The following is a 66258-nucleotide window of genomic DNA, read 5'->3' on the forward strand; positions in this document are numbered from 1 at the left end:
CAGAAATGGGGGGGGGGGCTGCAGGCAGGATGGCTCCCCGGCCTGAGTCGGGCGGTGGGGGTATGTGGCAGGGGGGGGCGTGGTTTAGCGAAGTCTGCATCGGGAGAGAGAATAAGGAGACGAGCGGTAAGTGAGTGGTTTGGGCAAAAATTATCACAACCTGTTTCTTGTTCTAGTAATTGGCGTGGAGAGAGTATAAAACGCCAGGAGAGTCGGAAGCAAGTGAGAGAGACGGACTGCTGACCCAAGCCGGAAACGGAAACCGGAAGGAGTAAAACGAAACTAGTGTTGACGTGTCAGAATAAGAGTCACCGTTTGGGTGTTTGTAACCTTTTAGTTCTTTTTGTTTATAATAAACCTGTCAGCAGTCCAGCCGACCCCTTTGTCCTCTTCCTTCCATCCCACGAACTTTTCTACAGAAAGTTTTCGGCTGGGCTGACCGGGGAAGTCATCGACGGGTTACTTGGTGCTGGCGGTTGGGCGGCCATGGCGCAGATCGACAGCAAACAGAGCAATAGGGGCGAGGCAGAGACAGAATCGAGAAATCAGGCAGAAAGTCGAGGCAGGCAGAGAACAATCAATAATGTGTAACAGTCCAGGGTCAAGAGAAGGAAAACAAAACACAGGTAATAACGCTCAGAACTGACAGCCATCAAGGCAAATCAAGACTTTGCAATGTAGCTGTGTCCCAAAGTTGAGTGTACACACTTCAAAGGCCACGGACTTCGAAGACTGGTCTCCGAAGTGTGCGAAGGGCCCTCTGAAGTGCGTGTGATGCTGCCTTCGCAGTATTTCCTAATTCCACCACCTGGTGTTTCCGATCAGCGCTCTGTCGCATAGCAACGGTGCGAGAGGAGCGTTGATGAGAGGACAATCCTGTCAGGACAGGAGGAGTCAGAACTGCTCGTTTTTGTTTTTATGTTTTGTGTTTTGTTGTTCCAGGTTTGGAATTTTTATTTTTGGGTGAACTGTCCCTTTAACATATGTACAATATGTTAACAATAGTAGCTCTAGATCAAGGGTGTCAAACTCAATTCTTGAAGGGCAAGAACCCTGCAGAGTTTGAATCAAACCTCATTAAACACACATGATCACATCAAAGTGATTCAGGCTTATTTGAAAACTACATGGTTTCTGTGTTAGAACAAAACTCACAAGAGCTCCAGCACTCCAGGAATTGAGTTTGACACCCCTGCTCTAGATGAACCCACAGACCTCTAGTTCATGATTTCCACTCCATCAGTCTGATCACTGATCATTTCCATGTTGTTTTGTGTGTATTTGAATGATCTCAGGCAGGATGTAAATCAGGAGCTCAACAGGAGTCCATCATTTTCTCAAAGAGCCATCAATTCATACAGGTCTCAGACTGTACACATTTCTGGCTGTTTTGCCTCAAACTCAGACATAAGCTCCACTGTAAGCTTAAAATGTTTGTCACAATTTGCATAGTTGCAGGGAGAATGCTGGAGTAAATAATCCACTTCTGCGTCTTTTATACAAGCACGCTGGAGAAATCCAACATAGGAAAGTGTGGCGGGGGGGGCGTGGTTTAGCGAAGTCTGCAGCGGGAGAGAGAATCAGGAGATGAGCGGTAAGTGAGTGGTTTGGGCAAAAATTATCATCACCTGTTTCTTGTTCTAGTAATTGGCATGGAGAGAGTATAAAACGCCAGGAGAGTCGGAAGCAAGCGAGAGAGAAGGACTGCTGACCCAAGCAGGAAACGGAAACCGGAAGGAGTAATTCGAAACTAGTGTTGACGGTCTCAGAATAAGAGTCACCGTTTGGTCGTTTGTAACCTTTTAGTTCTTTTTGTTTATAATAAACCTGTCAGCAGTCCAGCCGACCCCTTTGTCCTCTTCCTTCCATCCCACGAACTTTGCTACACTGGTGCCGAAACCCGGGAGGAAGTAGGGCCGTCGCCGCCGCCATGCAAAGTCCACCTGCAGCGCTGCTTGCGGATATCATCACCTCCCTCGCGGTCCTTCACCGCGAACAACACCAGGCCCTACTAGACCTGAAGACTGATCAGGAGAGGCGTCTCCAGGCCATTGTCCAGGCCCAGCAGGAGGACCGCGAGAGCTTCCGAAGCTGGATCGATCGTGAGGTTCGCGCCTAGGCCGCCGGGCCGCCCGCCGCGCCCATGCATCTACCGCTGCACAAGATGGGGCCCCAGGACGATCCAGAGGCCTTCCTGGAGCTATTTGAAAAGTCGGCGAAGTCCTGCGGGTGGCCACGAGAGCAGTGGCCTGTGCGCCTCATTCCCCTGCTCTCCGGAGAGGCCCAGGTGGCTGCCCAACAACTTCCGGCGTCGAACCTCCTGGTCTTCGACGACCTTAAGAGGGCCATCATCCAGCGGGTTTGGCCGGTCGCCCGAATAACACCGCCAGCGGTTCCGGTCCCTGGACTTGGGCGAAGCCGGTCGACCCTTCGTGATGGCCCAACAGCTCCGGGACTCCTGCCGCAAGTGGCTACTAGCTGAGGGAAGCGACGTGGAGCATGTCACCAACCTGGTGGTGCTGGAGCAGTTCATCGCTCGGCTTCCCAAAAAGACGGCCGAGTGGGTCCAGTGCCACCATTCACCTGGCGGAGGACTACATGGTGGCGTGCCCAGGGGTCGGCGCACCCCCACCTACTAACTCTCCCTCTCACCCTGTCCCTCTCCCTAGGTCCCGTACACCCGGCCCTCCTCGTGTCCCTCCCGGGGGCGGGGTGGGGCGGATCTGACCAAGGTCATTTTGCGAGTCCAAGGGCCCCACCCAGGGGGGGCCGGAGGGGACAGTGGTTCTGTTTCTCCGCTCTCTCTGCGCCAATTCTCCCATCCACTCCCTGCCACTGGGGCGGCGGTAGGTCTGGGTTGGCCGGTTGGCGTTGCAGGGACCCAGAGCTTTTCGTGGACAGGTGTCCAGTGATGGAGGTGGGGACGATGATCCGGGTCCCGGACGTCCCACAGGTCACGGGCTGGCGGGTACCAAATACCAGTGAGTATCAAGGAGGGTACATATCCAGCCTTGGTGGATTCAGGATGTAACCAAACTTCAATCCATTAAAGCCTGATTCAACCGGGGGCACTGGATACAAGCCGCGTGGATAAGGTGCGGTGCGTACACGGGGATGTGGTGGAGTATCCGGTTGTCCCAATTATAATTCAATTCCGGGGACAAAAGCATAGTGTGGAGGTGGCGGTTAGTCCCCACCTCCGGCATCCGATAATCTTGGGAACGAATTGGTCCGCGTTTACGGTATTATTGGTGTCGTTATGTGTGGATGCCTCTTGGGGAAATAAGGCACGGAAGGAGACCGCACGGGTACAGGTGGGGGAAACTGAGCCAGGACCGCTGGGTTCTGCTTCAGGGGAACCGAACGAAATCGGGAGACTGATTCTCTCGGAGCGTGATGACTTTCCTCTGGAGCAGTCTCAGGATGAGACACTGAAACATGCGTTTCAACAGGTCCGCGCCATCGATGGCCAGTCTCTCCAACCTGCCCTCCCGCTCTCCTATCCGTATTTTGCCATTTTAAAAGACCGGTTGTATCGAGTGACCCAAGATGCTCGGACAAAATTGAATACAACCCAATTGTTAATTCCAAAGGGCCGCAGGGAAATGCTTTTCCATGCGGCTCATTCTAATCCTATGGTGGGCCATTTGGGACAGGCAGCAACACTAAATCGCCTCATGGCCCGTTTCTTTTGGCCAGGCATTCATGACAACGTGCGCAGGTAGTGCGCGTCTTGTCCGGAATGTCAGTTGGTAAACCCACCGGCCGCCCCAAAAGCACCTTTGCGCCCTCTTCCCTTAATGCAGGTCCCCTTCGAGAGAATTGGTTTGGACCTCATCGGGCCATTAGAGCAATCGGCACGAGGACATCGCTTTGCATTAGTCATAGTTGATTATGAAACACGATATCCTGAAGCGGTGGCCCTCCGCAACATTTGGATGCCCTGTTTCATCTAATCTCCTGGGTGGGGGTTCCAAAAGAAATCCTCACCGATCAGGGCACGGCGTTTATGTCAAGTACGCTACGTGAACTGTACGGATTGTTGGGCATTAAATCGATTCGAACTAGCGTCTATCACCCACAAACCGACGGCGTGGTCGAACGATTTAATCACACACTTAAATCCACGATCCGTAAGTTTGTCCACGGTGACGCCAAAAATTGGGATAGGTGGCTAGAGCCCTTGTTATTTGCTGTGTGAGAGGTCCCGCAAACCTCCACGGGGTTTTCCCCCTTCGAGCTTCTCTATGGATGCCAGCCCCGGTGGGTGCTCGACGTACTGAGAGAAACTTGGGAGGAGGGACCATCTCAGGGCTAAAATGAAATTCAATATGTGCTGGACTTGAAAAAAAAACTCCACACATTGGGGCGGCTATCAATGGAGAATTTGTTACAATCCCAGGACCGCCAGAGCCAGCTGTATAACAGGGGGAACTAGGTTATGTAAATTTGCACCGGGAGAGAAAGTACTTGTATTACTCCCAACGTCGAGCTCTAAATTAATGGCTAAGTGGCAGGGACCGTTTGAGGTCGCACGACAGGTCGGAGATCTTGATTATGAGGTAATACGGTCCGATAGGAACGGGTCCCGTCAGATCTACCACCTCATCCTGCTTAAAAAATGGAATGAGGAGGAATCAGTGATGTTGGCAACGGTGATTGGCGGAGAGGATGATCTCGGGTCAGAGGCGAATATCAAACCACAATCCCTCGCCCTGGCTCTAGGTGGAGATCACCTCTCGCCATCCCAACTCACTGATTTAACAAAATTGCAGCCAGAGTTTGCCGTTGTCTTCCCGCCCCTACCGGGCCTACTAACCTGATTCAGCACCATATCGAGACCGAGCCGGGCGTGGTAGTTCGGAGCCGGCCGTATCGTTTACCTGAGCACAAGAAAAAGGTAGTTCAGGCTGAATTAGGCGCTATGCTTGACATGGGGGTAATAGAAGAATCTAATAGTAACTGGGCGAGCCCGATAGTTTTAGTTCTGAAAACGGATGGCTCAGTACTGTTCTGTGTAGATTACCGCAAGGTGAATGCTGTGTCAAAATTCGACGCATATCCAATGCAGCGGGTTGACGAGTTGCTTGATCGGCTAGGCACGGCTAATTTTTATTCGGCATTGGACTTAACAAAGGGCTATTGGCAGATCACCTTGTCTCCATTGTCCAGAGAAAAGACAGCTTTCACAACGCCGTTTGGATTACACCAATTTGTTACCCTTCTGTTTGGCTTGTTCGGGGCCCCAGCTACCTTTCAGCGCCTCATGGATAGGATTCTGCGGCCCCATGCTGCATATGCAGCTGCCTACCTGGATGATATCATTATATTTAGTAATGATTGGCAGCGGCATATGCAGCACCTGAGGGCTGTCCTGAGGTCGCTGAGGGGAGCGGGGCTCACGGCCAACCCAAAGAAGTGTGCGATTGGGCGTGTGGAAGTAAGGTATCTGGGCTTCCACTTGGGGCATGGGCAGGTGCGTCCCCAAATTGATAAGACAGCCGCTATTGCGACCTGCCCATGTCCCAAGACCAAAAAGGAGGTAAGGCAGTTCTTGGGGCTGGTGGGCTATTATAGACGGTTTATTCCTTATTATTCAGACCTCACCATCCCTTTGACCTAACTTACTAAAAAGGAGGTGCCAGGAGATAGAGGGGGAGGAACGGCCGTTGCTGTACATTAGCCGGAAGCTCTCGAAGAGAGAGGCTAAGTACAGAACCATCGAGAAAAAGTGCCTTGCCATCAGATGGGCCGTCCTCACCCTCCGCTATTATCTCCTGGGACGGGAGTTCACCCTCTGTTCTGACAACGCTCCGCTGCAGTGGCTCCACCGCATGAAGGATACCAACGCGCGGATCACTCGTTGGTATCTAGCTCTTCAGCCTTTTAAGTTCAAGGTGATCCACAGGCCGGGTGTTCAGATGACGGTGGCCGACTTCCTCTCCAGAAATGGGGGGGGGGGCTGCAGGCAGGATGGCTCCCCGGCCTGAGTCGGGCGGTGGGGGTATGTGGCAGGGGGGGGCGTGGTTTAGTGAAGTCTGCATCGGGAGAGAGAATAAGGAGACGAGCGGTAAGTGAGTGGTTTGGGCAAAAATTATCACAACCTGTTTCTTGTTCTAGTAATTGGCGTGGAGAGAGTATAAAACGCCAGGAGAGTCGGAAGCAAGTGAGAGAGACGGACTGCTGACCCAAGCCGGAAACGGAAACCGGAAGGAGTAAAACGAAACTAGTGTTGACGTGTCAGAATAAGAGTCACCGTTTGGGTGTTTGTAACCTTTTAGTTCTTTTTGTTTATAATAAACCTGTCAGCAGTCCAGCCGACCCCTTTGTCCTCTTCCTTCCATCCCACGAACTTTTCTACAGAAAGTTTTCGGCTGGGCTGACCGGGGAAGTCATCGACGGGTTACTTGGTGCTGGCGGTTGGGCGGCCATGGCGCAGATCGACAGCAAACAGAGCAATAGGGGCGAGGCAGAGACAGAATCGAGAAATCAGGCAGAAAGTCGAGGCAGGCAGAGAACAATCAATAATGTGTAACAGTCCAGGGTCAAGAGAAGGAAAACAAAACACAGGTAATAACGCTCAGAACTGACAGCCATCAAGGCAAATCAAGACTTTGCAATGTAGCTGTGTCCCAAAGTTGAGTGTACACACTTCAAAGGCCACGGACTTCGAAGACTGGTCTCCGAAGTGTGCGAAGGGCCCTCTGAAGTGCGTGTGATGCTGCCTTCGCAGTATTTCCTAATTCCACCACCTGGTGTTTCCGATCAGCGCTCTGTCGCATAGCAACGGTGCGAGAGGAGCGTTGATGAGAGGACAATCCTGTCAGGACAGGAGGAGTCAGAACTGCTCGTTTTTGTTTTTATGTTTTGTGTTTTGTTGTTCCAGGTTTGGAATTTTTATTTTTGGGTGAACTGTCCCTTTAGCTAAGCCTTTCTAGCCTTTCTAAGGTTTTAAATATGACAACTAGTAGTTTTTCCCCAGTATGGTATTAGTAGTTATTATAGTTTACTAAAGTATCTCAATATTTTGTGTACTAATTATGTTGTCATAGATCTATACAATTTCTCTTTTCCTTTCTTCCCTAAATCAGACCAGACCCCTGCACTGAAGGATAGAGCTGAATGTACCAAGGCTGGACTGGTTTTAAAGGTTTTGTGCTGAGGAGTGAGGCACGGAACTTCTGAGAAGTGAACGCCAAAAGTGATGGGTGCCACAATCCAGACCCTGGTGTTTCTGATCTGTTAAAGAAGCTCTCTAGAGAGTTTGACATGTGCCTCTTTCCACTGTCACCCCACTATCCTCCCGAGTAGCTGAGGAATATTCACCAAGAGATTGATCTCCTGAAGACCCCAGAACACATGGAGGCAGCGCTGGGCTCAAACTGATGTTGTTTTTCTGATGTTAAACCTAAGCTATGCAGTGAATGGTCGTAAAAAGTACTCTCAGTTATGTATAGAAAAATTTGTTTTAATGTGTAAAATAAAAATGTACAAGATAAAAAAATGAACACATAACAGAATTTTTTGTGGAAAAAAATTATAAGCTGCATTAAAAAAATTACAATGTACATGAGAACTTCTCTTTTATTTACACATGAATATGTAAAACAAAAATACAAAATGTACAGAAAGTACTCAGGCTTATTTATGAATAAATTACACAAAAAAATAAAAATGTATACAACTTATGCATTTCATTTTCAACTTGCATCACAAAAATAAACTAGAGAAAATAGGTTATTACATTGAAAATATGACATTAAAAAAATATATTGAAAAACTGTAATATACCCATTTTTTCCAACTGTTTTCTCTTGGCTAATGAAGAATGCATTTGTTATGCATTCTCTTAAGAAGAGAAAACTTGCGCTCTTCTCTCTTTCTCTGGAGACTGATGTCCTCCCTGAGCAGCTCCACTTCCTCCCTCACCTGTCCCAGGACACTTAGCAAATAAACCATGCCTGTTAACAGCAACAGCACAATGAATTTCAGAAAAGAAAAGTACAATTAACTTTGTATTTTTATGTATTTCCCAGCAGGCTCACTCGTTCCAGAATAGTAATAAAACAAGACAAAATGGAAACTCTTATAAAAAATATAAAGACAAGTTTGTAATCTTAACAATAGAAAATATGACACAACAGGCCATACATACAAAATACAGAAGTGCTAAAGTTTGGTTAAAACATTTGTAGACATCTCTTGCATGACAGCACTTGAAAAACACAACGAAGAGAAAGACCATTGTCTTAAGCACTATTCGGACGGGATTAGTTTTCTAAACTACGTTTGAGTTTCGATTCTTACTACCTGACGTCTGTGATTTTCATGTACCAATTCGGACGGGACTAACATCTCCGTGTTTATTGCAGAGGTGGGAGGGTCCGATTTGTGCATCTGGGCGTCACCGAGATCACGCGCTTTGTGCGTGCATTGCATTCATTCAGAATGATTGCCTTAGTATTATTACACAATAAATACTAAATGGCTAGTATAACAAAACCATGTTAATATGTGGTTCCTTTAGATTAACTTGTTTTCCTTTTTTTTAATTAAATGTAATTAAAACATTATGTAACTGAGTACATAAATGAGCGTGAGTAATCTTACCTGATGCTGATATTACAGTAGCCGGTATTAACAGTTTACGTGATCTTGCTCTTGATTTTATTATTTTTTTTATTATTATTTATTTGCCGCTAAGCAAATATATCAAACATATATCTGTCTTAAGCCCTATTCGGACGGGACTAGTTTTACATGGGGTCGTTAGAGAAATCTGCGTTTCACAGACGTACTTGGTGATTTTAATGCCGTCCGAATCTGCCATGTCTGTGTTTTTCTCAAACAACCTCTGTGATAATTCCAGAACAAATTACCTACCGTTTTTCAGCAAACTCAGTGATCCTCTGAGAAAACTAATCCCGTCTGAATGCGAATGTCTGTGATTGCCGGTGATATTTTATTTCACAACGCGTTTCCTCGTGTGTTTTGGCCCACGTGAATTACCGTAGATGCTCTTACCGCGCGCATGTTTGATATATTTGCTTAGCGGCAAATAAATAATATAAAAACAAATAATAAAATCAAGAGCAAGATCGCGTAAACTGTTAATACCGGCTATTGTAATATCAGCATCAGGTAAGATTACTCACGTTCATTTATGTACTCAGTTACATAATGTTTTAATCACATTTAATAAAAAAACATTAAAAAAAGGAAACCAAGTTAAACTAAAGGAACCACACATTAACATGGTTTTGTTATACTAGCCATTTAGTATTTATTGTGTAATAATACTAAGGCAATCATTCTGAATGAATGCAATGCACGCATACAGAGCGCGTGATCTCTGTGACGCCCAGATGCACAAATCAGACCCTCCCACCTCTGTAATAAACACGGAGATACTAGTCCCGTCCGAATTGGTACATGAAAATCACAGACGTCAGGTGGTAAGAATCGAAACTCAAACGTAGTTTAGAAAACTAGTTTATTGGGTTTTTTTGGGGGGGGGGCTTTATGTAAAAAAAATAAAAAAATGTACACTTTCGCTAGGTATTTGAGTGAATGAAAGTACAAAAGCCTACTTACATATCAATGTGAAGTCCTCCACAGAACTCTCACCTGCCACCGTCGTCATATGCACGCAAGTGATTCTGGGATATGATAGGGTGCGAAGTGTCCATAGATGTACACTTCATTTCATGGGAATTGAAGCGCGCATTTGAAGTCGCGAAATTTGTCAGCCTTTGTCGCACCGCGGTGACGCATTCGCACTTCAAATGCGCCCTTCGAAGTGCGCATTCTGAGTTTGGTACAGCTTACGCCATGACGCTGTGACACAATCGCAATTCACATCCGCACTTCGGAGTCCACACACTTCAGTTTGGGACACCCTTCGTCCAGGGACAGACTGGGACTAAATAACGGCCCTGGACTTTGACTAGGCCCAGGCCAAAGCAATCACGCGTAAACTCGACAACAACAACAATAACGCCTGACATGAGTGTCACAAGACTTTAATTGTGGCTCATGATACTATATCATCAAAATTATAGCAATAGCACTGAAGTTTAATAGATGTTGAGCTGGAGTGGATTTCTTTCTCTGCTCTTGGTATAAGCTCAACCTGAATAAATAAACGATGGAATGGATAAAAAAACAAAACAGGTTTTATTCCAAGATAGCATGGAATAGTTTATATAATATGCTGTTATAACAGCATATTATACAATCTATTCCATGCTGTCTTAAAATGAATTTATTACTTAATCATCTTAATTTATGCAGTAATTAATCTTACTGCACAGATAATAATATTTAACTGCGAGGTGCTGCTGCTGGAAAATATTGCTACCGTATTTTCCGGACTATAAGTCACACTTTTTTTCATAGTTTGGCTGGTCCTGCGACTTATAGTCAGGTGTGACTTATCAAAATTAATTAGACATGAACCGAGAGAAATGAACCAATAGAAAACATTACCGTCTCCAATCGCGAGAGGGCGCTCTATGCTGCCAGAGATGATGCTCAGTGCTCCTGTAGCCTAGACTGAAAAAATAGAGCGCCCTCTCGCGGCTGTAGATGGTAATGTTTTCTCTTGGTTCTAAATAAATGCGACTTATAGTCCAGTGCGACTTATATATGTTTTTTTCCTTATCATGATGTATTTTTGGACTGATGCGACTTATATTCAGGTGCAACTTATAGTTTGAAAAATACGGTATATATTTCAGTTAGTTTGGCACATTTAGCGGCTTCAGTGTCTAAATTTCCGGAAAAAAAAATTCTTGCCTTCTCAGCCCCACCCTTTTCTTTCCGTTTTTTACCCGTGGCCGCGTTATGCATATTGTTTGTTTGTTTCTATGCTTCTTCTATCTAACGATAACGTCATTGCTGTTCATTTCTTCCTTCTCTTCCACGTCTTCTTCTCCTTAATTGGCGGCCACAGCCGATTAGTGCCACACCCACAGCAAATCTCACAACAAAATGCCAACTTAAATTGGCACTCAGCATCGACTCGACCAGACATGCTGACATGGAATAGAGAATTCAAGATATCTGGTCAGATGGGCAGAAGGTTAAACTCACCTTCTCAGGTGTAGCTCACCAAATTGAACATGGAGGTTTTTCTGAGCTTGAAACTGATGCTGTTACATGAGCTATAACATGAGTAGTTCTAGTCGATGTCCGTAGTTTTCAGAAATATACCCAGATAGCGAGCCAATCACTAATAGTCATTGCATGAATGCAGCTGCAGTTGCTATGCTCTGGTTGCCAGATATTCCTTGAAAGGGACTTTGTCAAGCTGCACCTTAAGTGACAGTTCAGACAGATCTGATGGAAATGCATTATAGATTTAAGTAAACCTCTTGAAACACTTTCAAATATTACATTTGCTTACAAACTATTTCTTGACATTGTGACATCTTCCAGATAATTTGGCAGCTGGAAGAAACGTCACAGTCATCAATTTATGGTCTCTGGTCTGCTGAACATGCCATTGATTTCAATCCAGGATTAACAAAATCATGGTCAGCATATTCCTCAACCAATACTCAGACTAAATCTGAGTTATTTTTACAGAATAAGTAGCGTCGTAATAACAAATAGATAAATGGAGTGGAGATTCGCATCGGAAACTCTTTGGAGAACAACGGCAACAACAATCCCATGTGAGATCTTCTTTCGGTGGCTTAATATCCATAAAAATCTCTGAAAACACAAAAAGAAAGACTAGAAGTCTAAATTATGTTTTTGTGGATTCTCTTTAGATGCACTGTGATTTCTAGCATTCCAGCTGGTGTTTCCTCCACCTACATTTGTAACGATATGGAGGGTCGATACGTGAATCTGATCATTCCTGGAGATTCAAGGATTCTTACTTTGTTTGTTTTTTGTAGCATTTTTGCTTTTGAGAACCATTTGCAAGGTGAAGAAGTCATGTATTCTCTCTATATTCTGCAATATCTGTACATGCATTTATTAACAAACTTAATGAAAACCATATCTATTCACTTATTTGTCTGTTTATAAAAAGTCAAATGGTTGTTTAATAATTTAATAATAAATCTTAAATACTTATTTTTGTCAAAAAAAAAAAAACTATTGACATTTGACTTCTTTTGTTATTTTGATAAGTGCATTAAAGCTGATACACAAATATAATGTGAAAAATACTTATCATTTGAATAAAAATGTGATGGATGTTTTTGTTGATATTTTAAACTCACCATAATCAAATCAAGATGTTTATAATTATTTTATCAGTTGCATTTTATTATTTGCATTTGCTGTTCCCTTCTGTCTATGTATGTTCACTCTCATATGCTTGTTTAGTTCCTTTACTGAAGAAAACAAAAGGAATGTTGATTTTGAAGTAAAAGTATTAAAAAATGAATATGTGTACTGTAGATTACAAATGAAATGGAAAGGTATGTCAGGTATGTAATTCACATTTATTTGTATAACACATTTCACAACACATATTGAGACAAAATCCTTTATAGCTTGTATCAGAAAGAGCAGTTGAAATCTAAATCTAATTGAAATTATAATATTTACAAATACCACATATGCATTCAAGCAAACTGTGTGTGCATCTTAAACCAATGAAAATTTCATCATTTTGTATCTGGAGTCCTTGCAGGGTAGCCATCATCTACTCACAGGTGCTGGGTCATTTGGACTCTTCACAGGAGGCTAGATAAAAGAAAAAAAAAAAAAAAAAAAAAAAATATATATATATATATATATATATATATATATATATATATATATATATATATATATATATATATATATTAGTGCTGTCAATCGATTAAAAAAAATTAACTAATTAATCGCACAATTTTTTAAAATTAATCGCGATTAATCGCGATTAATCGCAATTAAAAGACTGGAACTTTTTGGATATGTAAATGTAAAATGTAAATAATTAATGTAAACTCAAGACAAAGAAACTATTTAAATTCAAAATATGATTGTTTATTGGAATTTTTGTTTAACTTGTAACACAGATTTTCTCATGTAAACAACATACCTGCAATAAACCATCAATATCCTCCAAATTAACTGTTGGCTTGAAAGCCATATTTATTACAGAAATAAAAACACAGGCATGTAAGTACCATTTGAATTTCAAAACAATCAATGCCAATAAAAAACAAAAATGATTTCCATGTTGAATTCTAAGTGGACTGCAAAAAAATTCCAAAGTATAGTCATTGCCAGTGCTTTAAGTGGGCCGGTATGCACCGGTACTCAGTACCGCCACTTCCAAATATAGCTCTTGAGCGTACCGCCACCTCTCCGTGCGCCCAGAACGTGCTTGTAGCGTACCGGTACGCTCATTTGGACATCTGTTTTAATAGAGGTTTTAATCTTTTACCTGCACTGCCGATTTTCAGAGCGCCCTTCACAATGCAAGCTTCCTAATTCATCCCACCCAGAGCAGAAACTACATTACCCATTCACCCTTAAGTTATACAAGTGAATAGCGCATGTGTCGCTTTTCCCACTGTTAAGTGTCAACAACTCAACGTGGCCGGAGAAGGTGTGTGAAACTCGTTGTGAGTTATACTAAAGCAAAATCTTGAGTATTTATTGTCTGATAAACATTAAAAACTGTCTGCGGAGGTTGAGTCGTCCTGCAGCCGGCTGTTCATTGGCTGCACAATCTTTTTTCTAAGTTCTAAAAAAATACCGTAGATGGCAAGGCACAAATTTAGATATTCATTTATCTAATTAATCTATAGCCTATGCACAAAGACAATATGATCTTTTTGTCCCCTTTTTGTTTTAAAGCTTGATGAAGAGAGAGAGCGCAAGTTGCTGCAGCTGCGAGGAGGACAGTGATGCACGCGTACAGGAGTGATTGACAGTTCCCGGCACTGTGTACAAAAAATACTCCGCTACACAATTATTTCGTTATTTTCATTTAAGCTTATTAACGTTAGCGTTACAGAAAGGTCTGATTTACGCACTGTTACAGTCATTGTTTTTTTTTTTTTTTTAAACAATGACATTTGAGTTCATGATTTTAATGTTGCTGTTTCTTGTGGCAGACTAAATGAAGAGTAATGTTTCTTGTGGCAGACTGAAGAGTAATCCGGCAGAGTTTTATACTGAAACTTTCCGTCTAAAAGTCCTTCCTTGGTCTTATCCATATTTCTTTGCACGTTGAACACACATAGGCCACAACTGGAAATAAAAAAAACTGCAACCGCGTTAATTGCGTTATTTTTTTTTAACGCGTTAAATATTTCAAATTAATCGAATGCATTAACGCGCTAATTTTGACAGCACTAATATATATATATATATATATATATATATATATATATATATATGCACACACGCAAAAAAATTGGGTTGACCTGTTCTGGTACAGTGTTATTAACATAACTTAATCACTGATTTCTAGTTGTGTCCTCTTTTGGACGACCAAACGAAACAGTGTCTCCACTACATGACGGCGGTGGCAACAGTACTACAGCGAGAATTAAAGTTACGCCTTCTTTCTCTGCGTGAACATTTGGGCGGCGTTACGCAAATCTTCCCACAGTCAGTAAACGTGGGGGCATTTTAAAACTAGCCATTTTGGGAGGGCATGGCTAGTATTAACTTTTATAAAGAATATTTTTGGTTTGAGACTTTAGTTTTTGTAACTTTAGGGATCTTATCTATTCACAAACAGCTTGTAACACTCCAAAGAGAAAGGAAAGCTTAAAAAGGCATCATATGACCCCTTTAAAATAGTTTGTCGTTCGTTTATGAAACAGAGACACAAATGACACATTACATGAATATGAAGCGCGGAAGCATCACATTTTTTAAGCTAGAAGGGATACCATCCATAAGAATCTATGAATAAGAAGCTGGATTCAGTCTCGTAGAACAAGAATACCGGAGTTTCCCACAATGTCAAAAATTCCCCACACCGATTTCACTGCATGTTAAAGTTGATCATGCAAATTCAACCAACAGAAAGATGCTGGGCTTGAAAGGGACATCATTGTGAGCTGTGCTTCGTAAAATCGCTATTGTGTTACATATGTTATTGACAATGGACCTATGTTTTTCCATGTGAAATTTCACTAATGCGACAGCAATCTAGAATGAGGTGTTAGAAATTACCTGTTCCATAAACCTCCACCTCACACAGTGTGAGGAATGCGTGGATCTTAGGAAGGTACATGTTCACATAACGACCTTCCATTCCACCGCAAGAGAAACTGACAGAACTGCCTGCTGGGACAAGTGAAGTGACACCACATCTACAGAGAGAAAGAGAGAAACCACGACACAATCAGCTGACCTGATCAAATCCAGTTCTCCTGACACGTTCATAACTGTTTTCATTACTTCACCTGGGATTGTTGTTGCCGTTGTTTTCCAGAGAGTTTCCGATGCGGATCTCTACTCCAGCTGTTTCATCCAGCCAGTTATCATCTCTGTTGGTGACGGTCACTTTGTAAATTTTGTAAGAATCCAGCAGGTCCAGCCTCCACCACGGGTTGAGCTCATATCCTGTGTGGGAGCATCTTGGAGTGTATTTGATGCCATCGATGGCATTTGCAGCTCCCCAGGTGTAAAATGTGCTCGACTGTACAGCCTTTCCTGTTAATGCCAAATTCTCTAAAAACATTTAAAGGGACAGAGGGTCAAGACTCAAATGTGTGAAGTTTCAGTACATTTAATTTTAGGTTCAGATATGAAATTCCAATCCAAAACACTGAGTTCCATTTACTACTACATTAAAATCTGAAGTTAATATTTTAATGGATCTACACTTACTATGAAATTACTATGAGAAGTTGTACTTTATTAACCAACATTAATAAGGTTTTTTTTTTGGTTAATGTCATTGGATGCATGTTACTATTTTTTACCTTCCAAGTTTTCTGAACTCCCCTGAATGGAAAAGACACCTGTTACAAAAACAAAATATTTCCATTGCTTTCTGAGATGTGGGTCAATTTTATGTTGTATTTGCTTCTTTAAATATTTTCATAAAGAATAGATAAACAGCATCTATAATTGTACATCATTTGATTGATGTTTGTCATTTTTACTCACCCAAAAGTAAGAACAGATAAGAAATTTTCTCCATCTTGTTTTTAAAGAACATTAATCAGATACCTGTGATGGTCAGATATGACAAGGGTGTGAGTTTCCCCTTCTGCTCTCTCTTCTTCAATATATCCCTCTTTTTATTTGTGTTTCTCTTCGCAGCTCGAGTCTCCACCCTTAGGAAATTCTGACTGGATGTTTGCTGAATATATTTCACACATCACAGGACCTCCAGAACTGCTTTTCTCTGCACACCTCTCAGGTCAAGTCTGATTTATTAAACAAATCTTTTTTTTTTTTTTTTTTTTTTTTTTAAATAGTTTTTTCTGTATTGGTTAAAATTAAGATAATTTCTCAAAAGGAATCATCTAAAAAAAGTTGTATCAACATAACAATTAGATTTGAAAGTTTATTTTATAATTCTAGAAGTTCATACTTAATGAGAAAAACAATGTGGTAAAGAATCGTCTGAATGAAAGCAACGGGATAAATAGTCTAGAAATACTTGTGTGATTAAGAAGATATTCAGAATAATTCCAATTATATTAAACACACATACAGTTGTTTTTCATAATTTATAGGAAATCTGAGCTGTTTCGGTCATGGGGAGAGAAAAAAAAAATTATATAATAAAATAATAAACAAAACGTATCACTAACTAAACCCAGCGACTCCAAGTAGCCTATGCCAAAGAAAAAGGAAACAAATGTTAGCAGTCTTCCCCGACTCCCGATCTGAAGCATAAACAGGGGAAAAAATGACATTTACAATAAAGAAAACCGGGTGTGATATGTCTGAGGTACAGATGCTCGTTTTGTTAGGGCTCCTCTCCAAGACCTCGACAAAGTTATTATTTAACCGTGTTTTTACTTAGTTTTATGCCGTCAAAGTGTTCCTACTTTGCTTTGCTCTATGACACCCGTATATTCACTAAGTTAGATCTAAGAAGTGCATACAACTTGATCAGAATCCGGAAGGGAGACGAGTGGAAAACGGCTTTCATCACCCCGGCTGGGAACTACGAATATCTAGTAATGCCATATGGTCTAGTAAACGCCCCCTCCGTGTTCCAGAGTTTCATAGAAGAGGTACTCCGAGAGTTGCTGAACTGTTTTGCCCTTGTCTACATTGACAACATACTCATCTTCTCTCGCAACGAAAGGGAACACCAGCATCACGTTATCCAAGTGCTCCATCAACTCCGAGAGTTCTCCCTGTTTGTGAAGGCAGAGAAATGCATCTTCCACCAGACCGCTGTTGAAATCCTAGGCTACCATATCAGCACAAGAGGGTTATGTATGTTGTATGTTGTATGTTTTTACCACAGTACTACTTTTTTTTCCGCTTGTGTAGTCCGAGACACTGTTGTTTGTCTGTTCTGTATTTATTTTTGAAAAACCCTAAAAAAATAAAGCATATATAAAAAAGAAAAAAAAACTATAAAGAAAACTTGCACAGAATCCCTACACTACTATTTACAATATTTAAAAGGAACAAAGGAATAGTGGCACACTTGCAAGATCACAAAACTCAACAGAAAGAAAGAAATGGGGATTTTAAAAAGTAGCTGAATGGCTTTGGCAACAATAAACATAAAGAAAAAGTAAGGTCTACAAAATCAGATATTTACTCAACAGAATTTTAAACACAATAATAATATGAGACTCTAATTCACAGCAACTACAACTACTCTGCTCTCTCCTCCTCCACCTTGTTACATCCTGTTATTACAAAAGATGCTGGACTTCGGGTGATGAATCAGCAGGTGCCTCTTTTTCACACACAATTAGGGTAGAGTCACCTAAAAGCAAGCGAAAGACAAAGATATACACTGAAAAATACAATCACCAGATTAAAATTCTTGTAACAACTATGCAAATCACCAAGAACAAAGTTGATTTTACTCTTTGTCCAATGATGAATTATACTCTATGTCATAATATCTTCTGTATGTTGACTTGATGTACAGTATGTTAACTATAGTAGCTTTAGATCTGGGGTGTCAAATTCATTTTCCTGGAGGGCCAGAGGCCTTCAGAGTCTAGATTTAAATCTTATTAAACACACCTGGTCCCATCAACCAAGTGATGCAGGCTTATTTGAAAACTACATGCTCTCTATTTTGGAGCAGGGTTGGAACAAAACTCAGAAGGGCTCTGGACTTCCAGGAACTGAGTTTGACACCCATGCTCTAGACCAGGGATAGGCAACTTCGGTCCTGGAGGGCCACTGTCCTGCAGAGTTTAGCTCCAAACCTAAATAAACACACCTGAACAAGACAATCAGTGTTTTCGGGATTACTAGATCGGGACAGCCAGGTGAGTTTTTATGAGGGCTGAAGATAAACTCTGCAGGATAGTTGCCCTCCAGGACCGGAGTTGCCTATCCCTGCTCTAGACGAACCCACAGACCTTTAGTTCATGATTTCCTATCCATCAGTCTGATCACTGATCATTTCCATGTTGTTTTGTGTCTATTTGAATGATCTCAGGTAGGATGTAAATCAAGAGCTCCACAGGAGTCCATCATCTGCTCAAAGCTCAAACAAAGAGTCGTCCCTTCATAGAGATCTCAGACAGATCTAATTTCTGGCTGTTTTTCTGCAGACTCAGACATAAGCACTGCTGTAAGCTATTAGTGTTTGTCACGGTTTGTATAGTTGCAGGGAGAACGCAGGAGTCAATAATCCATTTGAACAGTTTTTAATACAAACATGCTGGGGAAATCCAGCATAGGAAACATTTCAGCAAACAAACTAGTAACTTATAGGGGTGTAACGATATCACAAACCGAACCGAAAGATCGCGATAGACCACCCACGATACGAATCGCGGAACTCTCGTGGTGTACCGCGGTACTGTCACGCCTCCTGCTGCCCATTGTTGAGGTCAATGTCACTTATCTTTTACTAACTATTCTATTAATTTAATCAAATTTATTTCTATACATTTGATTAAATTGTATTGGTAACAACTAAAATGCTTTTTAAATGCTGTTCTAAATATTCTATTCCAAAGTTACTGTTTTCCAAGTGCATGTCATGTCACGGGACTTGGGAGTGAGCGTCACACTCGGTTACTACTGCATACACAGGATGGCTGCTCAGCTCATGAGATTGCAGATCCCACGGACACATTTAAGTCTCTTGTGTGGTAACATTTTGGTTTTCCAGTGGAGTACAGGAATGGAATTTGTGTCGTAGACAAAGAACACACAATCTGTCGTAACTGTTTCTAAAACTCGACAGGAAACACGTGTAATATGCAAGCGCATCTCCGGAGACATCACCCCAACATTAATATTAGCGGCACACGTAAGAAGCCTCAAAAACAGGAAACTTTTCCCACTGCCTCCAGAATGAAGCTACAAGCTAACTCTGACTTTGCTCAAACAATTACATAGGCAATAGGTGTTTTCATGGCACAAGATATGCAGCCGTTTTCCGTTGTTGAGAATGACGGATATCATTCATAACTCATACAAAATGAACCTGTGATACCTCACAGACATAATAAATATATCTATAGAAAGCCTTAAATGACTACTTAACGAAATAAAACAAATCTTAAACAAAAACTCTCATTATAATCATAACCTGTGAAGATCTTCTTGGCGCATCTAATGAGGAAATCGCGTGACAGGCAACTTCAGAAAACGCTAGTTTATTAGTAAATAATAAAAATATCTCCCTACTCACATTTATGGTAATTACTTTTGCCAGTGCTTTGCGGCAAGCTTAAGCCTATAGCATGTATTTGAACGCATAACTGTTCAGCTGCACTGCTGCGGGACACCGTCGAGTCGCTCTCCACAGGCGCAGTAGCGCGGTCTCGCGTTGTTTCCACCAGCGCGGCAATTTTGTTTCATCACTTATTAATGGATGTCTAAAATATAAAAGTAAGGAGAAGTATAAAAAAGGGGTTAGGCCCGGCCCGCATCTGAACTATGACGTGAAAATTGGTCACAGAACAGCAGTTAGATGTGGCATCCAGCAGTGATGATCCTCCAGCAAACAAAGGCTGAACTGTATGGAAAGTTATTTCCAGTGGAGCAAGGCACTCCTGCACCCTATAATGTTTGTCATATTAAATGTCTCCATATCAAATGGTGAAATATACTTATATATATTTTACTTATAATAGCCTATATTTAATTTTAATTTACTCAGATAAGCTTATTGCACTAAAGAGATAAATGTTTTATTCTGAATAGTCTACATTGGAAGTATTTATTTCATTTTTTTTTTTACTCTGGTATGCTGACTGCACAAAAAATGTGAAGCCAGAGTTAATAAAGAAAAAGACAAGTTATTTTGTTGTTATACTGAAGTTAAGTGAATATTGTTCCTTAGCATTGCTGGTAAAATGACATGCACCCTGCAACCACAGCAAACCGAACCGAACCGTACCGAACCGTGGCTCCAAAATCGTAAACTAAACCGAACCGTGCCATTGGTGTATCGTTACACCCCTAGTAACTTAGTAAACCAGACAACCAACTAATACCATAAAACTAGGAGTTGTGATCGATCATCAGTTAAGCTTCACAGACCGTATTGCTACAATGACCCGGTCCTGCTTTGACTTGCTACAGGATGACCACTGGCACAGCACCAGTATACCTAAACTCACTAGTTCAAACTTATGCGCCCTTCAGAAGCTTGTGTTCTGCAAGGAAAAAATGCCTTGTGGTGCCATCCCAAAGAGGTTCAAAATCGTGGAATGACCTCCCAATCTCAATTCAAACCACCGAGTCTTTACTCATTTTCAAAAAAAGACTTGTCATGGCACTTGTATACTGTTGTTGTTCTCTCGTTGGTCTGATTTCTTCTATTGATCTCATTTGTAAGTCCCTTTGAATAAAAATGTCTGCTAAATGATTAAATGTAAATGTTAATGGATAACTATTCAGAGGGGCAACACACTTGGACATTGATGCCACCAACTAATACAAATCTGTCATGTTTAGTAACAGGTCCCTTTTGAATTCAGAAAATTCCACAAAAAACATTTATCAAGTGAGGTGGCTGATGCATCAAATCTAGAACTATTTATTCAGACAAGTCAAGCAATAATTAATTATTGTGGCAGAGGATAATAGACGACAGTAAAATTGTAAAGTTTTCCTTGTGACAATAGACAATCCTCCTCCCCTACCAGTAGGTGTAGTTAAAAACAGTAATCTGCTGGAACAAGTTCAGAATAGAGGCTAACATTTCCTTTCTTCATCCACAAATTTAGTAATAAACAAGAAGTCCAGATTGTAAGAGGACATAAAATCATTAAGAATGAAGGTCTTGTTAACCAGAGAATTATGGTGGATCAGCACCATTTTTGGAGAACACAGAGTGTTTTTTGAACCTGGGTTTTAATCACAGATTGAAGATTAGCAGGGTTTAGTCCTGGTCCTTTAGTCATGGGTTAGTGTGCTCATTTTGCATCTCTGTCTGATTGTGTGCGTCTGTTAACTAGCAGCAGCTGCGTTAATGAGCACCAGCTGCAACTCATTTGCACTGCCTTTAAGTTTGGCTGGCATTCCTGTTCATATTTTGGTTTGTTGATTTCTTTCTTGTCTAGTTGTGCTCCTGTCCCTCCAGGTTTTCTCTGGACCTTATTCCTCACCCGCCTAGGATTCTTGCGCTGGGTTTGAGTTACTGCAGCCTGAGCGATCTGGACCCTATTCCTCGCCCGCCTAGGATTCCTGCGCTGGGTTTGAGTTACTGCTGCTTAAGTGGTCTGGACATGATTCATCTGGGGTTATACCATCGTCTTCCTACGTTCTCATTGCTTACTCTAAGAGCTACAAATAAACCATTTTTACTTCGCACTTGGATCTCGTGACTCGATCATTGTGACAGAACAAACCAACCAGAATGGATCCAGCAAGCTCACCAGAATTACAAGACTTTTTAACCAGTAGTAACTCTTGGATGGAACGCCAAGAGGATCAGATGATGGCCACGGGTCGTGCTGTCCAAGCCCTGGTCGCTCATGTGGGCACAGAGACTTCTGTGCTGTGCCTCCTTCCAAGCATTTTCACAGGAGCTGAAGAAGGTATTTGATCGCGCAGCTTATGGCAGAGACGCAGCAACACATTGCACTGTAGTTGATTTTTCTATCGAATTTAGCACTTTAGCCATGGAGTGGGGCTGGAATTCTGAGGCGCAGTTGGACCTGTTTCTACAAGGACTTTCGGACACCATCAAGAACGAGAGTAATTCCTCGGATTACCCGTGGGGGTGGATAAACTCATTGAGCTGGCTATTTGGGTGGATGCCAGAGTAAGGAGGCATGTCCAATAGAAGACACTACGGAGAATCCATGACGTCTCTCATCAGAACAGCCTATCATCAGTCACTGTCGAGAGTGAGTTCTCTTTTCCAGATCCTGAACCCATGCAGATGGGCAGGTCTCGCCTTTCACAGCAGGAGAAGCAGAGAGAGGCACACTTTTGACTGTGAGCATTTGGTGGATTCAGGGGGGGAGAGTAATTTTTTAGACATTAATGTCATGAAAAGACTTAAGATACCATTGGTAGAACTCTCTCAGCCCATCTCTGCGATGGCACTGAATGGTCAGCCGTTACCCTCCGTCACACAATCCACAGTCTCCGTCAAACTCATCTTCTCTGGACAACACACTGAGAACATTGACTTTCTCTTAACTGACACTCCTGCTGCTCCTGTGGTTTTGGGGCATCCCTGGCTAGTGCTCCATAATCCCCACATAAAATGGGGAAACAATTCTGTCATGTTCTCCTGTGTCTCGTTCTGTGTTTCAGGATGATCACACTGACCTGTCTAACGTCCCATGTGAGTACCTTGACCTAAAGAGAGTGTTCAGTAAGTCTCGGGCTGCTTCTCTACCTCTGCATCATCCCTATGACTGTGCTATAGAGTTCTACCAGAAAGACTCGGGAGATAAAATGATGTACGAAGCATACATTTATTGACAACTCAGCAAGCATAATTATAAATTTCTTTGGCGGAAGGCCCCGTCCATGGTTCGTAATCCAAGGGTAGCGAATCTGCATTTCCTGCCTGAAAATAAAGGCAGGGGCGCAGCCGACCCCCCTGGAAGGTAAGGACAGGACCATCCTGGTGGTGGTGGGGAGGGTGGAGGTTGTTGTCGCGTCGGCATCTGCGAACTCAAACATGTGTAAGTACGATCTTTTATACAGGAGTATAAAGACGTGATTCGATAATGATGAAGGTAATTAGTGACGAAGTGATTGAGTCTTCCTGGCAGAACTTAAGCTAAAGCTTCCATTTATTTTTAGGTACGTCTCTGCCTAAAGGCAAATTATATTCACTTTCCAATCCCGGAGAGGGAGGTCATGGAGAAATATATTTCTGGTTCTCTTGCAGCCAAGATCATCTGCCCCTCTTCCTCTCCAGCGGCTCTCTTCATCCCTGTATTGATTATCGAGGGTTGAATGACATCACGGTGAAGAATACTTCTCCTTTGCCGTTGATGTCATCGGCTTTCGAGCGTCTGCAGGGGGCGTCATTTTTCACGAAATTTGATCTAACGAACACTTATTATTTAGTTCGCATAAGAGAGGGGGATGAATGGAAGACCACTTTTAACACCCCCAGGTGGCACTTTGAATATCTTGTTCTTCCTTTTAGCCTTTGTAACGCCCTGCAGTATTCCAAGCACTTGTCAACAATGTGTTGAAAGATATGGTAGATCAGTTCATTTATGTCTACCTGGATGACATACTGATATTTTCTCATTCTCTCCAGGAACATGTTCAACACTTAAGGCGAGTGCTTCAGAGGCTGTTAGAGAATGGGCTTTTTGTCAAGGCGGAGAAATGCGATATCCATGCACAGTCTGTTACTTTTTTGGGATACATCATCTCAGCCGAGGGGGTGCGCATGGATAGTCTCGTAAGGCCCTGCAGAGGTTTCTGGGCTTTGCCAATTTCTACCAGCGGTTGATTCGCAATTTCAGCCAGCTAGTCGCCCCTTTGATTTCCTTAACCTCCTTCAAGACTGAGGTTCCAAAATGAAAAGCTGCTTTGTTTCAGCTCCCATCCTCATTGCTCCTGATCCTTCCCGGCAGTTCGTGGTGGAGTTTGACGCCTCAGAGGTGGGGGTTGGCATGGTTCTATCCCAGAATTTCCTCACAGATGGTAAGGTGCATCCTTGCGCGTAATTATGACATTGTTAACAGAGAGCTGTTGGCAGTCAAGCTCGCTTTGGAAGAGTGGTGTCATTGGTTGGAAGATTCGGGGGATCCTTTTAATGTCTGGACCGATCACAAAAATCTTGAATACATTAAGTCCACTAAAAGAATAAACTCTAGGCAGGCTCGGTGGGCTCTTTTTTTTTCTTTTGGTCGTTTTGATTTTTCTATTTCTTACTGTCCAGATTCTAAGAACATCAAACCAGATGTGTTATCCCGTATTTTTTATGTTTCGGATCACCCATCTTTTTCCGAACCCATTGCACCGCAGAAAGTCATTATTTCTGCAGTTACATGGGACATCGAGTCAAAGGTTCGCACAGCCTCGCAAGGGGTAATGTCACTGCCCAGAGGCCCACCGGGTCAGTTGTTTGTGCCAGAGGCTTTAAGGTCTGAAGTTATCCGATGGGGTCATTATTCCAAGGTAGCTTGCCATCCTGGGGTTAATCGTACCATGTTTCCCGTTAAACAGCAATTTTGGTGGCCAGCCATGGCTCGTGACATTCGTCTTTTTGTTTTGGCTTGCTCTGTCTGTGCTGTTTCGAAGTCTTCCAATCGACCCCCTGCTGGACTCCTTCAGCCGCTGTTAGTTCCTTCGAGACCTTGGTCCCACATTTCGCTAGATTTCGTTTCGGGCCTCCCTTCGTCACAGGGAAACACAGTGGTTTTGACCGTGGTGGACCAGTTCTCAAAGGCAACTCATTTCATTCCTCTGCCTAAATTACCTTCTGCCAGAGAAACAGCGGTTGCTGTCATACATCACATTTATCGCTTACATGGCCTCCTGATGGACGTGGTCTCTGACAGAGAGGCCTCAGTTTGTTTCCAAATTTTGGAGAGAATTTTGTTAATTACTGGGGGCGACTGTTGGAATCCGAAGTCGCGGTCCCCTCTGCCCACACATTTATCCAGAGGTGCCGACGCACCTGGGCCAGATTGACCCTGCTCCGGGTGGGGGCGTGCACCAAGGTTCAGGCTGATCGCCACCGGTCGAAACCTCCCGTCTACGTCACAGGTCAAAAAGCATAGCATTTTAGCATTTTGCTTTCCTTACATCCAGGTTTGTTTGGTGTATTTGCATGCGGGTATGTTGCCAAATCCGTGGAATTTAGGCTACTTTGGGAAAATGTTTGATTATATATTTGGTTGGGTTTATTACACGCACCTGGCAACCCGAGGGGAAACAGACATTCAGAGGGGAACAGAATCGACTGCTACACCGGCCTCGGTTGCTGTGTCAGTAGCAGCAGTGGAATTGATGGTTGAAGTGCCAGAGTTAAAAAACTCCACACTTTTACTAGTGGGTTTATTTAAAAAAAAAGACGAATGTCCATTTTGTTTATTTAGCATGTAGACTAAAGCGGGAACAGAGTGAGAAGAGAGTCCACTCACGAAACTTACCGCGATACTTTGAAGTCCACCAAAAAAGCTTCTTTTTCAATATAGTAATTAAAAATAATTAATTCTAAACTTACTCATTATATCCACAAAAAATATAAAATAGGACAAATAAAATTAGAAAATATGAATTCTGTATTTATTTTTATTTTTCAAAGCACAAGACATTAATTGCCCCCCCCCCCCCCCCAACTCCGCCCATGTCAAAAAGTATGGCTTTCGTCAAAGAATATTCCTCTCCGATCCGTCAGTAATACGCTTGCGCCCAAATTTATTGGCCCATTTACTGTCACCAAATTTATTAGTCCAGTGGCAATCAGCCTCAAATCCCTCCGGCGTACAGGAGAATTAATCCATGGTTAAATGTATCCAAATTAAAGCCCGTTTTTCATTCACCCATTAATCCGCCGGTCCCGGTTAATCCAAGGATATAAATGATCTGGAGAATCCGAAACGGCTTGAGGGACCAGTTTATCGAGGAAAGCACAACTGGACCAGTAAATACCAAACCACAAAACATAAATAATCCATAGTCAAAGACAAAGGACAATAAACTGGGTGGGACACCAGCTTGCAGGGTTTTAGTCTGATGATCACTCCTCCATGTTTCCCGCGACTTCTCTGGCAATTTCTCGGGATGATGTCAAGCGGCCATTGACAAAGGAGATCCGGAATGTCTTGTATAATACTCCTGTGTGGGATGTTCACAAACTTTCCCAGATTAGTTTCAGAGACAACCATACAGTGACTACAAATGTCCAGGAGTGATTTATGATCATGAGTGTTAGTCTTGACATAGTTTAATGCTGTGAGAAACCATAAACAGCTCCTGTTGTGATTCCAGACAAAATCACATTGTTTTACAGACTGTATTTCATGTAGTTGCAACGCTCATATGTCACTCATGTTTCAGCTATGTTGAATTGAAAAAAACTTGATAAAATATGTTTTAGTGCTTTTAATGTTTATCAAAAAATACAGAGACTCTAATGGTGAAGCAGCAGCTCCGTGTCCTGTGTTTTATTAAGGCTTGGCCTTCAAGGCTCAGCCGCCTTGAACTTCCGCTGTAAACAAATGTATGCTATGAAAACAAAACCATTGAGCAAGTTTCACTGCCTCTTTAACCTGATCCTCCATAAGAACAACCAAGGGGGACACAATCACAATTATCACCTTACCAGACTTTGGCCTTCCCAGTTTCTCACTGACGATCTGTAACAGTTGATAAATTAAACTTTTCCCAAAACATGTCGTGAGTGGGGCCACAACATCACCTCCATTCAAAATGTGAAACAAACACTCTGCGAATAGCATCCCGTGTCTCCATGTCCGCTGTAATTTTTAATTTCCCTAACCTAAACTATGATCTTACATTACGCATTTAGCGTCTACGTCACGGCTCTCAGCCCGCCCTCTGTTCGTTGATTTGCCGGTTGTTTTGGAGCTGGATGAAAATCTCAGATTGAGTACAGAAGTGAAATGAAATTGAGCGGAAATACAAAGTCTGACGTATTCAGGCTAGTGTTTTCCATCCTTCAATCAATTTCAGATGTAAAAGAGAACTCATCTGAAGAGATCCCAAGGATTTTTGCAGCTCATAATAAAAATAAATTTGAGAAAATCAGTTGAAGAGGAGAGAACTGTTAGCATCAGTACAGTGTTAGATTCTGATTATGCATCATTTTAATGCACTTCAGAATTTTTGCAGCTAGAGGATTTCCCTGTGAAACTGTCTCACTAAATGTGCCTTGACCCGTGACCTTTCAAACTGAAACTTGGAGCAATTACGTATGGACCTGAGGTGATTGTTTAAAGCCTGTGATGATCAATGAAGTATCTGCTGACACAAACAGAATCGTTCTCAGAAACAGTTTTCTCATTCTGGAGTGAAATTGCTGACTCTGAATTTAATTTAAGGAAAAGGCATACATCTTGTGTTTCATGCATGTCATCAGCAGTCCTTTTCTCAGCTTGCTTCTTAACTATCAATAAAGGAAGTGAACATTATTTACATAGGCAAAATAATTTGAGCTAACTTTTACATCCAGTCCAATGATTTGCACAATCAGGTGTAGGGAAATGTTCACATGGATTAGTGCGGCCAAATGAGGACAAGATCGCAGAAACCATGTGATCATGCTGCATTTGATTACCTGTGCCCTGAAGGACAAAACAGATTATTCAAATTTGATCTGAGAACACTTGAGAATGTTTACTGTATATTGTATTATGTATTAGGTGATAAAAATATATTTAGCAAAGTACATACTCATTTCTGCACCACCAAAAGGTCCAATACCCTACAATTTATTGCCATATTATATGTAATATCTCATTAATATAACTACTGATGTAAAAAAAAAACCAGAAGGAGCTTGTCATTTTTTTGAATTCATGAAAAACCACCTGGGAAATATGTCATGTCCGCTGTCTGATCACCCCGTTCTTCGGTGTGTGTGTGTTTCTGTATTTTGTGTGCACATGGTGTTTTGTTTTGGTTTCGATCGTTCGTCTTGCACCTATCTGTGGCGTTCCTCCCTCCCCCCTCATCACTACAGTTTCCACTTTAAATTGTTTGACTCCGCTCACCTGAATTCAATGTCTGTTCATCTCTTGCTCTATTTATTCCCGTCTGTCGCGCAAATTTGTGTTGAAAACTTTAAAGAATGTCAAAATAACACAATTTGAAATAAATTCTACTGTAGGAAGATAAATGTAATATTTTAAATCCAGCCATGACCAATTTTATAAGTATATAAAGGTGTATTGGACATATTGTTGGTGAAGAAGCACCAAAATGTCAGTATCGCAGGACTCGCGTGAGAGTGAAATGTGCTTTTGGTCTGTCCAATATTTAATGTCATGAAACAAAGATTATCAACAGGGCAACCTCTGAAGGACATGTTTCAGAAGACTTTTTATATTTTTTTTTTTACAATATGTTTTTTTTTACAATTTATTTCAAAAGTAAATGTAAAATATTTTATAGAAATGTTATACTTTGTTATATAACTGATATTAATTAATTGATGTTTGTATTTGTATTTTTTCTTCTACTATATGGTAATGGTAATGGTGAATATTACCTGGATCTACGTACATCTGGTTGAAGTCTGGCGGCGATGGGGTGTCTGACAACTGGGCCAGGTTTGAATAGGCTGGAAGCTCTTAGTCAGAGCCCTGCACGTCAGCGGCACAGGGTATTGGTCGCTAACAGCTGGGGTTGAGTGGCAGCTGTTCTTGGCAGACCCCTGTGCGACTGAGCAGCCCTATTCAGGGACCACACTGCTCACCTCAAGTTAAGGAAGGGTCTAGAAAAGGTGGCCTAAAAAATGCCCACTCAACTCATACCTGGACAGGATACCCCACCTGTCGGGTCATTCCCTTCTACTGGAAAGGCTATCCCACAGGTGGACAACATCTGCATGGTGTGAGGCAATTAAGAACACAATACTGCCAAGACTCACTGAAACTCCTGTGGGCATCAGTTAAAGACTGATGACTCTCCATATCCCCCTGGTGAATAACCGCTATGCCACACTTCTAAGTGTGAATGCTCCAACTCTACGATCTGACAGTGAGTCTAATGTTTCTTTTTACTAAACACTATATGAGGCTCTCCTCCAGATCCCCAAGAACGACATGATCCTCCTGCTTGGAGAATTCAATTCTCGTGTTGGGCAGAACAGTGGGATATGGAAAGGAGTACTTGGCAGGCATGGGATTGGTCAGGCCAACTCAAATGGCATGAGGTTACTTACCCTCTGCTCTGAGCACAACCTGATCATAACCAACAACATCTTCCAGCAAAGGACCAAATACAAAACATCATGGATTCACCCATGTTCCAAACATTGGCACCTGATTGATTATTTCTTCGTGAGATGTTGTGACCTCAGAGACGTTCTCATAACCCGGGCCATGAGAGGTGCGGAATGCAGGAGAGATCATTGCATGACCATGACCATGGTCCTCATGAAAGTGTGCCCCCCATGCAAAAACGTGGATCTAGTAAGAGGCGACAAGACTGTGTCCACCTGGAAGATACTAAGGCAAGGAATGAGTTTCGTCGCTCCTTGGCTGAGAAACTAGGGGAGCTAGAACTGCTCCTGAGGGATGGTAATGCCACAGAACAGCTGTGGACCTCTATTTTCCGATTTTCGGATCAACAAGCTCGCAGAAAAGAAAAAGAAAAAGACAAAATGAAGACCACTCATTCCTAGCCGCTACCAGAAGCTAATACTAATGCAACAGAAGTTGAATCGGACATGGCGCTGGTACTTTCTGAATTTAAGAGCCAACGGTTCACATCTTGAGGGAATAACTAATAGGCTGGAGGGAATAGCTGGATCCATCTCCTCTCTACAGAATTCGTTTGCGGCTCTTACTGAGAGGATTGACGGCATTGAGACCCGTTTAACAGAAGCCGAAGGGAGAATTTCATCTGCAGAAGACTCAGTGACAGTGTCCGAGAGTCAACTTGCTAATTTACATACCAAAGTGGAACAACTTCAGTCGAAAGTGGACGATTTAGAGAACAGAGGTTGACGAAAAAATTTGATAATAGTTGGCCTACCAGAAAGAGCGGAAGGTTCCGGTCCACTCATGTAATTTCTCCGTTCCTCTATTCCCAAATGGCTAGACCTGCCTGCAGACTCTTTCACACTGGATATTGAACGGGCCCACAGATCTCCTACTTTTGCGCCCAGTAATCTGAATTCATTCTGGTTCGCTTTTTGCGGTTTACAGAAAAGGAAACTATTCTGAGGGCAGCGTTGAAGAAGAAAATTATTCATGACGGCGCAGAGCTTTGGTTTTACTCAGACCTATCTTCGACTGTCCTGCAGAAACAACGCGAGTTCACCTCAGTGGTCAAGATCATGGTCTCCGGTGGCATATATCGCGGATTCGCCTACCCTGCTCAGCTAAGATGCTTACACTCGGGACAGATCCGCTTGTTTGATGATCCGAACTCGGCTAAAGTTTTTCTGGACTCTATGGACAGATCTTCATGTGTAATAAACGCTGTATTTCTCTGAGGATTTTTTTTTTCTTATTCTTCTGAACCCGCCAGACTTGAAAGTGATTAAGGGTAGTTTTTTTTGTATGTATATATATATATATATATATATATATATATATATATATATATATATATATATATATATATATATTTTATTTTAATTTTTTTAAGGTTATATTTTTGTTATTACTTTTTGCTGCTTGTAATATTCGCTACCTTGGATCACTGTCTTTTTTTAAAGGGGATCTAGATGTTGTAGGCTCAATTTTCCCTTTCCTGTACCCCCCTTTTTTATTTATTATTATTATTTTTTTAATTTTTTTTTTTTATTACTGGGCTCAGTAATTTTAATTACGTATTGCATTTTATTTATATAGGAGTGATTCTTGAGGGGGCTTTTTTCCTCAGCGGCATTATTACGATGATATCTTTATTTATGTTCCTTATCTCATTTTGTGACTTAATGATGTTCTTTGTTCCCTATCGTTTGGGGATGGAGCCTGGGGGGGTGGTTTTTTTGGGGTAACTCAGTGCTCAATTTGTGGTACTGTTCTGTTCAAACTTGATGTCTATTATATACAAGATCTACGTTTATCATTATCAGCTCATCAGCATCTTAATTTTTTTTTTGTTTACATGCATGATATTCTCAAGTTAGTAACTTGGAATATGAAGGGTATCGGCCACGTTATAAAGAGGAAGAAAAGCTTGTCATTTCTCAAAAAGGAACATGTGTCCATTGCTTTGTTACAAGAAACCCAATTATCGGGCACTGAACATTGTAAACTCAAAAGAGACTCACGATTGGAAATGTATATGCCCCAAATATTGATTATTGTAATTTTACATCTGAGACCGTTTTGCATTTTAACCAGTTTTGTGGAAACCTGGGGTTCTTAGGTGGTGATTATAATGGTGGTTATTACTATTATTATAGTGGTGGTTAATTGTATAATTGATAATAATTTGGATAAATCCACTCCGCTGACCATGACAGGTCACAAATCCTTCCGTACTTTGCAGAATGTTTGTAAAGATTTAGGCCTAGCAGATATTTGGACTTCTTCCTTTAATTGCAAAAACACTTGAATGAACTGTGTTCAACTGTGTTCAACCAAATCTCTGCCTTTCTCAGACAGAACAACCTCCTTGACAACAACCATTCTGGCTTCAGAAGTGGACATTCAACTGAGATTGCCTTGCTCTCAGTTGTTGAAGCTCTAAGACTGGCAAGAGCAGAATCCAAATCTTCAGTACTTATCCTGCTTGATCTTTCCTCTGCTTTTGACACGGTTATCCACCAGATCCTCATACAAACCTACTGGCAAAGGGCATCTCAGGAACCACACTTCAGTGGTTTGAGTTTTACCTATCAGATAGGTCCTTTAAAGTATCTTTAAGAGGTGAGGTATCCTCATGGTTTCATATCATGGTTTCATCACAATTTCATCATCAACTTAGGCACATCTATCATAACTCCTTCAAAAACAGCCTGATGATCAGCTGACTTTCTCAGACCACATTGCTAAAACTGTCCAATCCTCCAGATTTACTTTATTCAACATCAAGAAGATCAAGCCCTTTCTTTTCGGAACATGCTGCACAACTCCTTGTTCAAGCTCTTGTTCTGTCCAGGCTGGACTATTGCAATGCCCTCTTGGCAGCTCTTCCAGCCAATTCTATCAAACCTTTACAATTAATCCAGAACACGGCAGCAAGATTAATTTTTAATGAGCCAAAAAGAATACACATCACACCTCTGTTTATCAATTTGCACTGGCTACCAATAAAATAGTGATATATTAATAGTGATATAGCTACTCGCATAAAATTCAAGGCACTGATGTTTGCCTACAAAACTACCACTGGCTCTGCACCCATTTACCTAAATTTGTTACTTCAGACTTATGTGCCTCTAGAATCTTGCATTCTGCAAGTGAACGTCGCTTGATTGTGCCATCCCAAAGAAGCACAAAGTCACTTTTACGGATTTTTTAATTAAATGTTCCCATCCTCGTGGAATGACCTTCCCAACTAAATCTGGGCAGCTGAGTCCTTAGCCATCTTCAAGAATCGGCTTAAAACACATCTCTTCCACCTTTATTTGACCCACTATATATATATATATATATATATATATATATATATATATATATATATATATACATATATATATATACATACATACATACATACACATATATATATATATATATATATATATATATATATATATATACACATGTGTGTGTGTGTAAAGACCTCTAACACTAACTTGCTCTTTATTCTTTTTTTTATCTGTTTTCTTTTTATTTATTATATTATTTAAAAGCCCATGCTACATGTACTGTGTTAAGCTAACTGAGACTTGTTATAGCGCTTATATATCATTGCTCATTTGTTGTTTTTGATTGCCTCCACTGTCCTCATTTGTAAGTCGCTTTGGATATAAGTTCCTCAGCAGCATGTTCCTCAACCAAATTTCAGACTAACCCATGGTGGAGGGTGGATCTGAGTTCTGTGTACAGAGTAAGTAGCGTCGCGATTACAAACAGACCAGAATGCTGTCTAGAACAAGCTGGTGTTTCCTCCACCTACATTTGTAACGATATGGAGGGTCGATACGTGAATCTGATCATTCCTGGAGATTCAAGGATTCTTACTCTGTGTGAGGTGGAGGTCTATGGAGAAGGTGTGATCAAACATGGAAAATAAAGCTATAAATGAATGAAATTACTCATTTTGGGCTGTTGATTCCAAAACTAGTGTCTGTTTTGCTTAAACTTCACACAAGATATGATGCTTTGTAGCATTTTTGCTTTTGAGAACCATTTGCAAGGTGAAGAAGTCTTGTATTCTCTCTTAATCAGCAGAAAAACAGCACAAACACATGACTCATGTCTGAATCTGAGCCACATTACAACCATTTGTTCAATTCTCAACCCATTTTCACGTATGTGACTATTTTATACCTAATCTTGATTTCAATTATGGCCAGCGACAGAAGAAAATGCAAACATGAGCCAGATTTTTTTCTGCTATATCTGTTCATTAACAAAGTTAATGAAAAACATATTTATTCACTTATATATGTTTATAAAAAGTAAAATGGTTTTCTGACTAAATTTAATAATACGTACATCCTAAATACTTTTGTCATTAAAACCAAAATTTTGGACTACTTTTGTTATTTTGATAAGTGCATTAAAGCCTATACAAAAATATAATTAAAAAAATCCTCATCATTTGAAAAAAAAAAAAAAATGTGATGTAAGTTTTTGTTTATATTTTTAAACTCACCATAATCAAATCATTTGCAAATCACTTGAACTCCAAGATGCAGGGATGTAACTGATTTATTGTTTTTAAAATGCGACATTTCATGCTCATGCTCTTCACTACATAGAAATTTGTGTTCAACACTAAACCATATCCATTCTTACTTAGTTTTACTTTGTTAACTTTTGTTCATGATTTTTGAGGATGTCTATGCGATCTCTTCACGTTGCACCCATTAATCAATCTTAAATGACAGATGCATTTGCACTAAATTCTGTAGATTATTGTAGAAAATGTCAAAGGTTGTTCGATTTAATGTAAAAAAAAAAAGGATACATGTTAACTTTATCAGTTGCATTTTATTATTTGCATTTAGCATTTGCTGTTCCCTTCTGTCTATGTATGTTCACTCTCATATGCTTGTTTAGTTCCTTTACTGAAGATAACAAAAGAATGTTGATTTTGAAGTAAAAGTATTAAAATGAATATGTGTAGATTACAAATCAAATGGAAAGGTATGTCTATTTAATATAATTAATCATTTTATTTACAGCTCAGTGTGCTTGAAGAAAGAGATGATGATGGGGAAAACTCTCCTCAGATCACCTAAATAATTCATTTACAACATCCACTTGAAATTGCTTCAAAGTATTGGGAGATGTGAGCTCCAGGGCGTCAGTGGCTGTTCAGTGTTTTTTTTTTTTTTTATGACATTATTCCTCCGTTAGATGGTGACAAGAGACAGTTTTTCTGAGTCAGAAGTAAAACTTTTATATTTAAAGAGACTGAAACAGGGTTGTAAACAAGGAAATAGTTTTAACTTACTACAACACATTGTAAGATACAGCCAATAAATGCACTGAGCAGCGCTGTCATCGGAAACGACCCTTAACAGATTAAAGGACAGTGCAACAATGATATGGCTTACCTCAGTGGACATTTAAACTAATTTTTTATTGTGAAGATGAGATTGAGCTGAAGATTGAATTATGTTTAACGCACCCTAAAAAAGCAATCTAAGATATAGCCACCATTTGGGGCAATAATGCTATTTTTTCCTGTTACTATATTGTCATATCAACCAAATGTATGAGTCCATAACTTAAAATGCTCCAGTAAGAATGTCAGAAAAGTTTTGTAAATTTTTGTACAATCAAGTGCACTTTGAATATGACCTCAGTGAATCTTTTAACGCACACTCAATGAAGGCTGAGATATAAAGCAATCAATTGAGCCAATAATGCAATTTCTCCTGTTATTGTATTGTCATATCAGCCTAATTTATGTCCACAACTTACAAATGCTACAGTAAAAATTCCATGGTAACAGTCAATGGCCCTGGGAAAAATACCCTAGTGAAACATTCAACGCACCCTCAATGAGAGCTGAGATACAGCACCTCCAATAGGGCCACGAATGCAACAGCAAAGTCTGTGTTGTCACATATGTCAAATTTAAAGGACAATATCTTGAAAATGGTACCGTAAAAATGTCTAAATCTGTTCTTGGTTATAGACAGTCACACTGGGTATAAGCCTTTAGTGAAACATTCAACGCACCCTCAAGGACTCCTGAGATATAGTGCGTCCGACACAGCAATCATTGCAACTGTATTCTCAGGTCAAATAGATTGGTCCAAATGGTACAGTTAACATATACTGTATATATATATATATATATATATATATATATATATATATATATATATATATATATAGCTATATATATATATATATATATATATATATATATATATAAATATATATATATATATATATATATATGTGTGTGTGTGTGTGTGTGTGTGTTTGTGTATATATGTGTGTGTGTGAGTGCGTGTGTGTGTATGTAGCCTATAAATTTTTTTTGTGGTTATTGTTATGAACAAGCACACTGTATAAAAATCCCCCTGGGAAACAAAAAAAAAAAATGTTGGAGATAATGTAATGGCTCATTCAGTTTAATTCACATTTATTTGTATAACACATTTCACAACACAAATTGAGACATATTCAGCTTTACAGAAAATGCACGTTTTTCTATTACAAAATCCTTTTCTAGTCTTTATAGGCGCTTGTATCAGAAAGAGCAGTTGAAATCTAAATCTAATTGAAATTATAATAATTAGAAATACCAGATATGCATTCAAGCAAACTGTGTCTGCATTTTAAACCAATGAAAATGTCATAATTTTTATCTGGAGTCCTTGCAGGGTAGGCATCATCTACTCACAGGTGCTGGGTCATTTTTACTCTTCACAGGAGGCTAGATAAAAGAAAAAGAAAATATATATATATATATATATATATATGCACACACACAAATATTTGGGTTGACCTGTTCTGGTACAGTGTTAGTAACATAACTTAATCACTGATTTCTAGTTGTGTCCTCTTTTGGAAGACCAAACGAAACAGTGTCTCCACTACATGACGGCGGTGGCAACAGTACTACAGCGAGAATTAAAGTTACGCCTTCTTTCTCTGCGTGAACATTTGGGTGGCGTTACGCAAATCTTCCCACAGTCAGTAAACGTGGGGGTGTTTTAAAACAAGGCATTTTGGGAGGGCATGGCTAGTATTAACTTTTATAAAGAATATTTTTGGTTTGAGACTTTAGTTTTTGTAACTTTAGGGATCTTATCTATTCACAAACAGCTTGTAACACTCCAAAGAGAAAGGAAAGCTTAAAAAGGCATCATATGACCCCTTTAAAATAGTTTGTCGTTCGTTTATGAAACTGAGACACAAATGACACATTACATGAATATGAAGCGCGGAAGTATCACATTTTTAAGCTGGAAGGGATACCATCCATAAGAATCTATGAATAAGAAGCTGGATTCAGTCTCGTAGAACAAGAATACCGGAGTTTCCCACAATGTCAAAAATTCCCCACACCGATTTCACTGCATGTTAAAGTTGATCATGCAAATTCAACCAACAGAAAGATGCTGGGCTTGAAAATGACATCATTGTGAGCTGTGCTTCGTATATCACTATTGCGTTACATATGTTATTGACAATGGACCTATGTTTTTCCATGTGAAATTTCACTAATGCGACAGCAATCTAGAATGAGGTGTTAGAAATTACCTGTTCCATAAACCTCCACCTCACACAGTGTGAGATACTGCTGGATGTTAGGAAGGTACATGTTCACATAACGACCTTCCATTCCACCGCAAGAGAAACTGACAGAACTGCCTGCTGGGACAAGTGAAGTGACACCACATCTACAGAGAGAAAGAGAGAAACCACGACACAATCAGCTGACCTGCTCAAATCCAGTTCTCCTGACACATTCATAACTGTTTTCATAACTTCACCTGGGATTGTTGTTGCCGTTGTTCTCCAGAGAGTTTCCGATGCGGATCTCTACTCCAGTCGTTTGATCCAGACAGCAGTCGGCTCTGTTGGTGACGATCACGTTGGAAATATTGTAAGAATCCAGCAGGTCCAGCCTCCACCACGGGTTGAGCTCCTTTGATGTGATGGAGCAGTATTTATAGGTTTCTTCTGGAGTGGGTTTACCTGAAGGAGAATATCTGATGCCGTCGATGGCCTGTGCAGCCCCACAGCTGTTATATGTGCTCGACTGTACAGCCGTCCCTCTTAATGCCAAATTCTCTGAAAACATTTAAAGAGACAGAGGGTCAAGACTCAAATGTGTGAAGTATCACTGTATTAGATTTTGGGTTCAGATATTAAATTCCAACCTAAAATACTCAGTTCCATTTACTACTTCATTAAAATCTGAGGTTAATACTATTAACTTACTATGAGCAGTTGTACTTTATTAACCAACATTAAAAAGGTTTTTTTTTTTTTGGTTAATTTTATTGGATGCATGTTAATTAATGGGACATTAGTTACTACTTTTTACCTTTCACATTTTCTGAACTCCCCTGAATGGAAAAGACACCTGTTACAAAAACACAATATTTCCATTGCTTTCTGAGATGTGGATCAATTTTATGTTGTATTTTCTTCTTTAAATATTTAAATAAAGAATAGATAAACAGCATCTATAATTGTACATCATTTGATTGATGCGTGTCATTTTTACTCACCCAAAAGTAAAAACAGATAAGAGATTTCCTTCATCTTGTTTTTAAAGAACATTAATCAGATACCTGTGATGGTCAGATATGGTGAGGGTGTGAGTTTCCCCTTCTGCTCTCTCTTCTACTATACATCCCTCTTTTTATTTGTGTTTCTCTTCGCAGCTCGAGTCTCCTCCCTTAGGAAATTCTGACTGGATGTTTGCTGAATATATTTCACACATCACAGGATCTCCAGAACTGCTTTTCTCTGCACATCTCTCAGGTCAAGTCTGATTTACTAAACAAATCTGGCAAAATCCCCCCAAATATTTTTTATTATTTTTTATTTTTTATAGTTTTTTCAGTATTGGTTAAAATTAAGATAATTTCTCAAAAGGAATCATCTAAAAAAAGTTGTATCAACATAACAATTAGATTTGAAAGTTTCTTTTATAATTCTAGAAGTTCATACTTAATGAGAAAAACAATGTGGTAAAGTATCGGCTGAATGAAAGCAATGGGATAAATAGTCTAGAAATACTTGTGTGATTAAGAAGATATTCAAAATAAGAATGCATGTTTAAAAAATGAGGAAAGTGTTAAATTGTATCATTGACAGCTTGACATGAACAGTATTTGTTTTTTATTCTCATGTAATTCCAATTATATTAAACACACATACAGTTGTTTTTCATGTTTTATGGGAAATCTGAGCTGTTTCCATCATGGGGAGAGAAAAACAACTATAAAACTATATAATAAAATAATAATAAAATACAACTATATAATAAAATAATAAACAAAACATATCACTAACTAAACCCAGAGACTCTAAGTAGCCTATGCCAAAGAAAAAGGAAACAAATGTTAGCAGTCTCCGCCAAATCCCGATCTGAAGCATAAACAGGAGAAAAAAATGACATTTACAATAAAGAAAACAGGGTGTGATACGTCTGAGGTACAGACGCTCGTTTTGATAGGGCTCCTCTCCAAGACCTCAACAAAGTTATTATTTAACCGTGTTTTTACTTAGTTTTTTGCCATCAAAGGGTTTCTACTTTGCTATTTAATGTGAATTTCTGTCTCAAATTTAATAATGCAGAAGTCGAATGCCTCCAAAGTAAAGCACTCTGAGGACCAAGTATCGGGAGCTAACACTAAAGCTAGCTCACTTGACACGGTGGAAAAAATACCAGATAATGCTTATGCTCTGTGCAAGGAGATACAGTATATAAAGAGATGGCCGAGTCAGTCTTGCAGGGAGTTAACCCCACTTTGACGCTTTCAAACTCAACTTCCAGAAGCTTGAGACATCGCAGGCTGAGCTAAAGGCTCATGTGGCTAATTAAGAGCTGGCTACGAACAACTATGAAGCACGGATGCAAGAGTTGGAAACCAAATACTCAGAGCTGTCTTATCAAAATAATCAGCTCTGTGCTAAAGTGTTGGATCTAGAAGCTCAGTTAAGAAGGCATAATATTAAGATTGTGGGGATACAAGAGTGCGAGGAGGAGGGTAAACTCACTGAATTTGTCTCCAGGCTGATTCCCCAACTGCTCGGAGAAGAGCATTTTCCTCGCCTGGTTAAAGTGGATCAAGCACATCGTTCTCTTCAGCCTAAACTGGTAGTTGGTGAGAAACCGCGCACAATCCTGGTGCGCATTCACCACTTTCAAGAGAAGGAGCTGATACTGCATCGCGGGACAGTGCCACCACTCGAATACAAGGGCAAAAGGGTCCTGATTTTTCCTGATTATACCACTGATGCTTTTCAGGACATGATCCAAACCATGTGAAAAAAGGGAATGAAGTTCACGCTGCGGTACCCAGCTAGGCTGCAAATCCATTCACACGGAGCGGAGACACCTACAATACTTGAAGATCTAGGGATGCACGATATTGGATTTTGGCCGATATTCGATATGCCGATATTTTCAAAATAATTTTGGCCGATGTCGATACCGATATCGATATATATACAAATATATACTGATATATTTAAACTTTAATTTTACTGAAGAGAAATCCATGTATCTCTTCTGTACTGATTCTACCATAAATTTATTATTTTACAAATGTAGACAGACATTCATATCTGAAAAACAGGTCAATTATTTCACTTGGAGAATATCGGTTTGGCTCATCGGCAGAAATATTCATATCGGCCGATACCGATAATGGTCATTTTAAGCTTTTATCGGCCGATACCGATATTGTGCCGATATTATCGTGCATCCCTATGAAGATCTGACGGAGGCAGCGCGATTCATGGAAAGGAGCAATGTTTGAACATGTTAAGGGGCTAGGACATGCTAAAAAGAGAGAAAAAGTATTTAGGCACCTTAAATCATTATCAGCAGATGTGATTTTTCTACAGGAGACTCATATTAAAGCAACTGAGCAGCAAAGGTTGCGTTGCAGTTGTTTATCACCATTCACTTCTCACGACCGTGGGGTGGCCATATTCTCTTTCGGAAAAATATTCAATTAGAATTTTCTTCTATGATTACAGATCCTAATGTTAGATATATTATTGTTTCTGGTAACATAAATTCTTTCCCCTTGACTTTCTTAAATATCTACGGTCCAAATACTGACGATCCTAATATTTACAAGAAGGTTTTTGACTTACTTCCTGATGGCAATAATTCAAAAATAATAATCGGGGGAGTAAATTTGTAGAATACATTACCATCAAACTGAAAGAGTCAACTCAATATAAGGAGCTGGAAACTTTTACCTTTGTCAATGATTGGGCATATAAATTCAATAAAAATAGTTTCTCTTCCCAAATTCCTATATCTTTGCCTGAATCTCCCTGTTTTTCTTATGGGAACTGGACTCTATAATCCTCTCTTATGTTTGGAACTTTAAGACACATTCAGTAGGATCTCTAAAATGCATCTATAAAAATCCAAATCTGGAGCTCGTCTGGGTATGCCTGTATTTAAGCAATATTATTATTATTGGGCCACCAATGTTAGGGCTTTAATGTATTGGGTGGAGATTGGGTGAAGGGGGCTCTGACCAGTTTGACCCCTGATGTCCCACTGTGGGTACAAATGGAGAATGGCTGGCTGTTGGCACTTCCTTAGCAGCCATGTTGTTCTCCAAGTTGGATAGGCCCACATCAAAATTTTGTGTTAAAGAATTCAGTAAAAACCTTAAATCAGGTGAGGAAAGTCTTGTCCAGAGACCTCTGTTCATATGCTAATTTGTTATAATCATTCTTTTGTCCCCCCTGGACTGATAAAACTGTTTTGTCTGGAAGGAGAAGGGCTTAGAGTCCATTAAAATTAATTTAAAAGAAGATCAATTTGATTTGCTTCATTTTCTACAAATTAGGCATTATGTAAAATTTGTAATTTTGCTGAAAACTCCCTGAAAAATGTGTGACATTTTTCTAGATCCTCCAGATTCTAGGCATCTTATTTCCAAATGTATTTGTTTAATTGAAAGCTTTGTTGAAGCCTCCACTAAGAATTTTAAGCAGCTTGATAATATGAGACTCTAATTCACAACAACTACAACTACTCTGCTCTCTCCTCCTCCACCTTGTTACATCCTGATATTTCAAAAGATGCTGAACTTCGGGTGATGTAAGTGTACAACAGATGTAGAAAGTTGCCTTTTACTTTGTTCAATGATGAATTATACTGTATGTCATAATATCTTCTGTATATAGACTTGATGTACAGTACATTAACTATAGTAGCTCTAGATAACGGGTGGCAAACTCAATTCCTGGAGGGCCAGAGCCCTTATTATACTCACCTGGAATCAAGTCCTTCAGGCTTATTTGAAAACTACATGCTCTCTATTTTGGAGCAGGGTTGTAACAAAACTCAGCAGGGCTCAGGCCCTCCAGGAATTGAGTTTGACACCCCTGCTCTAGATACCTACAGACCTTTAGTTCATGATTTCCACTCCATCAGTCTGATCACTGATCATTTCCATGTTGTTTTGTGTGTATTTGTATGATCTCAGGCAGGATGTAAATCAACAGCTCCACCGGAGTACATCATCTGCTCAAATGTCAAACAAAGAGCCATCACTTAGCACAGATCTCAGACAGATCTCATTTTTGGCTGTTTTTCTGCAGACTCAGACATAAGCACTGCTGTAAGCTATTAGTGTTTGTCACGGTTTGTATTGTTTCAAGAAGCAAATGTTATTATCAATCTAAGGTTCTGATTTGGGTTTTAGTTTAAAATGCTTTAAAGGTGCAATGGAATTTAATACGTTCGTCCAAACTTTATTTAAAGAATTGAAATGATGTTAAGCATCAAGATCAGCAAATGATGACTCAACAGTTTATTGTTTATTGTAAGTTCAGTAAAATCTTTGCAAAAATGTGCCGTGTATATGCAAGTTTGTCTTATATCAGGAATCTCAAGCTTCACAGACCATATTGCTACAACGACCCAGTCCTGCCTTTGACTTGAAAGTGAAAAAGACGTGACATTCAGCCAAGTATGGTGACCCATACTCAGAATTTGTGCTCTGCATTTAACCCACCCAAAGTGCACACACACACACACACATCCAAAGCAGTGGGCAGCCATTTATGCTGCAGCGCCCGGGGAGCAGGTGGGGGGTTCAATGCCTTGCTCAAGGGGCACCTAAGTCATGGTATTGAAGGTGGAGAGAGCACTGTACATGCACTTCCCCCACCCACAATTCCTGCCGGCCCGAGGCTCGAACTCACAACCTTTCAATTGGGAGTCCGACTCTCTAACCACTAGGCCACGACTTGCATACAGGACGAACACTGGCATGGCACCTCTATACCTAAACTCACAGGTTCAAACGTATGCGCCCTCCAGAAGCTTGTGTTCTGTAAGGGAACAATGCCTTGTGGTGCCATCCCAAAGAGGTTCAAAATCATTCTCACAGACCTGTTCTTGGACTGTGCCCAGCTGGTGGAATGACCTCCCAATCTCAATTCAAACAAACAAGTCTTTACTCATTTTCAAAAAAAAAAGACTTGTCATGGCACTTGAATAGTGTTGTTGTTCTCTTGTTAGTCTGATTTCTTCTATTGTTCTAATGTGTAAGTCCCTTTGGATAAAAGTGTCTGCTAAATGATTAAATGTAAATGTAAATGGATAACTATTCAGAGGGGCAACACACATGGACAGTGATGTCACCAACTAATACAAATCTGTCATGTTTAGTAACAGGTCCCCTATGAATTCAGAAAATTCCACAAAAAACATTTATCAAGTGAGGTGGCTAATACATCAAAGCTAAGACTATTTATTCAGACCAGTCAAGCAATAATAGTTGAGATTCAAAGCTTGTATTTGCTTGTAGACGACAGTAAAAAGTAAAAGTTTTCCTTGTGATAATAGACAATCCTCCTCCCCTACCAGTAGATGTAGGTAAAAACAGTAATCTGCTGGAACAAGTTCAGAATAGAGGCTTACATTTCCTTTCTTCACCCACAAATTTAGTAATAAACAAGAAGTCCAGATTGTAAGAGGACATAAAATCATTAAGAATAAAGGTCTTGTTAACCAGAGAATTATGGTGGATCAGCACCATTTTTGGAGAACATAGAGTGTTTTGTGAACCTGGGTTTTACTCAAAGATTCAAGATTAGCAGGGTTTAGTATAAACGATCTTGAGAATCCGAAAAGGCCTGAGGGACCGGTGTATCGAGGCAAGCACAACTGGACCAGTAAACACCAAACCACAAAATATAAATAATCCATAGTCAAAGGAAAAGAACATAAACTGGGTGGGACGCCAGTTTGCAGATAGGGTTTAAGTCTGATGATCACTCCTCCATGTTTCCCGCAACTTCTCTGGCACTTTCTCAGGAGGATGTCAAGCGGCCATTGACATAGGAAATCCGGAATGTCTCATATAATACTCCTGTGTAATACTCCTGTGTCAACAAACTTTCCCAGATTAGATGCAGAGACAACCATACGGCGACTAAAAAAAATGTCCAGGAATGATTGATCATCATCAGTGTTGGTCTTGACATAATTTAATGCTGTGAGAAACCATAAACAGCTCCTGTTGTAATTCCAGACAAAATCTCATTATGTATACAGACTGTATTTCATGTAGTTGCAACGCTCTCATGTCACTCATGTTTCAGCTATGATGAATTACAAAAAACTTGATAAAATATGTTGCAGTGCTTTCAATGTTTATCAAAAAAATACAGAGACTCTAATGGTGAAGCAGCACCTGTTACATTCAGTGACTTTCTGTTTCCTTATTAGGTCATCTTCCTTTTCTTGTTTGGTTAATTGATTAATCCCCACCTGTCTCCATTCACCCAATTTCTCTGTCATGTTTAATTACCCTATCTTTTGAGTTCCTCTTTGTTGATGTTCATATTGTATCCTAAGTTTATGTGTTGTATTATGTTGGATGAGCCCTTATTCTCACGTGATTATTAAAAGTACCCTTTAGTATATCTTCTCCTGCCCTGAATTTTCTGTTTCTCCGCTGGTTCCATCCAGCCCTGAATTTCCTGTTTCTCTGCTGGTTCCGCCCAGTCCTGAATCTCCTGTTTCTGCGCTGGCTCTGATCCCCCTGTTTCCTCGCATCCTCCCGCTCTCATCTCCTCCTAGACCAGCCAGTTCCTCAACCTCATCTTCGCTGGTGCCAGTCAGTCCCGCAGCTCACCCTCAGTCAGCACAATCTGGGCGTGATGGTTCACCGCGGGACTTCCAGCCTTCAGCTCCGCCTTGGCGTGTGGATTCCCTGTCTCCGCCTCCAGCCTCCGAGCCCTGGACTCCTCCTCGGTCCTTCGACTCAGCGGCTCCGCCTTGGCACCTGGCTCCCTCGTCTCCACCGTGGCCTGGCATCCCATCTGCTCCACCAGGCTCCCTCATCCCTCCGGCTCCACCTTGGTCAGTTGTCGACCATCTGCCACCTCGGGACTCCATTCCTCTGGCTTCGCCTCGTCACTTCATCCCTCCAGCTCTGTCAGGCTCCTCCTTCCCTCTGGTTCTGCCTCCATCCTCGGTCACTCCGGCCCTGCAGTGGTCTTCTAGGGCCCCACCTCCTGAGCCTTCTGCTCCGCCTTGGCCCACCGGATCCTCGGCTTCACCCTGGCCCTGCAGCTGCTCTGCTCCATCATGGGCTCCTCACCCACCGGCGCAGTCTCCGTCTGTCAGCCCCATGATTTCGTCAGCTCCTCCTTCACCATGGCTCCTCCCGCTGTCAACTCCCCCATGGGTCATCATCCTGGCTGGTCTCTGGAGCACCATCTGGATCTTCCTTCTCTGGGCTCCTCCCTGGCTCCGTGAGGATGCACCATTCCTGGAGGGGGCGAACTGTTACATTCAGTGACTTTCTGTTTCCTTATTTGGTCATCTTCCTTTTCTTGTTTGGTTAATTGATTAATCCCCACCTGTCTCCATTCACCTGATTTCTCCCTCGTGTTTAAATAACCTGTCTTTTGAGTTCCTCTTTGTCCGTGATTAAGTTAAGCTGATGTTGTATCCTAAGTTTATGTATTGTATTATGTTGGATGTGCCCTTATTCTCCCGCGATTATTAAAAGTACCCTTTAGTATATCTTCTCCTTCGTGCGCCTTTATTCACACGTACCAGCAGCCTGTAACAGCTGCTCCATGTCCTGTGTTTTATTAAGGCTCAGCCGCCTTGAACTTCCACTGTAAACACAGGTATGCTGCAAAAACAAAACCATTTAGCTAGTTTCACTGCCTCCTTTACCCAGGGATGGACTGGGACTAAAAAACGGCCCTGGACTTTGACTAGGCCCCGCCTAAAACAATCGGCGCGCGTAACTTGACAACAACAACAATAACGCCTGGCATGAGTGTCACAAGACTTTAATTGTGGCTCATGATACCATACCATCCAAATTATAGCAATAGCACTGATGTTGACTAGATGTTGAGCTGGAGCTGAATAAACAACGATGGAATGGATTTTTTTTAAAACAGGTTTTATTCCAAGATGGCAAGGAATAGTTTATATAGTTTATATAATATGCTGTTATAACATTATATTTTACAATATATTCCATGCTAATATTTCTTAATATTAGCTACTGCATGTGACATTTTACAGCTAAAATGTTGAAGTTTAGCTGTTTTAACTACTGTGATCATTAAAAATGTAGCAACCTGAATATCACTTCCTAACATCATCCCTAGCAAGTAACTCTCTTTCTCCTCTCATGTTCCATACCATCATGATCCCGCTCATCTTTCTGTTCCTCATCATCATCACTGGTGGCATGTTGCTGCATAGGAGCCTGGCTCACTTCTTCACTGTTGCTGATATTTATCTGCGAGGTGCTGCTGCTGGAAAATATTGCTATATATTTCAGTTAGTTTGGGCAATTTAGCGGCTTCAGTATCTGTTTTTTTTTTCTCTCGCCTTCTTAGCCCCACCCTTTTCTTTCCGTTTTATTTTTTATTTTTTACCCCCGGCCGCATTATGCATATTGTTTGTTTGTTTCTATGCTTCTTCAATCTAACGTTAACGTAATTTCTTCCTACTCTTCCACTTCTTATTCTTACTTGGCGGTCACGGCCAGTGCAGCTGGCCTACAACTTAAAGGTGTATTACTGCCACCTACAGTACTGGAGTGTAAAACAGATTAGCAGGGGGAGAAAACAAACAGGTGATGACTGTGTGCGTGGCTGGTGGTGGGCCGGCCCACCGGCCGTCCTGGAGTACCGGCCGTTCTGTGATTCTCCAGATCACACAGATGGCCAGTCCGCCCCTGCCTTTACCCGATTTTCCATGAGAGCAACCAAGGGGGACACAATCACAATTATCGCCTTACCGGACTTTGGCCTCCCCAGTTTCTCACTGATGATCTGTAAAAGTTGATAAATTAAACTTTTACCAAAACCTGTCACGACTAGGGCCACAACATCACCTCCATTCAAAATGTGAAACCAAAACTCTGCGAATAGCATCCCATGTCTCCATGTCTGCTGTCATTTTCGATTTCCCTAACCTTAGCTACAATCTTACATTACAGGCTTAGCGTCTACATCACAGATCTCAGCCCACCCTCTGTTCGTTGATTGGCCGGCTGTTTTAAAGCTGGAGGAAAATTGGGAGATAGGTCGCTATCTCAGAATGAGTACAGAAGTGAAATTAAATTGAGCAAAAGTACGAAGTCTTTTCATCCTACAATCAATTTCAGATGTAAAAGAGAACTAATTTTTGCAGCTCGTAATAAAAATCATTTAGAGAAAGTTGAAGAGGAGTGAACTGTTAGCATCAGTACAGTGTTAAATTCTGATTATACATAATTTTAATGCATTTCAGAATTTCTGCAGCTAGAGGATTTCCCTGTGAAAAACCGTTTTCTCATTCTGGAGTGTAATTGCTGACTCTAAATTTAATTTAAGGAAAAGGAAAAGGCATACATCTTGTGTTTCTTATCTGTGATGTTATCAGCAGTCCTTATCTCAGCTTGCTTATTAACTATCAATAAAGGAAGTGAACATCATTTGCATAGGCAAAATAAATTGAGCTAACTTTTACATCCAGTCCAATGATTTGCACAATCAGGTGCAAAAAAAAAAAAAAAAAAAAAAAAAAAAGAAAGTGTAAGGAAATGTTCACATGGATTAGTGCGGCCAAATGAGGACAAGATCACAGAAACCATGTGATCATGCTGCATTTGATTACCTGTGCCCTGAAGGACAAAACAGATTATTCAAATTTGATCTGAGAACACTTGAGAATGTTTACTGAATAGTATATCATGTATTAACTTCAAAATATATTTAGCAAAGTACACATCCTCATTTCTGCACCAACACATTGTCCAAGACCCTACAATTTATTGCCATATTATATGTAATATCTCATTAATATAACTACTGGTGTAAAAAGGAACCAGAAGGAGTTTGTCATTTTTTTAGAATTCATGAAAAACCACAACAGTTTAATCAACAGTAATCAACAGTTCTCAAGTAACTCGATTCCGCGAGAAAACCATGAACTTGACAATCATGAGACTGGAAACCATTTGGTAATGATTTTAATCATATCGTGAAATATTTGTGTTGAAAACTTTAAAGTATGTCAAAATAACACAATTTAAATCAATTCTACTGTAGGAAGATATATTTATTATTTTAAATCCAGCCATGACCAGCTTTATAAGTGTATAAAGGTGTATTGGACATACTAGATTAACTCATGGACATTTATTGGTTGGTGAAGAAGCACCAAAATGTCAGTATCGCAGGACTCACGTGAGAGTGAAACGTGCTTTTGGTCTGTCCAATATTTAATGTCATGAGACAAAGATTATCAACAGGGGAACCTCTGAAGGACATGTTTTAGAAGACTTTTTATACGTTTTTTTTTATATATATACAACTTATTTCAAAAGTAAATTTAAAATATTTTTATAGAAATGTCTGTGTTATACTTTGTTATATAACTTTTATTAATTAATTGATGTTTGTATTTGTATTTTGTGTTCTACTATGCGTTTAATCTTTGCCATGAAATAGTCTGAAATGTGTGAAGCTGATGTGCCAATAAACTTAAATTAACTGTTGACAACTTTTATTTTGTCACAGAGCACTGATATTTTTGTATTTTTATTTAGAGAGAAAAATAAATGCCATATTTGTAGTTTCATCATGTACCAGCAGAGGCTGCAGGTGCTCAGTAACCTGCTGCCTGAGTGCACTGTAGTTTTCACAGCTGGCTCGTGCTCAGTTCATGAGGAGATGCAGAACAGCCGGTTACACAGCTGTAAAACACACTAAGGCATAAAGATGCATTCAAAACAGGATGATTTATTTCATTTTATTTTTTACCAGGATGTTTCATCTCAGGATAGAAGCAGCGATCGGCAGTTTTCAGAGTCTGTCCTTTGTCTGTTTCAATCAGTGCTTTAACTATATATTTATATGAAAAGATAACCTAAATTTGTGGTTTTCTGTGATGTTCTAAATTAGAAATTTGTTATATACATTATTACATTATAGATATAAATTCTTTAAGTTATATATACACTGTCATGGCCAAAAATATTGTCAAATAAAGAAGAGAAGTCTGCACACTGAGAACTACTGCTCCAGAGGAATTTAATTAAACTCAAGCAACGTTTCGACCTTCAGGTCTTCATCAGGCACAGTGTGAAAAAAATAAACAATTTCATAGAGCCCTAAATATGTAATTTTTGTTAAACTTTTCATAAATTGTTGTTAAAATGTATGTGATATGATTTTAATTCATTAGACATGCTTTTTGATTAATACAATTAAAATAAATAAACAAAACGGAAAAAATTTAATTTGGGAAAAATAAATGAATCCTCTCTATACTGTAATGAGTGCTGTGTTCTTTCAAAGGGGTCATTACAGGTCATTTTAAACTTAAATGTGGAGATTATCATATAATTTAAATGATGCATCTTCTGAGAGACTGACAGAAGTGGTATGTAAAGTTAAACTAATGTGTCTCTCATTCCTCCCTCTCTCTCTCGGTGTCTCTCCATCTTTCTCTCCACCTCTCTCTCTCTCTCTCTCTCTCTCCATCTCTCTCTCTCTGTCTCTCTCCTTTACTCTCTCTCTCTCTCCATCTTTCTCTCCACCTCTCTCTCTCTCTCTCTCTCTCTCTCTCTCTCTCCATCTCTCTCTCTCTGTCTCTCTCCTTTACTCTCTCTCTCTCTCCATCTTTCTCTCCACCTCTCTCTCTCTCTCTCTCTCTTTCAGTAATCATTCATTGAAACATCCCCAGTTGAAAGCAGAATGAATCAAGAAGTGCTTGTTATCAACATGAGGATTTTCTACAGGAGTCTGTCACTTTTACTGGGTAAGTGAAACTCACAAACAACTTCAGTGTGTCTACTATCTTATGGTGATTCCAACTTTTTTTTTTCTTTTACTACTGTGTAAGTTTTATTTTGTTTTTATGTTACACACTCAGAAAAAGTTTCAAAAGCTGTCACTGGAGCAGTACCCTTTCAAAAGATACACATTAGTACCTTATTTACCCCAAAGGGTCAATGCAAGTACCATAAAGTTATTATACAGTAGACATATTTGAATCTTTTGAAACGGGGCCACCCCAGTGAAAGCTTTCATACCGTTTTCTGAGAGTGTTTCCTCAGTTTTAAAAGCACATATCATTTAACGAAATGATTTCTCATTTCTTTTAGGGTTTTTCTCAGTTCAAATGAAGGTGAATGGAACAGATGGGGCGGAAGGTAAGATTTCCTGAGTTAAAGAATATTATATGTCTAATTTAATTCATTGTAGTCTAACCGTAAAAAATTATTATCTTCATTCAAACATTATATTTTATCTATAGCAGACTTTATTTCATTTAGTGTTATTTTAATATTCTTTAACAAATGACTATAGATTTTTAATATCAGCCACTTCTGTTTAGAGTCATAGGTGTGTTTTAAACAATCTATCTATACTTTGATTAAATATTTGACTGTCTTAACTTACATGCACAGATATTCGGGATGAGACATGTAAAACATCCAAAGTTAATTTGGTTTTACCTCCATTTAGGGTTTATCTACAATAATTGAATTCAAATAATGGAGCTGCAGTTTTCACTAACATTTAGTTGATGTCCTCAGGCCATTAAAGATGTAAATGACTTGTTCATGGGAACAGATTTGAAGAAATTGAGCAATACATCACTGTCTCAACAATGAATGCTCTGCAGTGAATGGGTACTGTCAAAATGAAATTCCCAAAAAGCTGAAAAAAACACTCCATCAGTCCATCAATTAACATCCATCAATTAACATCTTGTGAAGCGAGAAGAAACGCATTCATTATCCATAGTAACACTTCCTCCAGTGGCAAAAATCGTCTCGTCTGAATCAGGAGAGAAATATGCAGATCCAACACCGTTTGCCAGTTATATGTGTTATACCAGCATATATTTGTGGTCTTTTTTTCTTTATTTTGTTCTTTTCCATTTGTTTAATGGCATATTGTTATAAATGTAAAACACTCAACATCTAAACTCATACCATATTATTACATGTTAAAATTCCAGTCAGAATATAAATAAATTATTCTCACCGTAAACATAAGGTTCCCCCTTGCACCCTCCCCTTTTCTTCCCCCCAGGAGCCTGTGAGGAAAAAACAGTGGCGCAGAGGACCTCAGTGCCCAGAGACAAGTAAACTCATGCCGGCCCCGGCCCATGAGCCCCACTCTCTTCACATAGAGATGCATTCCCCATCCTCTTCTCCAAGCCAGAGCAGCATCTTTCCGTAGCTGCAAGCAATCTGGTCTTGTTTGGTGGAAGAAAGTGTGATGCACTTGATGGCAGCATGTTTTTAGTGGCTTCAGACGCAGAGGAGCTGTCGGGCTCGATCAATGTACCCGCCCCCTGCCGCCTACTGTGCACAGGGAGCCCAAGTCAGGCATGGATGCCGAGCTGATCCGCATCCAGTCTAAAACTGTGGAGGAGATTGGACTGGAGTGTGTCAAAGGTGCCCACTCTTAGCTGCCTGGATGAAAGGTTACTGCTGGAGCGCCACCAGGCCCCTCATCAAGGAGCATCACCATTCTACCTGGAAGTTCATTATGAACTCGCCAAGTCATGGTGCACTCCCTACTCTGCTTACCTATGTGGCTCCTCTTCCTTTGCCCTCAAGACAGTCAACAGCACCAAAGACAAGGGGTGCAATAAAATGTCTCCCCCTAGTTGAGTCTGTCGCTGCATATCTCTGCCTGTCCACAGCTATCAACTGGAAGGCGAAGGTCACCCACCCGTCCAAACCATGCAGAATGATTTCGGCCCTCGCTGGAAGGGGGTACTCTGGACAAGCAGCCTTGGTGCTCCATTCTATTGTGGTCCTACAGGTCTACCAGGCCAAACTCCTCCAAAGCATGGATGATTCCGGCCCAGACTTTCCAGCTATCAAGGAGTTGTGCAGTGTGACAGACCTGGCTTTACACACAACCAAGACCAGGGACCTGGCAATTGAAAGGGCAATGGCCAGCTTAGTGGTGCTTGAGCGCCACTTATGGTTGATCTTAACCAATATTAAGGATGCAGGCAACTCCCAAGCCTGACCTTCGACAGCACTCCCGCTCTGCCTAGTGCTTCTGAATCGTCAGGGTCCCCGGCCCAAGTTAGTGTTGGACCCACTACCTCAGGCATCCTCCTGATCTGTAGGAAAGTAAAAGGAGGGGGTCAAGTCCCGCTATAGCTCCTGCTAAGACTCCTGCACTTCCTGCAAGGTTCCCTCCTTGGTTCAAATCAAATCCTCTCGCAAGTGTGTCCAGGGGACTGGTTCTTTTCTCTGGATCTAAAAGACAGGAAACGTACTGTCACATCCAAATAGCCCCACATCATAGATGATTCTTGAGATTCACCTTCGAGGCAGTGGCATATCAATATATGGCCCTTCTATTCAGACTATATCTAGGACCTCCACTTTTCCACTCTTTGTACCGCTCTTTCTCCTCTGAGACAGATGGCAATCGTCTAAATTACCTCAATGACTGGTTTGTTTTAGCTCAGTCGGAGGACAAGCTATTATCTCACAGATTCTTTTTCTTTAGACACTTTGAATACCTGGGGCTCATGGCCAAATTTGCCAAGAGCACTCTGTCTCCCAGCCAACGGATATCGATTCTGGGAGCAGTTTTCGAATCGGCCATCAAGCATCTTGTGGCCTCTTTGAAAATAGTCTCTTGCCCAGTCAAGACATTTCAGAAGACGCTAGGTCTTATGGTCTCCATGTCTCCAGTACTAAAGTTGGGCTTGCTCCATATGTGACCCTTTCAGTACTGACTGAAACTGCTAGTTCTGTCCCACGCCTGGAATCGCAAACGCCTTCATATCAAGGGGGAACCAGGCCTGTGTGGCAGTCCTGAAACCTTGAAAAGACAATCTTTGAAAGGAATAGGGTGTGACCCTGGGCATGGTCTGCAGAAGGAAGGCAGTTTTGACAGATGCTTCCAAAATGCAATGGCAAACTGGCTTTCAGCCTTTGGTCGAAAGAATAAGGACGGCTACACATCGGCTAGTCTGATCAGACACCATGTCGGTAGTGTGCTACATAAATCGCCACAGAAGACTCTCCTTGAGGCGCCTCTTTTCTATGGTAGCTCATCACCTAAAATGGGCTCAGCACAACTTGCATTCGTTGAGAGCGACACATGTGCCATGTAGGTTGAACTAAGGAGCAGTATCCCTTCTGAATAGTGGATGCTCCACCCCCAAACAACTCAAATAATCTTTGAGAACTTTGGCAAGGCAAAGGTTGACCTCTATGCCTCAAAAGAGGGGACGACCTTGTTGTTCGCCTTCTTGAAAGGATCTAGGAGGCTTAACCCATGCGATCTGTCCATGGTGCAGAGGGCTCTAAGGAACCCTCACTTTGAGTTGCTACAATACATTGACCTTTGTTCTCTGAAGTTCTACCCTAATCAGGCAACCTGAGCAACCCTTTATATGATTTTTTGGCCGCACCAGAGGGTTTACGGTCAATAAGCAGAGACTCTCCAAATGAGTAGTTGACGCTATTGCACTAGTTTACTCCTATTTTCGGCATAAACTGCCCCAATGGGAGTAAGAGTCCATTCGACTCGAGACATGGCCTAATCTTGGGTTTGGTCTAGTTGTGTGTTCATTGCAGAAATCTGTGTGGCAGCTGGCTGGGCCTCACCGGCCACATTTGCCAGGTTCTATAATCTGGACATCCCAACCTTACAGGCCAGATCCTTTCTGCTTAATGTGCTCAGTCTTGCCTTAGGGCAAAAACCAGTCTTAGGCTTGCCTACCTGCGCTCTTGGCCTTCACAGGAACATTACTGGAAGGTTTACTTATGGCTGGGCTGACCTCTACGAGTTTGGGTTTTCAATTTTGCGGGCTTTGGTGGGTTTAATCTCCAAGTTCGGCTGTCGAGCCTTTGGTTATTTTTATTTTTTATTTACTGCACAAACCAATGGCCGAGCAGTTAAACTGATGAGATGAGAAAGATGGCGCCGCTGTGTATGGCCTGCCGTCCACGTCTCTTGACTTTCCTGCTAATTATTGTATTTATCCTGTGTGTTATTAATAATGTGTCATCGCTATTGGTGTATGAACGCCTGACCCTGCTAAAAATATGAGATACGGTGAACAACCTGACTGATTTTGTTAAATATGGACATTCAAAAATGCCGCCGCCCCTGCTAGCCGCTGTGCCAGCCTATCTGTGGCGTCCTTTCTGCACGTTGCCTTGTAACAAGAAGCGGAGACGCGGGAAAAGAGGAGGGGTGCTCGTAAGATTCAAGGCTTACCTGGCTTCATTATGTACGGATGTTTCTGGCTGTTCGCTGAATGGAAAATCCACGGTGTGCGAAAAATTTGACCTGCCCCGTTCCTTAGAGTTCAGCTATCGGTGGCTCCAACCAGCCCTCCCTGACGCTGGGTGTTTGCTTCCGTGTTGTCGGCCGGTGAGGATTCAGGTGCGGGGCTGCGTACGAGGGAATCTCTGCCCGCTCAATCATGCCACTCAGCAGTCGGTGAACTGTAGGTCGGTGCACGCAGCTTTGATTAACACCCGATCGCTCACAAACAAGACCTTCATCCTGAACGACTTGATTTCCACTCACGACCTGGATTTTCTCATGCTCACAGAGACCTGGCTGAAACCAGGTGATAACAGCGCTTTCTCGGAGCTCCTCCCTCCCGGCTACTCTTTCCTGAGTACGACGCGAGTGTCCAGTCGTGGTGGTGGTCTGGCTTCTGTCTTTAAACAACACTTGAACTGTCGTCTGCTTCCATCTAAGAACTATAGTAGCTTTGAGCTTCAGCTATTCCTGGCTCCATTTGCATGTCCTCTAATGTGTGCTGTTGTCTACCGACCTCCAAAATATAATAAGGATTTCATTCTGGAGTTCTCTGAGTTACTTGGGGAATTACGAACACAATATGACAGTTTACTAATTTGTGGTGATTTTAATATTCACGTTTGCTGCCCATCAAGTCAGCTGTCCAATGACTTTCAGAGCCTTCTGATCTCTTTGGATCTGACACAATCAGTGAAGAGGTGCAGGCAGGCCGAGCGCAAGTGGAAAAAGGACAAGCTACATGTTTCACTGGGTATATTGAGAGACAGTCTTACTGAATATCAAAATGCAGTTAAAGCAGCTAAATGTCAGTATCTGTCTAATGTCATTTCCACCAGCTCTTACCGTCCTAGAGCGCTATTCAACACAATTCAGTCTCAATTCAGTTATTTTGTTGATAAAGTAGCCTCTGTTAAACAGAGTATTAAGAACATGTCTAACACTTTTGACTTGTGCTCTTCTCCTGTCCGTTCTGTGTTTAATGTGTTTGAGCCAGTGTCACTCCCTCTCCTCTCTGATGTGGTCCAGGGGCTGAGACTGACAAACTGTCCTCTGGACATTATCCCATCTAAAATGCTTAAACAGGTTTTTAACACAGTGGGCCCATGCCTCCTCTCATTTATAAACAGTTGCCTGAGTTCAGGTTCTGTACCAACTGTATTCAAGCACGCAGTGGTCAGGCCTCTGCTAAAAAAAACCCAACCTTGATCCTACTGGTATGTCAAATTTTAGACCTGTGTCCCATTTACCTTTTCTATCCAAGGTTTTGGAAAAGATTGTTTTCTTACAGTTACAGTCTTTTCTGGAGAACAATCAGATTTGTGAAAAAGTTTCAGTCTGGCTTTAGGACACGACACAGCACTGAGTCCGCTCTTCTCAAAGTACAAAATGACATTCTCTTGTCCCTTGATGAGAAAAAGCCAGTGCTGCTCATAATGCTGGACCTTACTGCAGCATTTGACACCGTGGACCACTCAGTCCTCCTGACACGTCTGGAACAACAGGTTGGGCTTCAGGGACCTGTGCTGCAGTGGTTTAGGTCGTATTTAACAGAGAGGACTTTTTCTGTTAGGATTGGTGACCTCTCCTCCTCCTCCGCTCCCTTGACCTCTGGTGTGCCACAAGGTTCCATTTTGGGCCCTGTTTTATTTTCCTTGTACAGTATTGTTCAAAATAATAGCAGTACAATGTGACTAACCAGAATAATCAAGGTTTTTAGTATATTTTTTATTGCTACGTGGCAAACAAGTTACCAGTAGGTTCAGTAGATTGTCAGAAAACAAACAAGACCCAGCATTCATGATATGCACGCTCTTAAGGCTGTGCAATTGGGCAATTAGTTGAAAGGGGTGTGTTCAAAAAAATAGCAGTGTCTACCTTTGACTGTACAAACTCAAAACTATTTTGTACAAACATTTTTTTTTCTGGGATTTAGCAATCCTGTGAATCACTAAACTAATATTTAGTTGTATGACCACAGTTTTTTAAAACTGCTTGACATCTGTGTGGCATGGAGTCAACCAACTTGTGGCACCTCTCAGCTGTTATTCCACTCCATGATTCTTTAACAACATTCCACAATTCATTCACATTTCTTGGTTTTGCTTCAGAAACAGCATTTTTGATATCACCCCACAAGTTCTCAATTGGATTAAGGTCTGGAGATTGGGCTGGCCACTCCATAACATTAATTTTGTTGGTTTGGAACCAAGACTTTGCCCGTTTACTAGTGTGTTTTGGGTCATTGTCTTGTTGAAACAACCATTTCAAGGGCATGTCCTCTTCAGCATAGGGCAACATGACCTCTTCAAGTATTTTAACATATGCAAACTGATCCATGATCCCTGGTATGCGATAAATAGGCCCAACACCACAGTAGGAGAAACATGCCCATATCATGATGCTTGCACCTCCATGCTTCACTGTCTTCACTGTGTACTGTGGCTTGAATTCAGAGTTTGGGGGTCGTCTCACAAACTGCCTGTGGCCCTTGGACCCAAAAAGAACAATTTTACTCTCATCAGTCCACAAAATGTTCCTCCATTTCTCTTTAGGCCAGTTGATGTGTTATTTGGCAAATTGTAACCTCTTCTGCACATGCCTTTTTTTTAACAGAGGGACTTTGCGGGGGATTCTTGAAAATAGATTAGCTTCACACAGACGTCTTCTAACTGTCACAGTACTTACAGGTAACTCCAGACTGTCTTTGATCATCCTGGAGGTGATCATTGGCTGAGCCTTTGCCATTCTGGTTATTCTTCTATCCATTTTGATGGTTGTCTTCCGTTTTCTTCCACGTCTCTCTGGTTTTGCTCTCCATTTTAAGGCATTGGAGATCATTTTAGCTGAACAGCCTATCATTTTTTGCACCTCTTTATAGGTTTTCCCCTCTCTAATCAACTTTTTAATCAAAGTACGCTGTTCTTCTGAACAATGTCTTGAACGACCCATTTTCCTCAGCTTTCAAATGCATGTTCAACAAGTGTTGGCTTCATCCTTAAATAGGGGCCACCTGATTCACACCTGTTTCTTCACAAAATTGATGACCTCAGTGATTGAATGCCACACTGCTATTTTTTTGAACACACCCCTTTCAACTAATTCAACTAATTGCCCAATTGCACAGCCTTAAGAGCGTGCATATCATGAATGCTGGGTCTCATTTGTTTTCTGAGAATCTACTGAACCTACTGGTAAATTGTTTGCCACGTAGCAATAAAAAAATATACGAAAAACCTTGATTATTCTGGTTAGTCACATTGTACTGCTATTATTTTGAACAATACTGTATATGTTGCCGTTAGGTGCAGTTATTTCAAAGCACAAAATGTCTTTTCATCTGTACGCAGACGACCTACAGGTTTACCTTCCGGTTGTCCCTGCTTGCCCTAATAGTCTTCAGTCCATCAACAGATGCTTAGAGGACATCAGATTGTGGCTGTCCCAGAATTTCCTCTGTTTGAATGAGGATAAAACTGAATGTATTGTGTTCGGCACATCCAATCTGCCCAGTGTCTCAGCTCCTGGTCCTTTTGCTTTGGCCCCCCATCTTAACCATGTTGTCAAAAATCTGGGGGTAAAACTAGACAGCAGTCTAAAATTTGATGAACAAATAGATTCGGTGGTTAGGGCAAGCTTTTTTCAGCTTCGCCTCCTTTCAAAGGTCAAACTGTTTTTAAGTCGTGCTGACCTGGAGAAAGCCATCCATGCTTTTATTAGCTCCCGCATAGACTACTGCAATGCGCTCTATGTGGGAGTTCACCAAACTGGACTTCACCGTTTGCAGCTTGTGCAAAACGCTGCTGCCCGACTGCTAACTAACAGTCGTAAACACGAGCACATAACACCTGTCCTGTACTCCCTGCACTGGCTCCCTGTCCAGTTTAGAATTAATTTTAAAATCTTAATGTTTGTTTTTAATGCACTCACGGGCCTTGCACCTTCCTATTTGTGTGAGATTCTGACCCCTCACAAACCCAGCAGAGCTCTACGTTCTGCTGGGCAACATCTGCTGAAGGTGCCCCGGTCCCGGTTCAAACAGTGGGGCGATCGTTCTTTTGCAGTGGCCGGTCCTAAACTCTGGAACTTGTTGCCCATTGAGTTACGTTCCATCACTGACCGGCCTCTGTTTAAAGCCAAACTTAAAACCTATTTATTTAAAATGGCTTTTTGCACTTAATGGCTCTGTGACAGTGCTCTGTTTTTATTGTGTAAATATGTTTTAAACCTATTTGTAATTATGTTTATTTTTTACTAATGTTGTTAAGCACCTTGGTTCAATCTGTGGTTGTTGGAAGGCGCTATATAAATAAATATTGATTGATTGATTGATTGATTGATTGATTAAACTGCATTATTGAAAAAGCTTCAGTCATCTGAAAAAAAATTATTTTCACCATAGCGTCTTAACAGAAGCAGTACTCTTTCCCATATCTCAGGGAACTGAGGTTTGTAAGAGAGTATGTTTTCTATTGATCATATTCTAGTGAACATAGCAGCATGGGGCACAGTCAGTCAGTCAACATCACTTAATAACTTGAATGGCCAATATGCTCTGGATGGGAAAAACTATACCTGTACTCATACTTTGACACAATCTGACCCATGGTGGATGCTGGATCTGCTGAAGACATACAGCGTGAATAGAGTGACCATCACTAACAGATTTGACTGCTGCAACACCAGGATAAATGGGTCAGAGATTCGGATTGGAAACAACTCTTCAGATTTTTTCAGCAATCCAGTGTGAGTCTCTGTGATATATTTTCATATAGCCAACAGAAAATCTGGCCAGTTGGTCAGTACATCACTTAAAATAATGTAAACCTGCAGTTAAGTGAGTCAGATGTCGATTCAGTAAATGATTAGTCTGACAGAATCAACACTTGTCTTTTTGAGCAATTCAATTACATGACTCATTTGTTTATGTATTTCACTACACTCAGACTAAAAACTTGCTCATCTGCAATATGTCTATAGGACATTTCCTATCATATGTCAAATAGATGTTTAGAAGATGTCTTTATGATTTAGAATGTATGTAAAACTGTATAAATCTTAAAGACATCTATCAGATGTTTATTCACTCCAGATGCTTTCCAGATGAATTGCTTATTTAACAGACATCTTGCAGACGTATGTGTGCCATATGGAAAGAGTGTTGTCAAATAAAGAAACAATAATATTGTATATAAAATACATTTAGGAATAATGAGCAAAAGAAAATGAATCACTCTTTCATCTTTCTCCAGATGTGCTGTAGTTTCTACTATTCCAGCAGGAGCTACCTACAGCTACTCGTGTGATGGGATGGAAGGACGTTATGTTAATGTGAATATTCCTGGAGATTCAAAGATTCTTACTCTCTGTGAAGTGGGAGTCTATGTTATTTTTCAAGGTAGTTCAGAGCTACTTAACAATCTTGCAATTTTGACTTTTAGCTATTCTCATTTCATAAAAGTGGTTTTTAATGTGTAGTTCTATTCAATGTCCATAGTCTTCAGAAATATACCCACATAGTGTTGAAAGCGAATGTCATTCTAAGCTGGCCCAAATCCAAAAATACTACTGACCTTATTGTGTATCAGTCACTGCTATCTTCCTTCTCTGCTAATGTCTCCATTGCTAAAAGGACATACTACCATAACAAAATTAACAATTCATCTAACTCTTGGATGCTTTTTAAAACATTTATTTTGCTCCTTTGTCCTTCTCCTCCCCCTACTGCATCAACTCTAATAACTGACGACTTTACTACGTTTTACATTAATAAAATTGAAAACATAATTGCACAATTTTTCACCACAATCTTTCAAACATACATCCTATTCCATCTCATCTCCATCAAGCCATTTCTCCTGCAGTTGTACCTGCACTCACTCACATCATCAACACTTCCCTCCACACTGGTGTTTTTCCCTCATCATTTAAACAGGCTCGTATAACTCCACTACTTAAGAAACCCACCTTCAACCCATCTTTTTTAGAGAACTACAGACCAGTTTCCCTTCTTCCTTTCATTGCAAAAACACTTGAATGAGCTGTGTTCAAACAAGTCTCTACATTTCTCACACACAACAACCTCCTTGACAGCAACCAATCTGGCTTCAGAAGTGGACATTGAACTGAGACTGCCTTGCTCTCAGTTGTTGAAGCTCTAAGATTGGCAAGAGCAGAATCCAAATCTTCAGTACTTATCCTGCTTGATCTGTCCGCTGTTTTTGACACGGTTAATCACCAGATCCTCCTCTATCAACCCTACTGGCAAAGGGCATCTCAGGAACCACACTTCAGTGGTTTTAGTTTTACCTATCAGATAAGTCCTTCAAAGTATCACAGTCACAACATCTAACTACTGGGGTGCCTCAGGGCTCAGTTCTAGGACCACTTCTCTTCTCTGTCTACATGACATCATTAGGTTCTGTCATTCAGAAACATGGCCTTTTATACCACTGCTATGCTGATGACACTCAACTCATTCCATCCTGATGATCGGACAGTATCTGCTCGCATCTCAGCTTGACTTACAGACATTTCTTGCTGGATGATGGACCATCACCTTCAACTCAACCTTTCCAAGACAGAACTGCTTGTGGTTCCAGCAAACTCATCGTTTCACCACAATTTCACTATCAAGTTAGGCACATCAGCCATAACTCCTTCAAAAACAGCTAGAAGCCTTGGAGTTATGATTGATGATCAGCTGACTTTCTCAGACCACATTACTAAAACGGTCTGATCCTGCAAATTTGCTTTATTCAACATCAAGAAGATCAAGCCCTTTCTTTTTAGAACATGCTGCACAACTCCTTGTTCAAGCTCTTGTTCTGTCCAGGCTGGACTATTGCAATGCCCTCTCTGCAGGTCTTCCAGCCAATTATATAAAACCTTTACAATTAATTCAGAATGCGGTAGCAAGCTTAATTTTTAATGAGCCAAAAAGAATACACATCACACTTATGTTTATCAATTTGCACTGGCTTCCAATAGCTGCTCGCATAAAATTCAAGGCATTGATGTTTGCCTTCAAAACTACCACTGGCTCTGCACCCATTTACCTAAAATTATAACTTCAGACTTATGTGCCCTCTAGAAGCTTGCGTTGTGCAAGTGAACGTCTCTTGATTGTGCAATCCCAAAGAAGCACAAAGTCTCTTTTACGGACTTTTAAATTCAATGTTCCCTCCTGGTTGAATGACCTCCCCAATTCAATCCGGGCGGCTGAGTCCCTAGCCATCTTCAAGAATTGGCTTAAAACACATCTCTTCCATCTTTATTTGACCCTCTAACGTTAACAATCGCTATTCTAATTCTATTCTTTAAAAAAAAATCTAACCACCTTTCTAATCTTTTTGTATTTTATTTTCTTTTCATTTATTAAGCAATTGCGTGTGTATGTGTGTGTGTGTGTATAAATATGTAATTACAATATTACATTTTCTGACTAAAACTATTTCTTGCCATTGTGTCATCTTCCAGATAATTTGTCAGCTGGAAGAAACGTCACACAGTCATCAACTTATGGCCTCTGGTCTGCTGAACATGCCATTGATTTCAATCCAGGATTAACAAAATCATGGTCAGCATGTTCCTCAACCAAAGTTCAGACTAACCCATGGTGGAGGGTGGATCTGAGTTCTGTGTACAGAGTAAGTAGCGTCGTGATTACAAACAGACTAGAATGCTGTCCGGAACGAATAAACGGAGCGGAGATTCGCATCGGAAACTCTTTGGAGAACAACGGCAACAACAATCCCATGTGAGATCTTCTTTCGGTGGCTTAATATCCATACAAATCCCTGAAAACACACATAAAAAAAGACTAGAAGTCTAAATAATGTTTTCTTTGATTCTCTTTAGATGCGCTGTGATTTCTAGCATTCCAGCTGGTGTTTCCTCCACCTACATTTGTAACGATATTGAGGGTCGATACGTGAATCTGATCATTCCTGGAGATTCAAGGATTCTTACTCTGTGTGAGGTGGAGGTCTATGGAGAAGGTGTGATCAAACATGGAAAATAAAGCTATTAATGAATGAAATTACTCATTTTGGGCTGTTGATTTCAAAACTAGTGTCTGTTTTGCTTAAACTTCACACAAGATATGATGCTTTTTGTAGCATTTTTTCTTTTGAGAACCATTTGTAAGGTGAAGAAGTCTTGTATTCTCTCTTAATCAGCAGAAAAACAGCACAAACACATGACTCATGTCTGAATCTGAGCCACATTACAACCATTTGTTCAATTCTCAACCCATTTTCACGTATGTGACTATTTTATACCTAATCTTGATTTCAATTATTGCCAGTGATGAAAATGCAAACATGAGCCAGATTTTTTCTGCTATATCTGTTCATTAACAAAGTTAAAGAAAAACATATTTATTCACTTATTTTTCTGTTTATAAAAGGCAAATGGTTTTCAGACTACGTTTAAATAATAAATCTTAATTTTTTTTATTGTTCACAAAAACAAAAACTTTGACATTTGACTGCTTTTGTTATTTTGATAAGTGCATTAAAGCTGATACACAAAGATTTCAGAAAAATCCTTATCATTTGATGAAAAAATTATATTTAATATAATTATATTTTTAAACTCACCATAATCCAATCATTTGCAAATCAGTTGTATTCCATGATGCAGGGATGTAACTGATTTGTTGTTTATAAAGTGCGACATTTCTAAGGTTTCATGCTCTTCACTACATAGAAAGGATTTGTGTTCAACACTAAACCATATCCATTCTTACTGGAAGTGAAACTGTATTTAATATCCTCTGGGTCATATTTCGTTTTACTTTGTTTACTTTTGTTCATGATTTTTGAGGATCACTACACAATCTCTTCATCTTGCACCCATTAATCAATCTTAAATGACAGATGCATTTGCACTAAATTCTGTAGATTATTGTAGACAATAGCAAAGTTTTTTTTATTTAATGTCAAAAACAAAGGATGCAATGATAAGATAATGTATTTTGTATTCTAAAAATGCATTATTTTATCAGTTGCATTTTGTTATTTGCATTTAGCATTCGCTGTGCTCACTCTAGTGTGCTCTTTTAGGCCCTTTATTGAAGAAAACGTTGGTGAAGATAAAATTGAAGTCCAGTTCGACTCTGTCTGAACCTGAAATGAGAGCCCAGCTCCTGTCACAGGTGAGAAACAAAGAAATCTGAAATCAAATCACATCACATTGATAGCACTCTTTAAGAGATCTGCTCATTTCAGCTCCAGTCTGTTTTGGAGGAACGAGGGTTTTCTGACGTGACGCTGAAATGGTCTCAACCTCCCGTAATGGAAGTGAAGCGGAAGGAAGCTGCACTAGGTGAGTGTGTTCATACAAACACTGGAAAACTGGAAAGGAATGTTGATTTTAAAGTAAAATATTTAAATATGTACAGTTTGCAAAATGAAATGGAAAAGTATGTCTATATAATTAATCCTTTTATTTACAGCTCAGTCTGCTCGAAGAAAGAGATGATGAGGAAAACTCAAATCGAATCACCTTCTTCATCTTTCATTTACAATGTCAATTTGAAACCGTTTGTGTATTTGTGATGTTGATTTTAGTGAACATTTTCCATTAGACTTGGACAAGAGACTGTTTTTCTGAGTCAGCAAGGATTTGTTTCAGGATTGTAAACAGGGAAATTGTCTTTACTTTTAAGAACACCTTGTAAGACGCAGTTAACAAATGCAGTAAGCAGTGCTGTCATTAAAATCATCCTTAACACATTAAAGGACAGTACAATAAAGAAATGGCTTTCCTAAATGCACTATTTAAACTAAATAAGATGAGATTGAGCTGAAGAATGAATGCTGTATCTAGGGTTGCCAACTTAAAGGAAAAATATGGGACAATCACGTATATAGCCTATAACTTTTTAGTTGTCATTTTGTTTTTCAAGGATAAGGTCCAAAGAACACTCTCGCTGCTTTTTCTTCTGTGTGGGCGTATTCAAGTCGCACACTTCAGTTTGAATCTGAATAGAGCATCACAGTCCCGCCCACAGCTGGTGCCGGAAGTAAAAATACGTAAAAACGTAACCATACATGGTAGACTTAAAACCAGCTACGGCTGTACTAAAGCGATAGTATATGCTCACATAAACGCCAAAAGATCTTTAATTCGCGATGTCTTGGATAAGTACTTCATTACCCACAATCCTGAACAATCCCACAGTGATGCATCTGATTGGTGGAGCTCGTGTAACCGTCTGGTTAAACCCCGTGAAGGTCTGTGAAGACTGAAGATCATTAATAAAAAACTAAAACTAAAAAATAAACCTGTGTTGCGTTTTTGCACGGTAGACTTATCAGTGCAATCATGCGCTCCTTGGCTGCCATGATGGCTTTTTTCAAGGAGGAAAACAAAAGTGTTCAAAGAAGTGAAAACAACTTTAGATAGGGTCATGTAATGTTAGTTGTGTGTAGCGTGTCCGAGGGTCAGCTTGTGGGTTTTTTAAGGGCCAGCATGAGGGACAAGAGATAAAGTTTTGGTGAGTTTTGCAGGGAGGTTGGTAGCATTAGTTAGCATTATCGTCGACTTTAGCTAGGCTACTGTAGCCTTCATATGGTATGAGTCATATCAAGCATTTTAAGATGCCACTGTCAAAACAACATTTAACCTAGGCATACCTTTTTGTGCATTTACTGAACATTTGTGTAATGGCAATGACATGTGTTGACTACTGAGCGGTGATTGCAGTCAGGTACAAAGCACTGCACCATTTCCGCTTTCAAACACAATATATAAAATACATGATGATAAATAAAAAAATCAATACACAATACCTATATAAAACACAATTTATTTGATGAATAATACTTAAAGAACCGCTATTACTGCACATTCACTATATAAAATAAAATTCACTGGAGGAAAAAGTTCGCGTGGCAGTCGTCAGATTTGGAAGTCGCTCTAAAGGCTCGTTCGTGGCTGTGGGCTTCAGTCGAATTCAGTGAGGCGCGGTTGTTTACCTTTTCACAATATTCTAATTTTCTGAGATACTGAATTTGGTATTTTCCTTAGTTGTCAGCTATAATCATCAAAATTAAAAGAAATAAACATCTGAAATATGTCAGTCTGTGTGTAGATATGAAAGTCACACTTTAAATATGAAAGTCATGCTGAGTGACATAAAAAAAAGAGGGAAATTTTTGTCCATGAACACGAATTAATAAATTATATTTTGTGACTAAGTCTGAACAATAGGAAAGTCTTTCAGATTTGTTTCACAGACTCTCTGCAGGACATTAGAAAAAACAATCCCAGGCGAGGCACCTCAGCTGTTACGATGGTGGCTTAGATCAGTGGCCAGAGAGGATCTGGGTCTGGATTGGATTCAGCGGCCGAACCTGGTTCAGAACTTGGACTGAACTTGGCTCAGGACCAGAAATTTGGACTAGACTTAGTTCCGGAGCGTATTCTTTGAGTGGACTAACTTAGAATCAGAGACTTGAACTGGGCTTGGCTCCTGAACCGATTCTTGGACTGGACTTGGCTCAGAACAAGAAACTTGAACTCGGCTTGGCTCCGGAGTGAGAGTACAGCGTACTGCCCAGACACACAACATAGCCGCTCCCATAACTGGAAGTACTGCAGACAGAGAAACCGCCTCTTTCGGAGATCATCTACTCATCTACTCATCTACTCTTTCCCTCTGGATAACATCGGACCTACATTCTGTGTGAACAGGATTTTTGTGTATTGAATTTGATGTTCCGCATTCTTCTTCTTTGAAAACATGAAGCTGTATTTTTAGAAACTGGATACTTGCAGTCTAACATATTCAGTTCGTTTCAAAAAATACAAGTCTATTAAAAAAAAAAAAAAACGTTACATTTTAAATGTTAAATATTCAAGTAAAAAAACAATATATATATATATATTCAAATTCAAGCTATGTGAAACATAACTTTCAATGTTGCTAAATGAC

The 66258-nt window shown here is 40.5% G+C and overlaps 1 protein-coding gene across 1 annotated transcript; it reads right to left on the reverse strand.

Annotated features, from left to right (window-relative positions):
- Positions 1-12651: 12651 nt before the first annotated feature.
- On the reverse strand, positions 12652-38075 carry LOC128017563 (fucolectin-5-like). Its single transcript, XM_052602966.1, has 5 exons — positions 38042-38075; positions 37855-37893; positions 37298-37598; positions 37065-37204; positions 12652-12705 (listed from the first exon to the last, which is right to left on the reverse strand). Exons 1-5 carry the CDS (start codon positions 38073-38075, stop codon positions 12683-12685), a joined length of 537 nt encoding a protein of 178 aa, XP_052458926.1. The 3' UTR covers positions 12652-12682.
- Positions 38076-66258: the final 28183 nt, after the last annotated feature.

The sequence above is a fragment of the Carassius gibelio genome, chromosome A7 (assembly GCF_023724105.1).
Source record: "Carassius gibelio isolate Cgi1373 ecotype wild population from Czech Republic chromosome A7, carGib1.2-hapl.c, whole genome shotgun sequence".
Lineage (NCBI taxonomy): Eukaryota > Metazoa > Chordata > Actinopteri > Cypriniformes > Cyprinidae > Carassius > Carassius gibelio.

Bases quoted from the DNA above. Each gene is read 5' to 3' on its own strand.
- LOC128017563 (XM_052602966.1), bottom strand. From the start codon at position 38,075: ATGAAGGAAATCTCTTATCTGTTTTTACTTTTGG. The intron at 37,894-38,041 runs GTGAGTAAAAAT...TTTTTGTAACAG, and splicing joins TTATCTGTTTTTACTTTTGG to GTGTCTTTTCCATTCAGGGG. The intron at 12,706-37,064 runs GTAATTTCTAAC...TCTTTTATCTAG, and splicing joins GGTGGAGGTTTATGGAACAG to CCTCCTGTGAAGAGTCCAAA.